Raw genomic sequence first — 72,089 nt, 5'->3', positions numbered from 1 at the left:
GGATGATGCTAAGAGGATGCAGGGTGACTTGGATAGGTTAGGTGAATGGGCAAATTCATGGCAGATGCAATTTAATGTGGATAAATGTGAGGTTATCCACTTTGGTTGCAAGAACAGGAAAACAGATTATTATCTGAACGGTGGCTGTTTAGGAAAAGGGGAAATGCAATGAGACCTGGGTGTCATTGTACACCAGTCATTGAAGGTGGGCATGCAGGTACAGCAGGCGGTGAAAAAGGCAAATGGTATGTTGGCATTCATAGCAGAAGGATTTGAGTACAGGAGCAGGGAGGTTCTACTGCAGTTGTACAAGGCCTTAGCGAGACCTCACCTAGAATATTGTGTGCAGTTTTGGTCCCCTAGTCTGAGGAAAGACATTCTTGCCATAGAGGGAGTACAGAGAAGGTTCACCAGATTGATTCCTGGGATGGCAGGACTTTCATATGAATAAAGACTGGATCGACTAGGCTTATACTCACCGGAATTTAGAAGATTGAGGGGGGATCTTATTGAAACGTATAAAATTCTAAAGGGATTGGACAGGCTAGATGCAGGAAGATTGTTTCTAATGTTGGGGAAGTCCAGAACAAGGGGTCACATTTTAAGGATAAAGGGGAAACCTTTTAGGACAGAGATGAGGAAAAACTTCTTCACACAGAGAGTGGTGAATCTGTGGAATTCTGTGCCACAGGAAACCGTTGAGGCCGGTTGATTGGTTATATTTAAGAGGAAGTTAGAAATGGCCCTTTTGGCTAAAGGGATCGGGGGGTATGGAGAGAAAGCAGGTACAGGGTTCTGAGTTGGATGATCAGCCATGATCATACTGAATGGCGGTGCAGGCTCAAATGGCCTACTCCTGTACATTTTCTATGTTTCTATGTTTCTATAATGAAGGATCTTGGCCCAAAATGTCAACTGTTTATTTTTCTCCATAGAAACTGCCTGAGTTCCTCCAGACTTTTGGGTCTGTTAATTGGGTAGTCTGCTCTTAGTGATATCAGGAAAAATTATTTGTATGTTTTGTAACTCCAAAACATAAAACTAATTCAAAGGAAAACAAGAGAGCCGAGTGATGCGAACATTAATTGACTTTTTTCTTTAAGTGAGGTGCATGTATCCTGATGTGTGCAATTCATGTATTTTTTACATATTACCCATAATAAATTATTTAAAGAAATATACTTCCTCAAACAATATATTGATACTATTACTGAAATATTAAATTCACAGCGCTCTTTTCTGTTAGATATAGACTCCAAATCAATAGAGAATATATCTCAGCTACGTACTCAGTACATTACATAATATAATATGTAATGGCAGGGGAATGGGAACTGGAGTGATGGGCTGTGGATGGTGCAGGATTTACAAACAGAGGCAGCATGCAATGAGACTGCTAGCAAAGACAGGCCGACGATAGGGCAAAATTGCAGTCAACAGGATGAGTTGTAATGTAAAATGGGGACAACATTGAAAAGGGTGATGAACACAGTACGCGCAGTATATAGAATAAGGTAGATGAATAGGTAGCACAGTTACAAATTGTGCAGCTAAGTACAGCTCCAACACCATGTAAAAGCTTGCAGATGACACCACTACTGTGGGCTGCATCAAAGATGGTGATAAATCAGCATAAAGGAGGGAGACTGAAAATTTGGCTGAGTGGTTCCACAACAACAACCTCTCACTCAATGTCAACAAGGCCAAGGACATGATTGTAGACCTCAAAAGAAGCAAACCAGAGGTCCATGAGCCAGTATTCATCAAAGGATCAGAGGTGGAGAGGGTGGGTATAACATCAAATACCTTGACAAACTTGCCAAGGTTTTAGATGACATGCTGAATCTCTGCAGACTCCTGAGGAAATAGAGGCATTGTCATGCTTTCTTCGCAATAATATTTATATGTTGGGTCCAGGACAGGTCCTCGGAGATAGTGACAACCAGGAATTTAAAGTTACTGGCCCTCTCCGCCTCTGATCTTCTGATGAGTACTGGCTCATGGACCTCTGGTTTCCCATACCTGAAGTCTACAATCAATTCCTTGATCTTATTGCCATTGAATGAAAGGGTGTTGTTTTTATACCATTTAGCCTCTCTCCTGTGCGCTGATTCATCACCACCTTTGAAATAGCCCACAACACCGGTATTGTAAGCAAATTTATATATGGTGATGAAGCTGTACTTAGCCTCACAGTCATAGGCGTAAAACAACTAGAGCAGGGAGCTAAGTACACATCCCTCTAATGCCTCTGTGCTGAGAGAAATTGTGGAGGAGATGTTTTTGCCATTCAAAACTGACTAGGGTCTGCAAGTGAGGAAATCCAGGATCCAATTGCACAATATCTTACAAAGTCAAGTCAAGTCACTTTTATTGTCATTTTAAACATATCTGCTGGTACAGTACATAGTAAAAATGAGGCAACGTTTCTCAGGACCATGACACAGTACAAAACTAGACTGAACTATGTAAAGAACAACACAGAAAAATACCACACTAGACTACAGACCTACCCAGGACTGCCTAAACTGCACAAAACAGTGCAGGCATTACAGTAAATAATAAACAGGACAATAGGGCAGTAAGGTGTCAGTCCAGGCTCTGGGTATTGAGGAGTCTGATAGCTTGGGGGAAGAAACTATTACATAGTCTGGTCGTGAGAGCCCGAATGCTTCGGTGCCTTTTCCCAGATGGCAGGAGGGAGAAGAGATTGTATGAGGGGTGCATGGGGTCCTTCATAATGCTGTTTCCTTTGTGGATGCAGCGTGTAGTGTAAATGTCCGTGATGGTGGGAAGAGAGACCCCGATGATCTTCTCAGCTGACCTCACTATCCACTGCAGGGTCTTGCGATCCAAGATGGTGCAATTTCCAAACCAGGCAGTGATGCAGCTGCTCAGGATGCTCTCAATACAACCCCTGTAGAACGTGATGAGGATGGAGGGTGGGAGATGGACTTTCCTCAGCCTTTGCAGAAAGTACAGACACTGCTGGACTTTCTTTGTTATGGAGCTGGTGTTGAGAGACCAGGTGAGATTCTCTGCCAGGTGAACACCAAGAAATTTTGTGCTCTTAACGATCTCTACCAAGAAGCCGTCGATGTTCAGTGGGGAGTGGTTGCCCCGTGCCCTCCTGAAGTCAATAACCATCTCTTTTGATTTGTTTACATTAAGAGACAGGTTGTTGGATCTGCACCAGTCCGTTAGCTGCTGCACCTCCTCTCTGTAAGCTGTCTCATCGTTCTTGCTGATGAGACCCTCCACGCTCGTGTCATCGGTGAACTTGATGATGTGGTTTGAGCTGTGTGTTGCAGCACAGTCGTGGGACAGCAGACTGAACAGCAGTGGACTGAGCACACAGCCCTGGGGAGCCCCTGTGCTCAGTGTGATGGTGTTGGAGATGCTGCTCCTGATCCAGACTGACTGAGGTGATCAGACCCAGTAGGTTCAGCTTTCCAATCAGTTTCTGGGGGATGATTGTGTTGAACGCTGAACTGAAGTCCATAAACAGCATTCGAACATATGTGGCTTTTTTGTTCAGATGGGTTAGGGCCAGGTGGAGGGTGATGGCAATGGTGTCGTCTGTTGAGCGATTGGGATGGTACGCAAACTGCAGGAGGTCCAGTGAGGGGGGCAGGAGGGTCTTGATACGCCTCATGACGAGCCTCTTGAAACACTTCATGATGATGGATGTGAGTGCAAGGGGATGGTAGTCATTTAGGCAGGACACTGAAGACTTCTTCGGCACGGGGACGATGGTGGCGGCCTTGAAGCACGTTGGAACAGTGGCGCTGCTCAGGGAGATGTTGAAGATGTCAGTGAGAACATCTGCTAGCTGGTTTGCACATCCTCTGAGCACTCTGCCAGGAATGTTGTCTGGTCCAGCAACCTTCCGTGGGTTGACCCTGCACAGGGTTCTTCTCACATTGGCCACAGTGAGACACAGAACCTGGTCATTTGTAGGAGGGGTGGACTTCCTTGCCACCACATCATTTTCTGCCTCAAAACGGGCGTAGATTACAGATAATAGAGCAAAAATTACTGGGAAGCTAGATGATTGGGAAGCTTTTACAAACCAACAGAAGACAACTAAAAAAGTCATAAAGAAAGAAAAAGATGGAATACAAAGGTAAGACGGCCCATAATATTAAAGAGGATACCCAAAGTTTCTTTAGGTACATAAAGTGTAAAAGAGAGGCAAGAGTAGATATTGGACCACTAGAAAACTATGCTGGAGAAATAACAATGGGGGACAAGGAAATGGTGGATGAATTGAATAAGTATTTTGCTTCATTCTTCACTGTGGAAGACATTACACTATGCTAAAAGTTCAACAGAGTCAGGGGGCAGAAGTGAGTGAAATAGCCATTACTAGAGAGAAGGTGCTTGGGAAACTGAAAGATCTGAAGGTAGCTAAGCCTCCTGGACAAGAGTGTCTTCACAGCATGGTTCTGAAAGAGTTTAGTTGAGGATACTGTGGAGGCATTAGCAATGACCTTTCAAGGTCACTAGATTCTGCCATGGTTCTGGAGGACTGGAAAATTACTAATGACACTCCACACTTCGAGAAGGGTGAGATACAGAAGAAAGGAAACAATAGATCAGTTAGTCTCACCTCAGTGGAAAGATGTTGGAGTTGATTGTTAAGGATGTAGATTCTGGGTACTTGGAGGCATATGATAAAATAGACCATAGTCGGCATGACTTCTTCAAAGGAAAATTATGCCTGACAAATCTGATGGAATTCTTTGAAGAAATGACAAACAGGATAGGCAAAGGAAAATTGATGGATGTTCTGTACTTGGATTTTCATAAAGCCTTTGACAAGGTGCCACTCATGAGGCTGCTTAACAAGCTACAAGCCCATGGTATTATAAGAAGTATTCTAACTTGGATCAAGCAGTGGTTGATTGGCAGGAGACAAAGACTGGGAATAAATAGAGGCTTTTCTGGTTGACTGCTGGTGACTAGTCGTATTCCATAGGGATCAGTGTTGGGATCACTTCTTTGTGCGTTATATGTCAATGATTTGGATGACAGAATTGATGCGTTTGTGGCCAGGTTTGTGGATGATCTGAGGATAGGTGGAGGGTAAGTCATTTTGAGGAAGCAGAGAGGCTACAGAAGGACTTAGACAGATTAGGAGAATAGGCAAAGAAGTAGCAGATGGGGTACAGTGTCAGGAAATGTATGGTCAGAGTAGACGGTTTCTAAATGGAGAGAAAATTCAAAGAATCTGAGGTGCAAGGGGACTTGTGAGTCCTTGAGCAGGATTCCCTAAAGGTTAATTTACAAGTTGAGTTGGTGGTGAGGAAGGGAAATGCGATGTTAGCATTCATTTTGAGAGGTCCAGAATATAAGTGGAAGTATGTAATGTTGAGACTTTTAAGACACTTGTGAGGCCTCACTATAGTATTGTGAGCAATTATGGGTCTCTTATCTTAGAAAGATGTCCAAAGGCATACCAGTTGGCAGGTTAATTTTGTCATCGTAAATTATTCTGTGATTAGGCTACGATTAAATTAGGGGTTGCTGGGCTCACAACTCGAAGGGCTGGAAAGGCCTATTCCATGTTAAAATAAATAAATAAAATAAAACATTGTAGAATGGTGAATGAAATTAGGTTAATGTATATGGGCGATTGATCTTCAGTGCAGACTTCAGAATCAGAATCAAGTTTAATATCACCTTTGTATGTTGTGAAATTTGTTGTTTTGTGGCAGAAGTACATTACAATGCATAATAATAAAACCATAAATTACAGCAAGTGAACATATATTTGTTAAATTAAAAAAAAAGAGAAAAATAAGTAGTGAGTTAGTGCTCATGGCTTCAACATCCATTCAGAAATCGGATGGCATAGGGGAAGCAGTTGTTCTTGAATCAGTGAGCTGGTGCTGTAACTGCAGTCACACACCCGAAGTTTCAAAGTATATAGTTCAAAGTAAATTTTATTATCAGAGTACATTAATGTCACAACATACATCCTTGAGGTTCATTTGTCTGTGGGCATACTCAGCAAATCTATAGAATCATAACTTTAACAGGATCAATGAAAAATCAACCAGAGTGCAGATGACAACAAACTTTGCAAATGCAGATATAAATAAATAGCAATAAATAACATGAATATGAGATAAAGAATCTTTAAAGTGAGACCATTGGTTGTGAGAAATTCTTAATTGATGGGCAAGCAGGTTCTTTTGTTCAAGAACCTGATGGTTGAGGAGTAGTAACTGCTCTTGAATCTGGTGGTGTGAGTCCTGAGGCTCTTGTACCTTCTGCCTGATGGCAGCAGCAAGAAGAGAGCATGGCCTGGATAGTGAGGATCCTTGATGATGGTTGCTGCTTTCTTATGACAGTGTTTGAAGTAGATGTGTTCAAAGGTTGGAGGGCTTTTCCTGAGATGTTCTGGGCCAAATCTGATTCCTTTTGCAGGATTTTCCATTCAAAGGCTTTGGTATTTCCATACCAGGCGATGATGCATCCAGTCAATACACTCTCCACTATACATCTATAAAAGTCTGTCAAAGTTTCTGATGACATTCCAAATCTCCACAGACTCCTAAGGAAATAGAGTCATTTGCCATGCTTTCTTTGCTGGGTCCAAGCCAAGTCTGCTGAAGTAGTAACACCCAGGAATTTAAGGTAGCTAACCCATTCTACTTTTGATCCTCTAATGAAGATCAACTCATGGACCTCTGATTTTTCACTCCTGATCAGGTCCTTGATCTTGATGACATTGAGTGAGAGGTTATTGTTATGATACCACTCAGCCAAATTTTCAATCTCTCTTCTGTATGCTGATTCATTACCACCTTTGATTCGGTGCACAACAGTGGTGTCACTAGCAAACTTGAATATGGCGTTGGAGTTGTGCTTAGCCACACAGTCATAGGTGTAAAATGAGTAGAGCAGGGGTCTATGCATACAACCTTTTGTGCAATTGTGTTGATGAAGATCATAGAAGAGACTTTGTTGCTAATATGAACTGACTGGGTCAACAAGTAAGGAAATCCAGGATCCAATTGCATAAGGAAGTATTGAGGCCAAGGTGTTGGAGCTTATTGATTTGTTTTGAGGGGATGATAGTATTGAATGCTGAGCTGTAGTTGATAAGGAACATCCTGATGTATGCAACTTTGCTGTCTGGATGTTCCAGGGGTGTATGAAGACCCTGGCATCTGCTGTGGACCTGTTGCTGGTTGTCAAATTGGAGCAGAGCCAAGTCGCTTCTCAGGCAGGAGCTGATATTTTTCATCACCAGCCTCTCAAAACATTTCATCACTGTGGTTGCAAGTGTCACTGAGGTGGGTCACCACACTCCTCTCAGGCAGCACTGTATTTAAGCCTGCATGAAGCAGTTGGATACTGCACATTGCTGCAGCAAGAGGTGAAAGGTATCAATGAAGACACCAGCCAGTTGGTCAGCACAAGTCTTTAGTTACCCAATTCCCCTCGGGATCAATAAAGTATGTCTGTCTGGTCTGTCTGTAGTACATGGCCATATACCCCATCCAATCCAGTGCTTTCCTTGGATTTGCACTCCTGAAGTCAGCCTGCACGTCAGCTTCAGGGACTGAGATCAAAGGATCATCAGGAGATATGTGGGTTTGCAATGGTTCCTTTATGTCATGGTACTGTACTTCTACAGATTTATGATGGAGAGCACTCTGACAGGTATGGGGTGGGGGGGGGGGCGTTGCTATTGCACAGGATGAAAAGAAGCTACAGAGAGTTGTAAAATTAGTCAGTTCCATCATCTCTGTAGTGTCCAAGACATTTTCAAGGAGCGGTGCCTCAGATAGGTTCAGTCGATTATTAAGGATCCTCATCACCCAGGGCATGCCCTTTTCTCACTGTTACCATCAGGTAGGAGGTACAGAATCCTGAAGACACACACTCAGCGATTCAGGAACAGCTTCTTCCCCTCTGCCTTCCAATTCCTAAATGGACACTGAACACATGAACACTACCTCGTCTTTTTTATTATTTCTATTTTTGCACATTTTTGATTTAACTATTTGATATACATTTATTTACCTACGGTAATTTATTTACTTATTTTCTATATTATCATGTATTGCAAATGTACAAATTTCCTGATATTTGCCAATGACATTAAACCTGATTCTAATTCTGATGGTCAAAGCAAGCATAGAAGGCATTCATTTCATCTAGAAGTGAGCTCTGCTACCCCCGATGCCACCTGATGGAACTTTGTAGGAGGGTATAGCATTCAAACCCTGCTGCAGCTGTCGAACATTTCTTGTTGGTTCCAGTTTGTCCATGAGATGGCTTTCTAGAGATTATATCTGCACCTCTTATAGCATTCTTGGTCTTCAGATTGGAATGCCTCTGATAAGACCGTAGGACAAAAGAGCAGAATTAGGCCATTCAGCCCATCAAGTCTGCTCCTCCATTCCATCATGGCTGATCCTAGATCCCACTCAACCCCATACACCTTCTCATTTCATTTCAATTTTTTTTTATTGGTTTTAAACAAAAAAAGGATACAAATCAGAGGAGAAGTTATAACAAACACATAATGTAAAAAGTGTACAAACAACAAAAGGGATATATACTATCAACATCATATAATATTAAGCTATTGTGTATAAACAAAAAACCACAACTCCTCTGGGCAAATCATAGAAAAATAAAGATTGGAAATTTTTGATAAAGAAAATAAAAACCCACTAACCTAACCTTAAAAAAAGAGACTGGGCAGTACATTTGAGGATACAATTAAAAAAGAAAATTTTGTGAGCTAGGTTGTAAGTCCACACTTATGACTTTTGATAATGTCCTGTAAACCTTCACCGCTGATAGCATTCAAACTGGAATGCCTCTGATAAGTCCGTAAGACAAAAGAGGAAAATTAGGCCATTCAGCCCATCAAGTCTGCTCCATCATTCTGTCATGGCTGATCCTAGATCCCATTCAACCCCATACACCTTCTCACCATATCCTTTGATGTCCTGACCAATCAGGAAATGATTAACTTACACCTTAAATATACTCACGGACTTGGCCTCCACCGCAGTCTGTGGCAGATCATTCCACAGATCTACTACTCTCTGGCTAAAAAAATTCTTCCTTACTCTATTCTAAAGGGTCTTCCTCAGTTTTGAGGTTGTGCCTTCTAGTTCTGGATAGCCCCACAATAGGAAATATCCTCTCCACATCCATCCAATCTAGTCCTTTCAACATTCAGTAGGTTTCAAAAAGATCCCCACGCATTCTTCTAAATTCTGGCGAGTACAGACAAGAAGCTGCCAAATGCTCCTCATACGTTAACTGCTTCATTTCTAGAATCCTCCTTGTGAACCTCCTCTGGAATCGCTCCAACGATAATACATCCTTTCTAAGATATGGGGCCCAAAACTGTTAACAATACGCCATGCTGATTATGGATTGTAGGAGGAACAGAGGCCGGCTCGGCCCAATCAACTTCAATGGGTTTGTAACTGAGGGAGTGAGTAGTTTTAAGTTCCCTGGTATACACATTACTAATGATCTCACCTGGACTATACACACAGGCTTTGTGGCAAAATAAGCACAACAGCATCTCTTACACCTCAGGTGACTGAAGAAGTTCAGCATCAACCCGCAAATCCTCAAGACCTTCTTCAAGGGCACCATTGAGAGCAACCTGACTGGCTGTATCACCACCTGGTACGGGAACTGCACCAACATTGATCACAGGGCACTGCGAAACTGGTACGGACAGCTCAGTGCATCTGTGGATATGAACTTATCTCCATTGAGGACATTTATGGCAGCAGGTACAGAAAGAAGGCCTGGAAGACATTGGGGACACCAGTCACCCCAACTACAAACTGTTTCAGCTGCCTCCGTCTGGCAAACAGTACTGCAGTATTAAAGCCAGGACCAACAGGCTTCTTTACGGGACAGCTTCTTTCTACAAGCTATTAGACATATTAATTCACATGTCTGTACATTGTGATGGAGTCATAATGCAAAGAATTTTACTCCTTCATATTGTGAGACGGATGTAACCTTTAAATAAATTCTAAGTGCAGCCTGACTACTGTCTTGTACAGACTCAGCATTATCTCCTTGCTTTTAAATTCTATTCCCTTGAAAAAAATGCCAACTTTGCATTTGCCTTCTTTACCACAGACTCTACCTGTAAATTCTGGGAATCTTGCACCTCTGATGTTTGAACTTTCTCCTCATTTAGACAATAGTCCCAACTATTGTACCTTTTGCCAAAATGTATTCCATCTGCCACTTTTTTGCCCATTCTTCTAATTTGTCCAAGTCCTATTGTAATCGCTACTTACCCCTCAGTACTTCCTACCCCTCAACCCATCTCTGGATCATCCGCAAACTTTGCCACAAAGCCATCAATTCCATTATCTAAATCATTGAGAAGCAATGTAAAAAGCAGCAGTCCCAATACTGACCCTTGAGGAACACCACTAGTCACCAGCAGCCAACCAGAAAAGGCCCCTTTTATTCCTACTAGCTGCCTTCTACCTGTCAGCCTTTAGTCTATCCACACCAGTGTCTTTCCTGTAATGCCATAGCATATTATCTTGTTAAGCAGCCTCATGTGTGGGACGTGACTCTTTCTTAAAATCCAAGTAAATGACATCCACTGCCTCTCCTTTATCCACACTGCTTGTTACTTCCTCTAAGAATTCTAACAGATTTGTCAGGCAAGATTTCCCTTGACAGAAACCATGCTGACTTTGACTTATTTTATCATCAGTCTTCAAGTACTTTGAAACTTCAACCTTAATAATAGGCTCCAACACTCTCCTAATGCACTGGGGCTCGGATAACTGGCCTATAACTTCCTTTCTCCTTTCTTAAAGAGTGGAGTGACATTTACAATCTTCCATTCCTCCAGAACCATACCAGGATCAAGAGATTCTTGAAAGATCATGCTCAATGCATCTCATATCATTTCAGCAACCCCTCTCAGGACTCTGGGATGTAGTCTATCTGGCCCAGATGACTTTTCCACCTTAAGACCTTTAAGTTTGCCGAGCATTTTTTCCTTTGTAATAGCAATGGTATTCATTCCTGCACCCTGATACTCACAGATCTTTGGCACACTGCTAGTGTCTTCCACAGTGAAGAAATTGGCATAGAAATTCATCTGCCATTTCTATGTCCCCCATTACTACCTCACCAGCATCATTTTCCAGTGGTGAAATGTCAACTCTCACCCCCCCCACCTTTACTCTTTATATAACTGAAAAAAACTTCTGTTATACTGCTTTATATTATTGGCTAGTCTGCCTTCATATTTCATCTTTTCCCTTCTTATAGCTTTTTTAGTTGCCTATTGTTGGATTTTAAAAGTTTCCCAGTCATCCAACTTACCACTCACTTCTTCTACATTATATACCCTTTCCTTGGCTTTTATGCAGTCCTTAAGTTCCTTTGCCTACCCCTGCCATCTTCATCTGTGGGAATTATCTATCCTGTGCCTTGTGAATTATTCCCAGAACCTTCTGCCATCTCTGCTCTGCTGTCACCTTTGCCAGTATCCACCTGAGCAAGCTCCTCTTTCCTGCTTCTGTAATTCCCTTTATTCCATTGTGATTCAGCGACATATGAGTTATGCTTCTCCCTCTCAAACTGCAGTACATATTCAGTCATATTATGATCACTGCCTCCTTGGGGTTCTTTTCCATGAAGCTCCCTAATGCGTTCTGGGTTACCACACAACACCCAATCAAAGATAGCCTTTCCGCGAGTAGGTTCAGGCACAAACTGGTCTGAAAAGCCACCTTGTAGGTATTCAACAAGTTCCGTCTCTTGCAATCTGGCATCTACCTGTTTTTTCCAATCACCTTGCATATTGAAGTCCTGCATTACAATTGTGTCATCACCCTTATTACATCCCTTTGCAGACTCAACTCCACATCTTGGCTACTATCTGGGGGCTTATATATGATTCCCATAATGGGTTTTTTTCACCCTTTGCAGTTTCTTAACTCCACTCACAGAGAGTCAATATTCTCTGACCCTATGTCATCTCTTTCTAGAGATGTAATTCCATCTCTTACCAACAGAGCCACACCACCATCTATGCCTTCCTGCCTGTCCCTTTGATACAAGGAATATCCTTTGATATTAAGCTCCCAACTGTGGCCTTCTTTCAGCCAACACTCAGTGATGCCCACAGTGTCATACTGACCAATCTCTAATTGTGCCATGAGTTCGCCTACCTTTTTCCGAAAGCTACGTGCATTTAAAAATAGCACCTTAAGTCTTGCAAACTTCACTATTTTGAATTTTCCCTCTGTGGTACAATTTAACTCTGCTCTGAGGGCATTAGTACCCAATCATTTGCTTGTCCTACCTTAATGTTACACCCATCATAGAACATAGAACAGAGAATAGTACATCACATTACAGAACCTTCGGCCCAATATGTTGTGCCGACCCTCACACCCTGCCTCCCATATAACCCACCACCTTAAATGCCTCCATATACCTATCTAGTAGTCTCTTAAACTTCACTAGTGTATCTGTCTCCACCACTGACTCAGGCAGTGCATTCCATGCACCAACCACTCTCTGAGTGAAAAACCTTCCTCCAATATCCCCCTTCAACTTCCCTCCCATTACCTTAAAGCCACGTCCTCTTGTACTGAGCAGTGGTGCCCTGGGGAAGAGGCGATGGCTGTCTACTCTGTCTATTCCTCTTAATATCTTGTACACGTCTATCATGTCTCCTCTCATCCTCCTTCTCTCCAAAGAGTAAAGCCCTAGCTCCCTTAATCTCTGATCATAATCCATACTCTCTAAACCAGGCAGTATCCTGGTAAATCTCCTCTGTACCCTTTCCAGTGCTTCCACATCCTTCCTATAGTGAGGTGACCAGAACTGGACACAGTACTCCAAGTGTGGCCTAACTAGAGTTTTATAGAGCTGCATCATTAAATTGCATCTCTTAAACTCTATCCCTCTACTTATGAAATCTAACACCCCATAAGCTTTCTTAACTACCCTATCTACCTGTGAGGCAACTTTCAGGGATCTGTGGACATCTACCCCCAGATCCCTCTGCTCCTTCACACTACCAAGTATCCTGCCATTTACTTTGTACTCTGCCTTGGAGTTTGTCCTTCCAAAGTGTACCACCTCAGTCTTTTCCGGGTTGAACTCCATCTGCCACTTCTCAGCCCACTTCTGCATCCTATCAATGTCTCTCTGCAGTCTTCGACAATCCTCTACACTACCTACAACACCACCAACCTTTGTGTCATCTGCAAACTTGCCAACCCACCCATCTACCCCCATATCCAGGTCGTTAATAAAAATCACAAAAAGTAGAGGTCCCAGAACAGATCCTTATGGGACACCACTAGTCACAACCCTGCAATCTGAATGTACTCCCTCCACTACAACCCTCTGCCTTCTGCAGGCAAGCCAGTTCTGAATCCACCTGGCCAAGCTGCCCTGGATCTCGTGCCTTCTGACTTTCTGAATAAGCCTACTGTGTGGAACCTTGTCAAATGCCTTACTGAAATCCGTGTAGATCACGTCCGCTCCACTACCCTCATCTATATGCCTGGTCACTTCCTCAAAGAACTCTATCAGGCTTGTTAGGCACGATCTGCCCTTCACAAAGCCATGCTGACTGTCCCTGATCAGACCATGATTCTATAAATGCCCCTAGATCCTATCTCTAAGAATCTTTTCCAACAGCTTTCCCACCACAGACATACTACTTGTAAACTTGTAAATCTACTTGTAAAGCTGCTGGCACATCCTCAGCTCTATTATGCAGGTTCCCATCCCCCTACTATAAGAGGGCCTCATATGATCTGGCCCTCAGCAAATTTTGGATCTATTGTTTCAACCAGGGCTTCTGATTGGAGAAGAGTCTGAACAATTTAGTGGGCAAACACTCGTCTACAGCTATTCTTATAAAGTTTGTTGCAAACCTGGTTTAAACATTGATATAACAACACACACAAAATGCTGGTGGAACACAGCAGGCCAGGCAGCATCTATAGGGAGAAGCGCTGTCAATGTTTCGGGCCGAGACCCTTCATTAGGACATTGATATCGCCAGATGAGTGCTTGATCATTGTCCATCCACTGACTTAAAGCAACTCTGTGATTCTCTGCCTTCCGTGACCACCTCTTTGTTGTTTTAATCTCTGAAGCCTTGCTTTTTAGGCTCTGCCTGTATATTGGAAGGAGGGGACAGCCAAGTGATCTACTTACCAAAATGCAGTCTGGGCAAGGAACATTGGACATTCCGTAGCAATGGTCTCGTATGTTGGGACCTCTGGTGCAACAGGTTATATACTGGCGATAATTGTATAAGGTTTTTGTCAAACAGGCCTGGTTAATATTGCGGACTACAATTTGAAATGCATCAGGATGGGCAGTTTCTTGATTATAGACAGCATCGTGCAGTTTTGCAAGTGCTTGCTTATAATCAGCTATTGGTGATAGATAAGCTGCGGTCAGGATCACAGATGAGAACTCCTGAGGCAAGTAGAATGGTTTACATTGGATTGTTAGATGTTCCAAGTCAGCAGAACATGAGTTTGACATAACAGCCATGTCGGAGCACCTCCCCTTGCTTTGGCAGAATCCGCAGTGCGATTCATCCTGACAATCATAAATCCTTCAGGGTCTATAACTGCAGGAGACAGACTGATCTCTTTAGTGAGGCTTCGTCCAGCAACCTTAGCCTGCAAGAAAACCCATACACCCAGTTTTTAACTAATTTAAACATATTAAGAAACTAAACTCTAGAAGCAACAAACTTGAAGAGACTGGGTATGAGTAACAAGTGTGTACTCAATTATCAGAGCCCAGCTAGTGGAGCCTTCATTGCTGGCAAAAGAACTGAACTATATTTAGCTTCTGGGAAAGGGAAGAATTGATTGTATTTTGAAACACAATGGAAACAGTCTGCTCCAGTTCTGAAAAGATTTATAGGTGTGTTCATAAAATTGAAATAGGGACACCTGGGAATATTGTAAATTGAATGAAACAACTCCCCTTAAAAGCTGGAGTGACATGTTTTCCTCGGAAGTTGAGCTTCCGTGGATTTGTTGGCTCCCCTGGCAATGAGCTGAGCCTTCTTCAGTTCCTGCTCAGTGCAGACATCAGTCCTGCTCTACCATGAATATTACATTAAGTGACTTGAGTTTATCAGGACGGCAACAGTAGCAGCCTCGAGCTGAATAACAAGGTTTGCAAATTAACTGAGCTGGTAGTGCCTGGAATTTGTTCCCTTGGTGGGATAGAAGGCGTACTGCTTTGCGTTTTCCAAAATAAAATCCCTCTGTCTGTGCAGTTATGCAGTGCAAATGTCTGTCGAAGTTCCAGAAAAGCAGTATGGAAATATGGAATACAGTGCTGGGAAATGTGTGATTATGCATTTTGGTAAAAGGAACAACAGTATGGACTATTACCTGAATGAGGAGAAGGTTCAAACATCAGAGGTGCAGAGGGACTTAGTAGCTCTCGTGCAAGATTCCCAGAAGGTTAGTTTATAGGTTAAGTCTGTGGTAAAGAAGAGAAATGCAATGCTGTCATTTACTTCAAGGGGAATGGAATATAAAAGCAGGGACATAACGCTGAGCCTTTATAAGACACTAGTCAGGCTATACTTAATGTCTCAACAGTGTTGTGCCCCACATCTCAGAAAGGATGTGTTGTCATTGGAGAGTGTTCAAAGGAGGTTCATAAGGATGATTCCAGGAATGAAAGGGTTAATACATGAAGAACATTTGGCAGCTTTGGGCCTGTACTCACTGGAATTTAGAAGAAGACATGGGGATCTCATTGAAACCTACCAAATGTTGAAAGGACTAGATAGGGTGGATGTGGAGAGGAGGTTTCCTATGGGGGGGGGGGGCAGGGTGTATTCAGAACTAGAAGGCACAGCCTCAAAATTGAGGGGCAACCCTTTAGATTAGAGGAAAGGAGGAACTTTTTTTTAAGCCAGAGAGTAGTGAATCTGTGGAATGTTCTGCCACAGACTGCAGTAGAGGTCAAGTCCATGCACCTACTGTCTATTGTCTATTGTCTATTAAAGGCAGAAGTTGATCGTTTCCTGATTGGTCAGGGCATCGGAGGATATGGTGGAAAGGCTGGTGTGTAAGATTGAGTGGGATCAGCCATGATGGAATGGCGGTACAGACTTGATGGGCTGAATGGCCTAAATTCTGCTCCTACGTCTTATGCTCTTATGATCTAAGCAGGATGGTATTGGTTTGAAGCACATGTTCAGAACTGGCAGCACTGATACACATAGCTATAGTAGGGGCATGAATGGTGATCCTTGGGAATAGATAATAGACAGTAGGTGCAGGAGTAGGCCATTTGGCCCTTCTAGCCAGCACTGCCATTCACTGTGATCATGGCTGATCATACACAATCAGTACCCCGTTCCTGCCCTCTCCACATATCCCTTGACCCCGCTATCTATAAGAGCTCTATCTAATGCTCTCTTGAATGCATCCAGAGACTTGGCCTCCACTGCCATCTGGGGCAGAGCATTCCACATATCCACCACTCTCTGGGTGAAAAAGTTTTTCAGCATCTCTGTTCTAAATGGCCTACCCCTTATTCTTAAACTGTGGCCTCTAGTTCTGGACTCACCCATCAGCGGGAACATGCTTCCTGCCTCCAGCATGTCCAATCCCTTAATAATCTTATATGTTTCAATCAGATCCCCTCTCATCCTTCTAAATTCCAGTGTATACAAGCCCAGTCGCTCCAATCTTTCAACATATGGCAGTCCCACCATTCCAGGAATTAACCTTGTGAATCTACGCTGCACTCTTTCAATAGCAAGAATGTCCTTCCTCAAATTTGGAGACGAAAACTGCACACAATACTCCAGGTGGGGTCTCACCAGGGCCCTGTACAGCTGCAGAAGAACCTCTTTACTCCTATACTCAATTCCTCTTGTTATAAAGGCCAGCATGCCATTAGCTTTCTTCACTGCCTGCTGTACCTGTATGCATGCTTTCATTGACTGATGTACAAGAACACCTAAATCTCGTTGTACTTCCCCTTTTCCTAACTTGACTCCATTTAGATTGTAATCTGCCTTCCTGTTCTTGCCACCAAAGTAGATAACCTCACACTTATCCACATTAAACTGCATCTGCCATACATTTGCCCACTCACCCAACCTGTCCAAGTCACCCTGCATTCTCATAACATCCTCCTGACATTTCACACTGCCACCCAGCTTTGTGTCATCGGCAAATTTGCTAATGTTACTTTTAATCCCTTCATCTAAATCATTAATGTATATTGTAAACAGCTGTGGTCCCCAGCACCGAACCTTGCGGTACCCCACTAGTCACAACCTGCCATTCCGAAAGGGACCCGTTAATCACTACTCTTTGTTTCCTGTCAGCCAGCCAATTTTCAATCCATGTCAGTACTCTGCCCCCAATACCATGTGCCCTAATTTTGCCCACTAACCTCCTATGTGGGACTTTATCAAAAGCTTTCTGGAAGTCCAGGTACACTACATGCACTGGCTCTCCCTTGTCCATTTTCATAGTTACATCATCAAAAAACTCCAGAAGATTAGTCAAGCATGATTTTCTCTTCATAAATCCATGCTGACTCGGACTGATCCTTCTACTGCTATCCAAATGTAATTTCCTCTTTTATAATTGACTCCAGCATCTTTCCCACCACTGACGTCCAGCTAACCGGTCTATAATTCCCTGTTTTCCCTTTCCCTCCTTTCTTGAAAAGTGGGACAGCATTAGCCACCCTCCAATCAACAGGAAAATATAGAACATTGGAAAACGATTACCAATGCGTCCACGATTTCTAGAGCCACCTCTTTAAGTACCCTGGGATGCAGACCATCAGGTCCTGGGAACTTATCAACCTTCAGACTCAATAGTCTATCCAACACAGTTTCTTGCCTAATATAAGTTTCCTTCAGTTCATCCTTTACCCTAGTTCCTTTGGCCACTATTACATCTGAATTCCTGTCAGGAATTTGGTTCTGTCTCCATAAAAGGGCCTCTTTTCCTTCATAAGGTTTGTAAGTGCACTTCAGTAGACAGGTTATTAGTGTCTCAACTCTCTCCTCCATCAGTTTACTCCAGTCCAGTTATCTTAATCTGCATGCCTGGTTATTCCATGCTGCTGTCAGTGGGAGCTTGCAAGCGTCTGCCTGCCACTTCCATTTCAATGTATCTGACTGCTCATGAAGGCTTTGTGGCCTTCTGAAGTCATGAGTAGAAAGGGGAATCTGGAATAAAACCAGGTCAAAATGTAACAGTGATCCAGAAACCATTGGTTCATTGGGTCAGACAACATCTTTTGAGTGGATGAATCCTGATGAAGAGTCTTGGCCTGAAACTTCGATTGTTTATTCTTCTCCATAGTTGTTGCCTGATCTGCTGATTTCCTCCAGCATTTTGTGTGTGTTGCTTTGAATTCCTAGCATCTGCAGAATCTCTTGTGTTTTCCAATGGTTCACTATTATCCCAGAAGTCTGGTCCTTTGGTAACATCGGTTCCGAAATGGTTAACTTTTAATTGTCCTCTGAAATAGCTAAGCGGGTATCTGGCTATAGACCAAAATGTCTAATTTACCAAAGCTGTGCACATCCAGTGGGCAAATAAATAAAATAAGTCTTCCTTACTTGCCTTCTACCACCTCAAATTATTTAATTTGATTGCTTAAATTATTCAAATTGCCAGATTATTTAATTGCAAGACCCTGCAACAGAATGTGAGGACTGCTGAGAGAATCATTGAGGTCTCTTCAATTTCCCCCACACTCCATCCAGGACATACACTGGAAGTGCTGCATTTGCAGAGCACTCTGCACTGTCAAGAAATTTGACATCCATCCTACAAACTTCTTGACCTCCAAGGCTAAAGATACCACAGTATAAGAAGGGCTGTTCCCAGTTTCTTCGACCAGGCTGTGACACTTCTGAACACCCTGCTATACAACCAGTACACATTATGTATGACAGCTTCAGTAGCATGATATTGTTGTATATTTAACTATATTACATATATGCACTTTATATCACCTTGTACACAATATTTCAATTACTAGTTGATATTATTGTATTAATATTTTATGTACTGTATGTCATAAATGTATTGTGTTTTGCACCTAGGTCCCTGAGGAACATTGTTTCGCTTAGCTGTGTACATGTGCACTGTTGAATGACAATAACAATTAACTTGAACTTCATCTGTTTATTTTTTTTCCCAATCACCAATGCTTGGAGGAGATCCACAGGGCCTTGTGCATTATCCCCTACCAGGACTGACTCCATTTCCCATTAGACCTTCTGCCGCCAGCTCTGTTAGCTTCTGTGCATTCTAATCTGCTCCCATTTTCAAAACCAACTCCCTAGTGACACCCTCAGGTTAAACATGGGATTAATACTGAAATAATTTTCAATAATATTCATTGGCCCTTTGCCATTAGGAACTTGATGAAATACTCTGGATAAATATTCTTTGTAATTGCCACAGTAAATGGGTTCTATCATTCTTTAATAAAATCCCAGCAACTAATCATTCAACATTCTGTTTCTTTTTATCTTCTGTCTTTTCAGTAAATCACAGCTCTCAATGAGTAACTAATCGAGTGATGGAGGCAGAAATTAGATAATTTATGAATCTCTCCTTTGCAATTATAAATTATAGGGACATTCATTTGGCCCTTCTAGTCAATGTTTCTTTCCTTATGAGCTATTAATATGGTCTCACTTATCAGCCCCATTCACTGGATCACCCTTCCCCAGCCCCATTCACTGGATCACCCACCCCCAGTTCCATTCACTGGATCATCCTTCCCCCAACTCCATTCATTGGATCTACCATTCCCAGCTCTACCCACTGGATCACCCCCCACATTCACCAGATCCCTTTCCCCAGCTGCAGTTACATTCACTGGATCACCTTCCCCCAACTGCAGGTGTATCTGCCAGATCACCCTTCCCCAACTCCATTCACTGGATCCCCTTGCCCAGCTCTAGTTGCACTCACAAGATCACCCTTCCCCAGCTCCATACACTGGATCTCTCTTTCCAAGCTGTGGTTGCATTCGCTGGATCTCCGCCTCTGTTCACTGGGTGCCCCTCCCCCAACTTCAGTTGCACTCACTGGATCACCCTTCCCTGGCCCCATTCACTGGATCCCACCTTCCCTGGCTCCATTCACTGGGTAATCCGTTTACTTGTATTCACTGGATCACTTTCCACCAGCTCCATTCACAGAATATCCCTTTCCCAGCTGTGGTTACATTCAATGGATCACCCTCCCCCAGCTACAATCACTGGCTCACCCCCCCCTCCAATCACTGGATCTTCTTCCCTAGATTCTGTTGCAGTCACTGGATCACCTCTATCTGGTTTCGCTCACTTGATCACCTTCCCCAAGTTCCATTGGCTGGATCTCTCTTTCCCAGTTCCAGATCCATTCATTGGATCACCCTTCATGAGCTCCATTCTCTGGATCACCATTGCCCAGTTACAGCTCTGTTCACTGGATCACTTTCCACACTCCATTCACTAGATCACCTTTCCCCAACTCCAGTTTCACTCACTGGTTCATTCTTCCGCAGGTCTACTTGTATTCACCGGATCTCCCATTCTCAGCTGAAATTGCATTGATTAGATCAGCCTTCCCCAGTTCCAGCTCCATTCACTGGATCACCCCCCACTCCATTCATGGGAACACCCTTCCCCACTCCATTCACTGGATCCCACACACACTGGAGTACCCGCCCCTCCACTCACTGGATCATCCTTCCATTTTCTCCATTCACTGGATTACCCTTTTCACTCCATTTACTGGTTTGCCCTTTCCCAACTCAAACTGCATTCACGGGATAACCCTTCCCCTCATGGCTATGTCATTCCTGGAGAATGGACAGGTTTGCCCTCAGGCCTGAGCCAATAATTGTGCTTTAGTCAATGTTACCGGAAGGGAGTTTCATGCCATTATGATTGAGCTGCCAGTGGGATCTTGCTGTACTCTCTAGTTTACAACTGTGTTATAGACATTAGGTGGTGCACTTTTCATGGCAATTAACATAACAGTTTACAACACCAGTGAGTAGCCATTGAGGTTCAATTCTCATTGCTGTTGGTGTGGAGTCTGTATGCTGTCCCTGTGACTGCTTGGTTTTCATCAGCGTGCTCCAGTTTCCTCCCACATTAAAGACACACAGGTTGAGGTTAGTGCATTGTGGGCTTGCTACATCGGCACAGAAGCATGGCATCACTTGCAGGCTGCCTCAGTAAAATCCTCACTGATTTGATTTGACACAAATGATGCATTTCACTTCGTGTCCTGATGTCAGATAAAGTGTAAGTTTTCTTTCTTTACTTTATCTAAATGTCGAAGAAAGGGTGAACGATGAGAGACGCAGCATTAAATGAGTGAGATCTAATTGCAATTACAGAAACATAGAACAGGACAGGCCCTTCAACACAATGTTGTGTTGACATTTTAGCCCATTCTAAGGTCAATCTAACCTTTCCCTTCCACATAACTCTACATTTCTCTACGATCCACCTGCCTGTTAGAGTTTCTTCAATCCCTAATGTATCTGCCTCTACTGCCACCCCGGCAGAACGTTTTATGCAGGCAAATATCTGCATAAAGAAGACTACCTCTGATGTCTGCCTAAACTCTCCTCCAATTACCTTTAAATTATGTGCTCTCATATAAGCCATTTCTGCCCTGGGAAAATGATGCTGACTGTCCATTATATCAACACCTTTTATCATCTTATATGCCTCTATCAAATCACTTCATCCTGCTTTGCTCCAAAAAGAAAAGCCATAGCTCTCTCAACCTATCCTCACAAGACAGATTCTCTAATCCAGACAGCATCCTGGTAAATCTCCTCTGCACCCACTCTAAATCTTCGACATCCTTCCTGTGATGATGCGACCAGAACTAGACACAATGTGGTCTAACCAGAGTTTTATAGAGCTGCAACATTACCTCATGGCTCTAGAACTCAATCTCCCAACTAATGAAGGACAACATTCCACTTGCCTTCTTAACAATCCTATCAACTTGTGTGACAACTTTGAGGGATCTATGGACATAGACACCAAAATTCCTCAATAGAGACAAGAATCTTGCCATTAACTCTGTATTCTGCCCTCAATTTTGCCTTCCAAAATGTATCACCGCTCACTTCTGGATTGAACTCCATCCTGCTACTTCTCATTGCAGGATGACCAAAAAGTGGGACCCTAATCTTCCAGGTTATTGGATATCCATGAAGGACAGACTAAAAGGAAAATGAGGTGCAGCAGCACTGTTCATGGAAGATTGCATCAGAACAGTGGTTAGATAGGATATGAGTGAGGAAGATGAATATGGGGCACTATTGGTGAGGTCAAGAGATTCTGCAGAAGCCTGCAATCCCAAAGCAACACAGATAAAATGCTGGATGAACTCTGTAATTCAGGCAGCTTTGAAAGAGAGGAATAAATAGTCAATGTTTTCGGGCAAGATCCTTCATCAGGACTGTGTTCATCAGATTTGTAAGCTTCTGAATAATGATGTAGGTCATGGTATAAATAAAGAAATTAGAGTTTGCTGCAGCAAAGATATCTTTGGCACCTTCATCAAAGTATAAACTGGGCAAATTAAATTCAACTGACAATACAAGGAGCAATTCCTGAATGCAAACAAGAAGAGTTTCTAGACCAGTATTTTGAGGAACTGATGAAGGAACTGGAACTTTTTGATGTAAGTTTGTGTAAAGAGAAAGAACTTAAGAAAGGAGGGAAGCAGCAGAAAGGAAATTATAGACTAGTTAGTCTGACCTCAGTGGTTGGGAAGATGTTGGAGTCAATTGTTAAGGATGAGATGATGGAGTACTTGGTGACACAGGAGAAGATAGTACAAAGTCAGCATGGTTTCCTGGGGGGAAATCTTGCCTGACAAACCTGTTAGAATTCTTTGAGAAAATTACAAGGTGCAGTGGTAGTTTTATATTTGGACTTTCAGAAAGCCTTTGACAAGGTGCTGCACATGAAACTGATTACCAAGTTAAGAGCCCATGGTATGACAGGAAAGTTACTGACATGGTTAGAGCATTGGCTGATTGGTCAGTGACAGTCAGTGGAAATAAAGAGATCTTTTTCTGCTTGGCTGCCAGTGACCAGTGGTGTTCCGCAGGGGTCAGGGTTGAACTGCTTTTTTTAATACTGTATATCAATGATTTAGATGATGAAGTAGATGGCTTTGTTGCCAAGTTTGCAGATGATATGAATATTGGTGGAGAGATAAGTAGTGTTGAGAAAACAGGCTGCAAAAGGACTGAGACAGATTAGGAAGGCAGATGCAATGTTAGCATTCATTTCAAGAGGTCTAGAATACAAAAGCAGGGATGTGATTCTGAGAGTTTATAACATAGAACATAGAATAGTACAGCACATTACAGACCCTTCGGCCCAATATGTTGTGCTGACCCTCACACCCTGCCTCCCATATAACCCACCACCTTAAATTCCTTCATATACCTCTCTAGTAGTCTCTTAAACTTCACTAGTGTATCTGTCTCCACCACTGACCCAGGCAGTGCATTCCACACACCAACCACTCTCTGAGTAAAAAACCTTCCTCTAATATCCCCCTTCAACCTCCCTCCCCTTACCTTAAACCCATGTCCTCTTGTATTTAGCACTAGTGTCCTGGGGAAGAGGCGCTGGCTATCCATTCTATCTATTCCTCTTAATATCTTGTACTTCTCTATCATGTCTCCTCTCATCCTCCTTCTCTCCAAAGAGTAAAGCCCTAGCTCCCTTAATTTCTGATCATAATCCATACTCTCTAAACCAGGCAGTATCCTGGTAAATCTCCTCTGTACCCTTTCCAGTGCTTCCACATCCTTCCTATAGTGAGGCGACCAGAACTGGACACAGTACTCCAAGTGTGGCCTAACTAGAGTTTTATAGAGCTGCATCATTAAATTGCATCTCTTAAACCCTCTCCCTCTACTTATGAAAGCTAACACCCCATAAGCTTTCTTAACTACCCTATCTACCTGTGAGGCAACTTTCAGGGATCTGTGGACATCTACCCCCAGATCCCTCTGCTCCTTCACACTACCAAGTATCCTGCCGTTTATTTTGTACTCTGCCTTTGTCCTTCCCAAGGGTACCACCTCACACTTCTCTGGGTTGAACTCCATCTGTCACTTCCCAGCCCATTTCTGCATCCTATCAATGTCTCTCTGCAATCTTTGACAATCCTCTACACTACCTACAACACCACCAACCTTTGTGTCATCTGCAAACTTGCCAACCCACCCTTCAACCCCCACATCCAGGTTGTTAATAAAAATCACAAAAAGTAGAGGTCCCAGAACAAGCCCTTGTGGGACACCACTAGTCACAACCCTCCAATCTGAATGTACTCCCTCCACCACAACCCTCTGCCTTCTGCAGGCAAGCAAATTCTGAATCCACCTGGCCAAACTTCCCTGGATCCCATGCCTTCTGACTTTCTGAATAAGCCTACCGTGTGGAACTTTGTTAAATGCCTTACTCAAATCCATGTAGATCACATCCACTGCACTATCCTCAACTATATGCCTGGTCACCTCCTCAAAGAACTCTATCATGCTTGTTAGACACAATCTGCCCTTCACAAAGCCATGCTGACTGTCCGTGATCAGACCATGATTCTCTAAATGCCCACAGATCCTATCTCTAAGAATCTTTTCCAACTGCTTTCCCACCACAGATGTAAGGCTCACTGGTCTATAATTACCCGGACTATCCCTACAACCTTTTTTGAACAAGGGGACAGCATTCACCTCCCTCCAATCCTCTGGTACCATTCCTGTGGACAATGAGGACATAAAGATCTTAGCCAAAGGCTCAGCAATCTCTTCCCTCGCCTTGTGGAGAAGCCTGGGGAATATTCCGTCAGGCCCCGGGGACTTATCCGTCCTAATGTATTTTAAGAACTCCAACACCTCCTCTCCCTTAATATCAACATGGTCCAGAACATCAACCTCACTCATATTGTCCTCACTGTCATCAAGTTCCCTCGCATTGGTGAATACCGAAGAGAAGTATTCATTGAGGACCTCGCTCACTTCCACAGCCTCTAGGCACATCTTGCCACCTTTATCTCTATTCAGTCCTATCTTCACTCCTGTCATCCTTTTGTTCTTCACGTAATTGAAGAATGCTTTGGGGTTTTCCCTTACCCTACTTGCCAAGGCCTTCTCATGCCCCTTTCTTGCTCTTCTTAGCCCCTTCTTAAGCTCCTTTCTTGCTATCCTATGTTCCTCAATAGACCCATCTGATCCTTGCTTCCTAAACCTCATGTTGCTGCCTTCTTCCACCTGACTAGATTTTCCACTTCACTTCACTCCACATTCTTTATCTTCCTCACTGGGACAAATTTATCCCTAACATCCTGCAAGAGATCCTTAAACATTGACCACATGTTCATAGTACATTTCCATGCAAAAACATCATCCCAAATCACACCCATAAATTCTAGCCTTATAGCCTCATAATTTGCCCTTCCCCAATTAAAAATTTTCCTGTCCTCTCTGATTCTATCTTTTTCCATGATAATGCTAAAGGCCAGGGAGCGGTGATCACTGTCCCCGAGATGCTCACCCACTGAGAGATCTGTGACCTGACCCAGTTCGTTACCTAATACCAGATCTAGTATGGCATTCCCCCTAGTCGGACTGTCAACATACTGTGACAGGAATCTGTCCTGAACACACTTAACAAACTCTGCCCCATCTAAACCCTTGGAACTAATCAAGTGCCAATCAATATTAGGGAAGTTAAAGTCACCCATGATAACAACCTTGTTATTTTTGCACCTTTCCAAAATCTGCCTCCCAATCTGCTCCTTGGTATTTCTGCTGCTACCAGGGGGCCTATAGAATACCCCCAATAGAGTAAGGTACTGGTGAGGCCTCACCTTGAGTATTGTGAGCAGTTTTGATCTCTTTATTCAAGAAAAAATGTGCCAACATTGGAGAGGGTTCCATAAGACCATAAGACATAGGAGTAGAACTGGGCCATTTGGCCCATTGAGTCTGTTGCACCATTTAATCATGGTTGATCCTTTTTCCCTCCTCAGCCCCACTCTCTGGCCTTGTCTTCGTAACCTTTGAAGTTGTGACCAATCAAGAACTTATCAAGTTCTGCCTTAAATACACCCAATGACCTGGCCTCCACAGCTACCTGTTGTACACAAATTCACCACCCTCTGGCTAAAGAAATTGCTCCACATCTCTGTTTTAAATGGATGCCAACCTACCCTGAGGCTGTGTCTTCTTGCCCTAGACTCCCCTACATAAGGAACAAGCTTTCTGGATCTACTCTGTCTAGGGCTTTCAACATTCAAAAGGTTTCAATGAGATTCCCCCTCATCCTTCTGAATTCCAGTGAGTATTTACAGTGAGAGTGCAGAGGAGATTTACAAGGATGTTGCCTGGATTGGAGGGTGTACCATATGAGAATAGGTTGAGTGTACTCGGCCTTTTCTCCTTGGAGTGACGGAGGATGAGAGGCGACCTGACAGAGGTGTATAAGATGATGAGGGGAATTGACCATATGGATAGCCAGAGGCATTTTCCCAGGGCTGAAATGGCTAACATGAAGGGGCATAGTTTTAAAGTGCTTGGAAATAGGTACCGAGGGGATTTCAGGGATAAATTTTTTATACAGAGAGTGGTGAGTGTGCAGAATGCACTACCGGTGGTGGTGGTGGAAGCGGATACGATAAGAGCCTCTTAGGTAGGGACATGGAGCTTAGAAAAAAGAGGGCTTTGCACTAGGGAAATTCTAGGCAGTCTCCAGAGTAGGTTACATGGTCGGCACAACTTTGTGGGCAGAAGGGCCTGTAATGTGCTGTAAATTTCTATGTTCTATGAGTACAGACCCAGTGCGATCAAGTGTTCCTCGTATGATAACCCTTTCATTCCCGGAATCATAGAAGGTTCACAAGCATGACTCTGTAAATCATCGACCTACATGCACCTACAAGTACCCATGGCGCACTTGGATGTCAGATGAGTGGAGCACCAACAATGAAGTTGGGTACAAGAAGAGCCAGAGTCACCTCTACTTCCTGAGGAGAATGGGACCCTTTGGAGTATGCAGACCTCTCCTTCACACGTTCCATCAGTCTGTTGTCACCAGTACAATCATCTATACAGTGGTGTGCTGGGGCAATGGCATCAACACGGGTGACGCCAATATGCTGAATAAACTGATTAGAAAGGCTGGCTCAATTATAGGTGTCAGACTAGATACAATAGAGTCTGTGGTAGAACAAAGGGCCCTATGAAAAATCCTGTCAATTCTGGACAATGTTTCTCACCCTCTCCATGCCACCTTGGCTAAACAGAGGAACACTTTCAGTGAAACACTAAGTCAACTGTGCTGCTCCAAAGAGCGCCATATAAGGCCATTCTTATGTTTGGCCATTTTAATGAGTCAACCTATAGCCAGGAAGTGATGACCCCCTCCTGTTAAACTGTTTGAGGAAACTTAGTTTTTACTCTTTCTTCATCTATTGTAATATTTATATCTGTGCACTTGAAACTCTACTGTGATATGGTAATTTCCTTTGGGAAATCTATCTATCTGTCTGATGTTATTAAGCATCAAAAGTAAGATGTTGGTTCTGTAAGGAGATTGTGCATTTCACCAATGACCGCAGGAGCTCCCTACCACTGACCCGGTTTCCTCCAATTTTCCAAAGATGTATTGATAAGGGTGTTGTAGGAATTCTACGTTGACGACGGAAGCATGGCGCACATGTTTGCTTGGTAAAATGCTCACTAATTTGATTAGATGCAAATAACACATTTCACTGTATGTTTCAATGTAAATGTGACAAATAAGGTAAACTTTTCTTTCTTTAAAATAGTACACAGAAGAAAATTAACAAGAGTAGGATTTTCAGAGCTGTACAGTGAAGACTAATAAATTAATAGAAAGAAAGGAAAAGCAAAGGATAAGGACAGACTGTTGCAAAGGACAGTAGACTGTGTGAGAAAGGAAAGATAGAGGATGAGGACAGACTATTGAAATACAGGGACAGACACTCCGAGACAGGGAAAACAGACAAAGAGGATAGACTATTGAAATATAGGAACAGACACTCCAAGACAGGGAAAACAGACGATGGGGACAGACTATTGAAATACAGGAACAGACACTCTGAGACAGGGAAAACAGATGATGGGGACAGACTATGAAATACAGGAACAGACACTCTGAGACAGGGAAAACAGACGATGGGGACAGATGATTTAAATACAGTAGTAGGGTGTCACATGATGGAAAAACAGAGGATGAGGATTGGATATTCCAAGACAGTAAAAGACCCTCTTAGGAAGGGAAACCAGAGGATCATGATAGAGTATAAGTGGTAATAGGATGGGAACCTTGAACTCCCTTTGGTGATTATCCTTGCAAGCGGAACAAATGCTACACCTGCCGCTAAACCACATCTCTCATTACCATTCAGGGTCCAAGCAGTGGTTCCAGTTGAGGCGACACCTCACCTATGGGTCTGTCGAGGTCGGGTACTGTGTCCGGTGGTCCCGGTGTGCCCTCCTGTATATCGGTGAGACCCGACGTAGATTGGTAGACCACTTCACTGGGTACCTATACTCTGCCTGCAAGAAGAAACAGGATCTCTCAGTGGCCACCCATTTTAATTCCACTCCCAATTCCCATTCTGACATGTCAGTCCACGGCCTCCTCTGCTGCCGAGATGAGGCCACTCTCAGGATGGAGGAGCAACTTCTAATATTCCATCTGTGTAGCCTCCAACCAAATGGCATGAACATTGATTTCTCAAACTTCTGGTAATGCCCCCCCCCCCATTTTTCTGCACCATTCCCCATCCCCTTTTCCCTCTTTTACCTTATCTCCTTGCCTACCCATCGCCCCCCTCCCTTTTCTTTCTTCCATGGCCTTCAGTTATTTCCTATGGGATTCCCCCTTCTCCAGCCCTGTATCTCTTTCACCAATCAACTTCCCAGGTTTTCACTTCATTCTTCCACACCTGGTTTCACCTATCACCTTGTGTTTCTCTCTCCTGTCCTCCACCTTTTAAACCTACTCCTCATCTTTTTTTTTCCAGTCCTGCTGAAGGGTCTCGGCCTGAACCGTCGACTGTATTTTTTTCCATAGATGCTGCCTGGCCTGCTGAGTTTCTCCAGCATTTTGTGTGTGTTACAAGCAGTATGGTGGAAGTTTCAGAAGATAGGGGGCATGAAGTGTGTGAAGTTACCATAACTAGTGAGAAGTTTCTTGGAAAACTGAAAGGTCTGAAGGTAGATAAGTCACCTGGAACAGATGGTGTGTACTGCAGAGTTTAGAACATAGAATAGTACAGCACAGTACAGGCCCTTCGGCCTACAATGTTGTGCCGACCCTCAAACCCTGCCTCCCATATAAACCCCCAACTTAAATTCCTCCATATACCTGTCTAGTAGTCTCTTAAATTTCACTAGCATATCTGCCTCCACTACTGACTCAGGCAGTGCATTCCACGCACCAACCACTCTCTGAGTGAAAAACCTTCCTCTAATATCCCCCTTGAACTTCCCTCCCCTTACCTTAAAGCCATGTCCTCTTGTACTGAGCAGTGGTGCCCTGGGGAAGAGGTGCTGGCTGTCCACTCTGTCTATTCCTCTTAATATCTTGTACACCTCTATCATGTCTCCTCTCATCCTCCTTCTCTCCAAAGAGTAAAGCCCTAGCTCCCTTAGTCTCTGATCATAATCCATACTCTCTAAACCAGGCAGCATCCTGGTAAATCTCCTCTGTACCCTTTCCAATGCTTCCACATCCTTCTTATAGTGAGGCAACCAGAAATGGAGGCAGTACTCCAAGTGTGGCCGAACTAGAGTTTTATAGAGCTGCATCATTACATCGCATCTCTTAAACTCTATCCCTCGACTTATGAAAGCTAACACCCCATAAGCTTTCTTAACTATCCTATCTACTTGCGAGACAACTTTCTGGGATCTGTGGACATCTACCCCCAGATCCCTCTGCTCCTTCACACTACCAAGTGTCTTGCCATTTACTTTGTACTCTGCCTTGTCCTTCCAAAGTGTACCACCTCACACTTCTCTGGGTTGAACTCCATCTGCCACTTCTCAGCCCACTTCCGCATCCTATCAATGTCTCTCTGCAATCTTCGACAATCCTCTACACTATCTAGAACACCACCAACCTTTGTGTCGTCTGCAAACTTGCCAACCCACCCATCTACCCCCACATCCAGGTCGTTAATAAAAAGCACAAAAAGTAGAGGTCCCAGAACAGATCCTTGTGGGACACCACTAGTCACAACCCTCCAATCTGAATGTACTCCCTCCACCATGACCCTCTGCCTTCTGCAGGCAAGCCAATTCTGCATCCACCTGGCCAAACTTCCCTGGATCCCATGCCTTCTGACCTTCTGAATAAGTCTACTGTGTGGAACCTTGTCAAGTGCCTGTTCTGAATGAGTTCTGAATGAAATGGCTGAGAAGACTGTGAAGGTATTAGTAATGATCTTTCAATAATCAGTAGTTTCAGGAATGGTTTTGGAAGACTGGAAAATTGCAAATGTCACTCCATTCTTCAAGAAGGGAGAGAGGCAGAAGAAAGGAAACTATAGCCAGTGTGTCAGATCTCTGTGGTTGGGAAGATATTGAAGTCGATTATTAAGGTTGAGGTTTCAAGGTACTTGGAGGCACAGGATAAAATAGGTCATAGTCAGCATGGTTTCCCCAAAGAAAATCTTGCCCCACAAAATTTTGGATTTCTTTGAAGAAATAACAAGCAGAATAGAAAAAAGTGGATCAGTTGGTGTTGGGTACTTGGATTTTCAGTAGGCCTTTGACAAGGTGACATACATGAGGCTGCTTAACAAGTTATGAACCCATGGTATTACAGGAAAGATTCTAGCATGGATAAATAAATGGCAATGAGTAGGAATTAAAGGAGCCTTTTCTGGTGACTAGTGCTGTTCCATTGGTGTCTGTGTTGGGACCGACTCTTATTACGTTATGTCAATAATTTGGATGATGGAATTGATGGTTTTGTTGAAAGGTTTGCAGACAATACGAAGATGGGTGAAGGGGCAGGTAGTTTTGTGTAAGTATAGAGTCTAGCAAAGGATTTCGATTAGGAGAATGGACAAAGGAAGAACAGATGGAATACAGTGTCGGGAAGTGTATGGTCATGCACTTTGGTAGAAGAAATGAAAGGGTAGACTATTTTCTAACTGGAGAGGATATACAAAACATTGAGATGAAAAGAAACTTGGGAGTCCTTGAGCAGGATCCTGTAAAGGTTGATTTCGAGGTAGAGTCTAGTGAGGAAGTCTAGTGCAATGTTAGCATTCATTTCAAGAAGCCTGGAATTTAAAAGCAAGGATATAATGTTGAGACTTTAAAAGCATTGGTGAGGCATCACTTGGTGTATTGTGAGCAGGTTCAGGCCTTAGATCTTCAAAAGGATGTGCTGAAACAGGAGTGGGTTCAAAGGAGATTCACGAAAATGATTCCAGATTTGAATGGCATATCATATGAAGAGTGTTTGATGGCTCTGGGCTTATATTCGCTAGAATTCAGAAGGATGAGAGCTGATCTTATTGAAACCTATCAAGTGCTGAAAGGCCCTGATGGAGTAGATGTGGAGAGGATGTTTCCTGTGGTGTGAAAGTCTAAGACCAGAGGACAGAGCCTCAGAGTAGAAGGGTATCCTTTTACAATGGTGATAAGTAGGAATTTCTTTGGCCAGAGAGTGGTGAACCTGTGGAATTCTTTGCCACAGGCAGCTGTGGAGGCCAAGTATTTGTGGATATTTAAGGCAAACATTTATAGATGCTTGATTGGTCAGGGCATGAAGGGACTTGGGGAGAAGGCAGGAGATAAGAGGAAAATTTGATCAGCAGTGATGAAGTGGCAGATCAGACGTGATGGGTCAAATGGCTTAATTCTGCTTTTATATATTATTGCTTCATTGTCTTATGGACTTATTATGATAGTTGAGCGAGTTAGTACTACTCTCTTTGGAGAGCACGGGGATGAGAAAAAACTTGATAGAGGTATACAGATGATAAGAGACATAGAGTGGACAGCCAGAGACTTTTCCAATGTTAGGAATCCTTAATACAAGGGGCCATAGTTTTAAGGTGATTGGAGGAAAGTATGTGGGGGGGGGTTGATGTCAGAGGTGATTTTTTACACAGAGATTGGTAAATTCATGGGGTAGTGGTAGAGGCAAATATATTAGTGCCATTGAAGAGACTCTTGGAGAAGTACATGAATAAAGGAAAAGTGGGGGCTAAGTGGGAGGGAAGTGTTAGGAGGGATCTTGGAGTAGGTTAAAAGGATGGCACAACGTCACTGGCTGAAGAACCTGTTCAGAGCGGTACTGTTTTAAGTTCTAGGAATTAGTGGACAGTCTATTTAATCTTCATATGGAACTATTCAAAAAGGATTGCAGAGTGTAGTGAACAAGATTCATGATCAAACCAAGAACTACTGCTGCTGGTAAAGGCAGGATTATTCTGAAGACAGCTGTGGTATGTTCAGAATGGTAACACAATAAATGACTCATGTAAAACCTGGCCGAGCGTCAATTCCAACTGTGTTGTCGCTAGGAGTGATTGTCAGGGGAACTAGTCAATCATTTCAATTCCAGCAGGCAGGGTAGTGTTTTCTTTGTAACCAGCAAGTGAAAAAGTTCAACGACATGGCAAGAAGAAATTGAATCGATATTGGTCTAAATCAAAGCAAAATGCAAGAGTGGGTTCTGAATTTTAGACCAAGAGCAACAGATATAAAAACCAGAGAAGTGCAAATGAGACTGTAGACAAGATGGTTTCAACCACAGAATTCAATGACTAAGCACTGTAAGTGGAGACAATAAAATGAGCTTGGATTCAAGCTTCATAAAACCACAAGACATAAAAGTAGAATTTGGCCACTTGGGCTATCGAGTCTGTTCTGCCGGACCAGCATGGTTGATTTATAATCTTTCTTAAACCCATACACCTGCCTTCTCCCTGTAACCGTTGACATACTGACTAATCAAGAACATCAACTTCTGCTGTAAATATAAACAATGACTTTGCTTCTACAGCCAACTGTGGCAAGAAATCCGACAAAAGATATCACTAAAATACCTTTACTGAGGTAAGTTGTGTTAAATTATCACTGCGAACAGTGAAGGGACCAGCGATGGCAAGGCAAGTTCAGGGAATAAGCTGAGATGGTGTGTTGCAGGATTGAAAATACACTTGGGCTAAGATGTTAACTGTCCTGTGCTATCACCAGTGGGATCATTAGTTGATTTGCCACCTGTCTTCAGGAGTTTCAGCCCGCTTATGTTCAAGACTGCAGAGTTATTGCAGATGGAGTTCCAATACTTATATAACTAGCCAGAGTGTGAGATTGGATTGTTCTGGGCGCCAAGCAGATTTGAAGAGCTTGAGGTGGCTTTAGGTTGCGCGATGAAATGTGGGCCCAGAGCGAGTCACTGGGCCTTATGGTCTAGGCCCAGAACCTCAGTGCTCAGTTCCTAATGTGAGGTGCAATTTGCTTTTTAGACAATTTAAACTCTGGTGGAGAGAAGAGACAAGAACTGATTTCACTCACTGTTCAGAATCTTCACTCCTCTCTTGGGTGCTGGAGCATTTCACTGTTTCATTCTTTGGTCAATTTAAACGTCAGCCCAGATTGACTGAAAAGACAGGGTGTCAGTCAGGACAAGAGCCATTTTCACACATTCTACACGATGGTCATTTTTCACTCCATGGTGCTGAGGCTACGTAGACCGCTCTGGTTGCTATGCTCTATGCACGTTAATATGATGAAGTGATAAGCGAGGCTTTGGGACTACTCCATTTTGCTCCAGGGTTTGGATCTGGAGACTCCACTTTTGGTTCAGTATGCTATTGTTTACTTCAAATGTTTGCATGATTTATATCTTTTTTCTTTCTCTTGCAGAATTGAGCAATTTCTTTTTATTCTTATTTTCTTTAATTGGATTCCTTTGGATTTCTTGCTTTGTAGCTATCCATGAGCAAGAAAATCTCAAGGTTGTATGAGTTATACATTCTTTGATAATATATGTACTTGAATCTTGAATCCCCAGCTTCACCACCCTTTGGCTAAAGAAATTTATCATCTCTGTTCAAAGTGGATGCCCCTCTATTCTGAGGCTGTGCCATCTGATACTAGATTTCCCTTTCCTCATTTTAGGAAACATCTTCTTCACCTCCGCTGTATTGAGGCATCTCAATATTCGATAGGTTTCAATGAGATCCCCCCCACCCCTGTCATTCTTCTGAACTTCACCTGGACCCTCTCCAGCGCTGGCACATCCTTTTTTAGATAAGGAGCCCAAAACTCCAAGTGCAGTTTGACCAATGAATTATAAAGCATCACCTTCTTGCTTTTATATTATATTTCTCTTAAAATGAATGTTAACGTTACATTTGCCTTCCTTACCATCGACACAGCCTACAAGTTAACCTTTAGGGAATCCTGCACAAGGACACCCAAGTTCCTTTGCACCTCCTATTTTTGAATTTTCTCTTCATTTAGAAAATAGTCTATGTCTTTATTCCTTCTACCTAAGTGCACTACAGTATATTCCATCTGCCACTTCTTCCAATTTGCCCATTCTTCCAATCTAAGTCCTTCTGCAAAACCTGCTTCCTCAAAATTACCTACGCCTGCACCTATCATCTGTAAACTTGCCCACAAAGCCATCAATTCTGTCATCCAAATCATTGACACATAACTTGAAAAGACGTGGTCCCAATAATGACCTCTGCGGAACACCACTAGTCACTGACAGGAAACCAGAATGTGACCCCTTTATTCCCACTCTTTGCCTCCTGCTAATCAACCAATGCTATTTGTATTCAAATATAACACCTTCAGTCCTGTAAACATCACTCTTTTTAATGTTCGTCCCCTGTTATTTAAACTCATCCTACTGACTGCAATTTGGCTCTGTGATCTGTCTGTCCTTCCTCACTGTCTCACCACACACTGCTTGTATACCAACTGCCCCTTCCTCAGCCCTATCACTCAAGTTCCCTTCACTCTACCAAAGTAGCGTAAACCCTCCACAAAAGTTCTTGCAAACCTGCCCTCAAGGATATTGGTGCCCCTGAAGTTCAGGTGGAACCTAACCTTTTTGTACAGGTCATACCTTCCCCAGAAGAGAACTCAATAATACAGAAATTGGAAACTCTGTTGTTTTAGATAGGGGGTCTGTGAATGGTTTGTGATAGGGGGACAGTGAATGGTTTATGGTAGGGCTGTGTGAATGGTTTATGGTAGGGCTGTGTGAATGGTATATGGTAGGGTTGTGTGAATGGTTTGTGATAGGGGGACAGTGAATGGTTTATGGTAGGGCTGTGTGAATGGTTTATGGTAGGGCTGTGTGAATGGTATATGGTAGGGTTGTGTGAATGGTTTGTGGTAGGGCTGTGTGAATGGATTATGGTAGGGGGTTAGTGAACTGTTTGTGATGGGGTCAGTGAATGGTTTCTGATGGTGGTCTGTGAATGGTTTGTGAAGGGGACAGTGAATGGTATATGGTAGGGCTGTGTGAATGGTTTATGGTAGGGCTGTGTGAATGGTTTGCGGTAGGGGGTCAGTGAACGGTTTGTGATAGGGGGTCAGTGAATGGTTTGTGATGGGGATCAGTGAATGGTTTGTGATAGGGGGTCAGTGAACGGTTTGTGATAGGGGGGTCAGTGAACGGTTTGTGATAGGGGGTCAGTGAATGGTTTGTGGTAGGGGATCAGTGAAAGGTTTGTGATAGGGGATCAGTGAACGGTTTGCGGTAGGGGGGTCAGTGAATGGTTTGTGATGGGGGGTCAGTGAATGGTTTGTGATGGGGATCAGTGAATGGTTTGTGATGGGGGTCAGTGAATGGTTTGTGATAGGGGATCAGTGAACGGTTTGCGGTAGGGGGTCAGTGAATGGTTTGTGATGGGGTTCTGTGAACGGTTTGTGATGAGGGGTCAGTGAATGGTTTGTGATGGGGATCAGTGAATGGTTTGTGATAAGGGGTCAGTGAATGGTTTGTGGTGGGGGGTCAGTGAATGGTTTGTGATAGGGGGTCAGTGAAAGGTTTGTGATAAGGGGATCAGTGAATGGTTTGTGATAGGGGGGTCAAGTGAATGGTTTGTGATAGGGGGTCAGTGAATGGTTTGCGGTAGGGAGACAGTGAACGGTTTGCGGTAGGGGGTCAGTGAACGGTTTGCGATAGGGGATCAGTGAACGGTTTGTGATAGGGGGTCAGTGAATGGTTTGTGATAGGGGGATCAGTGAATGGTTTGTGATAGGGGATCAGTGAACGGTTTGTGATAGGGGGTCAGTGAATGGTTTGTGATAGGGGGATCAGTGAATGGTTTGTGATGGGGGTCAGTGAATGGTTTGTGATGGGGGTCAGTGAATGGTTTGCGGTAGGGGGTCAGTGAATGGTTTGTGGTGGGGGGGGTCAGTGAACGGTTTGTGATAGGGGATCAGTGAATGGTTTGTGATAGGGGGTCAGTGAATGGTTTGTGGTAGGGGATCAGTGAATGGTTTGTGATGGGGTTCTGTGAACGGTTTGCGGTAGGGGGTCAGTGAATGGTTTGTGATAAGGGGATCAGTGAACGGTTTGTGATGGGGTTCTGTGAAAGGTTTGTGATGGGGGGTCAGTGAATGGTTTGTGATAGGGGGTCAGTGAATGGTTTGTGATAGGGGATCAGTAAACGGTTTGTGATAGGGGGTCAGTGAACGGTTTGTGATAGGGGGTCAGTGAATGGTTTGTGATAGGGGGTCAGTGAACGGTTTGTGATAGGGGGGTCAGTGAACGGTTTGCGGTAGGGCGTCAGTGAATGGTTTGTGGTAGGGGATCAGTGAATGGTTTGTGATGGGGGGTCAGTGAATGGTTTGTGATAGGGGGTCAGTGAACGGTTTGTGATAGGGGGGTCAGTGAATGGTTTGTGATAGGGGGTCAGTGAATGGTTTGTGATAGGGGGATCAGTGAATGGTTTGTGATAGGGGGACAGTGAACGGTTTGTGATAAGGGGATCAGTGAATGGTTTGTGATGGGGGTCAGTGAATGGTTTGTGATGGGGGTCAGTGAATGGTTTGCGGTAGGGGGTCAGTGAATGGTTTGTGGTGGGGGGGGTCAGTGAACGGTTTGTGATAGGGGATCAGTGAATGGTTTGTGATAGGGGGTCAGTGAATGGTTTGTGATGGGGTTCTGTGAAAGGTTTGTGATGGGGGGTCAGTGAATGGTTTGTGATAGGGGGTCAGTGAATGGTTTGTGATAGGGGATCAGTAAACGGTTTGTGATAGGGGGTCAGTGAACGGTTTGTGATAGGGGGTCAGTGAATGGTTTGTGATAGGGGGTCAGTGAACGGTTTGTGATAGGGGGGTCAGTGAACGGTTTGCGGTAGGGGGGTCAGTGAATGGCTTGTGATAGGGGGTCAGTGAATGGTTTGTGATAGGGGGTCAGTGAATGGTTTGTGATAGGGGGTCAGTGAATGGTTTGTGATAGGGGGATCAGTGAATGGTTTGTGATAGGGGGTCAGTGAACGGTTTGTGATAAGGGGATCAGTGAACGGTTTGTGATAGGGGGTCAGTGAACGGTTTGTGATAAGGGGTCAGTGAATGGTTTGTGGTAGGGGATCAGTGAATGGTTTGTGATAGGGGGTCAGTGAACGGTTTGTGATAGGGGATCAGTGAACGGTTTGTGATAGGGGATCAGTTAATGGTTTGTGATAGGGGGTCAGTGAACGGTTTGTGATAGGGGGTCAGTGAACGGTTTGTGATAAGGGGATCGGTGAACGGTTTGTGATAGGGGGTCAGTGAACGGTTTGTGATAAGGGGTCAGTGAATGGTTTGTGGTAGGGGATCAGTGAATGGTTTGTGATAGGGGGTCAGTGAACGGTTTGTGATAGGGGATCAGTGAACGGTTTGTGATAGGGGATCAGTGAATGGTTTGTGATAGGGGGTCAGTGAACGGTTTGTGATAGGGGGGTCAGTGAATGGTTTGTGATAGGGGGTCAGTGAATGGTTTGTGATAGGGGGTCAGTGAATGGTTTGTGATAGGGGGATCAGTGAATGGTTTGTGATAGGGGGTCAGTGAACGGTTTGTGATAAGGGGATCAGTGAACGGTTTGTGATAGGGGGTCAGTGAACGGTTTGTGATAAGGGGTCAGTGAATGGTTTGTGGTAGGGGATCAGTGAATGGTTTGTGATAGGGGGTCAGTGAACGGTTTGTGATAGGGGATCAGTGAACGGTTTGTGATAGGGGATCAGTTAATGGTTTGTGATAGGGGGTCAGTGAACGGTTTGTGATAGGGGGTCAGTGAACGGTTTGTGATAAGGGGATCAGTGAACGGTTTGTGATAGGGGGTCAGTGAACGGTTTGTGATAAGGGGTCAGTGAATGGTTTGTGGTAGGGGATCAGTGAATGGTTTGTGATAGGGGGTCAGTGAACGGTTTGTGATAGGGGATCAGTGAACGGTTTGTGATAGGGGATCAGTGAATGGTTTGTGATAGGGGGTCAGTGAACGGTTTGTGATAGGGGATCAGTGAACGGTTTGTGATAGGGGGTCTTTGAATGGTTTATGGTGGGGGCGGTTCTGTAAACAGCTTACGGTAGGAGATCTGTGAATGGTTTGCTGTAGGGGGTCCATAAGTGGTTTATGATAGGGGGCCCGTGAACAGTTTGCATTGAGATATCTCTGAACAGTTGCTGTAAGGGCACCTGTGAATGGTTTATGATGTTGGTGGTCTGCGAACAGTTAATGGCAGGAGGTCTGTGAATGGTTTATAGTGGGATCACATCTTTATTCACCTTATAGACAACTTTTCTTCCTGCAAAAACTGAGAATTCTTCACAAAGCAGGAGAGGAGACTGGGCTGCTGGAAGTGTGGTTACCTTTGTAATGTCAACACACAGAGCTCCCTCAAGAGGCTTTTAGGAAAAGTAAAAGAGCATTGTACACTGGGTGGTGTGACCCTTACTCGTGGCAAATTGTAAAATATCTCTTTTCCAAGATGGATGTAAACTCATGTCTCTGTTAGTGACTGAGCAACCTCACGGTTTTTCATGAAAGAAAGGAAGATTAGCTTTATTTGTCACATGTATTTGAACCGAAACATACAGAGAAATGTGTGATTGGCATCAAATCAAATCAATGAGGATTGTGCTGGGGCAGTCCACAAGTTTTACCATATTTACCATAGCATGCCCATAACTTATTAACTCTAGCTCATACATCGTTGGGATGTGGGACACATGACATCAGTTCAATTCCCACCAAAATGGCTGAGGAACTTAAATTGATTTAAGGTACAGAAGGAAAGCACAGTTGGTAAAGGGGACTGCAATCCCTTTAGATTGCCAGAATCACTTTCAATCTCATGTCACAGACCATGTTCTCATCCCAAGGTCCACGTTCCAACCCCATGGTCCACGATCCCACCCCACTGACTACATTCTCACATCACGGACCATGTTCTCACCCCACGGTCCATGATCCCACCCCACTGACTATATTCTCACATTACGGACCAGACCATGTTCTCACCCCAAGGTCCATGTTCCAACCCCACGGTCCACGTTGGAAAAAAGTATTTATTTGTTTATTTGTTAAGATACACTGGGGAACAGGCCCTTCTTTGCGCCATGCCTCCCAGTAACACTCGATTTAACTCTAGCCTAATCACAGGACAATTTACAATGACTCATTAACCTACTAATTCACACATTTTTGGATTGAGGGAGGAAACTGGAGCATGCACGGGAAACCCACGCAATCATGGGGAGAAGGTACAAACTCCTTACTGACACCAGCACTGTAAAGTATTGTGCTGACCACTATGCAACAGTGCTGTCCCATTTTCTCAATAAGACCTTTATACATTGAGTAACAGCTATAGAAAATCATGAGAAATTTCACCAGGAGCATTTGACTCATGGGTGAGGTCAGTGAAATCATTACTACCGAATGAATGCATCCCCCTGCTATCTCTCCACTGAATCCTAATCGAGGCCATGTAGTCCACATAAAGAACATTCTCACAAAGAAACTAATATCTCTACAGCTGAACCTCATTTTCACATCTATTATTGGGTTTCTGTGTTTGTATTGGTAGAATGATGAGGTGGTTTGATCACTGTCACATTGGAAGGCTGCAATGTGAAGGGAAGGAATTAGTCAATATGAAACGTATGATCGCTACACCAGAGGCCAGAGCAATGTCTGCTGATAATGTATTCTGTTGTTGAGTTTTGAATCAAACAGTATGTGGGGACTGTGTAGACTGAGAGCAATTCACATACAGTTTATAGAACAGAAGCGGGTGATTTTTTTTGACAAAAAAATCAATACATACTGTAAAACGAACGAGTCAATTCAACTGCATTTCAGCCTCTGTGCACTTTGTGAAACATTCGTGATACAACAACTGCTGGAGAATTAATTTAATGAGTGGCTGAATGTTTCAGTCATTATGTGCACCAGATATTCCTCAGCCAGCTTGTATATTTAAAGCAGAGCTTGATAGGTTCTTGATTAGTCGGGGTGTCAAAGGTAACAGGGAGAAGGTACGAGAGTAGGGGTGGGACAGATAATAAATCAACCATGATGGAATAGTGGTGCAGACTCAATGAGCTAATTGGCCTAATTTGGCTCTCAAGGTGAGGCTTTCATCGGTCAGGATCAACCATAGATGTTGTGTCTTAGCTGCATAGCTACGCAAGCCTGGGCAGTATGATTTGGAGAGTAAGCTGTTGCTCATGTAACAAGCTCCTCCTCTCCATGCATCTGATGAATCCAAAGGGATGGCAGAGAATGATACTCTTTGGCACCAGGAGCATTGTAGGAGTTGCTAGTCATTGTTGGTCAATGTAGGACTCCCGCTCCAGATCTTTCCTTGGGATTTACTTCCCCATGAGTGGGTATGACTGCAAGGCATCCATAGTTTGAGATCAGAGTTTTCCTTCTCCCAGATGAGCTGCCAACCTTGCCTGATGAGCCCCATCTGCAGAAGCGATTGGTTTTAAGGCGCCAGTAAGCTGCCTTTGCACCTTCTCCTGTCTGTAGAAACAGTTCCACCGGGCTTCATAGTGAAGTGGACTTGGTTGTCAGAGGTTATTTGAAACGCACACCATTGGGAGTACTTAATAGGTAATGGTAGCTTACCCCCAGCACCTAACCCCGGCTGGTATTCTGAATTCAGACACTAGCTGATCCATACTCACTTTGTGCCATTGGGTGAACTGTATATCTGTCTGTAAACTGCACTTCAGAAAGAGAATCAGTAAACAAAGCAAATCAAATGGGTACTCTCCACCCTGTCCATCCCATGCCTTGTGTCAGGAGTGGAATATATGAGGAAACCGGCCACATCTCAACAGTCAGTAAGTGATGCCAAGGGTTACAGTCAGTACAACACTGATGGGAGAAATATTTAAGGAGGTTAAATGGCTCCAATTTGTTTACAGAACAAAATTGTAAGTGTGAGAAGATATCTCTGACATATAATGGAAACCTGAAAGCAGTAGTGTTTACTGCCTGTCTCCCTCCCAACAGGAACAGGGCACACATCTGGGCAGGATTTGTTTATCACATGTACATTGAAACATACAGCTTCCATTCCTTCCACTTTGGTCAACTCATTCGCCAGAGCTTTCCCTCTTCATTTCAGTATGCAGCCGTCAGAAGGGAGAAATTATTGTGGATTTATAACCCCCCTTCCCCCACTAACAAAGGTGGACTTAGTGAGTCTGCCAGCATTTGTACAATTCTGAGGTAATACTGCATCTCTATAAAACTGTGGTTAGACCACATGCAGAGCTTTGAGTTCAGTTCTGGTCACCTCATTACAGGAAGGACATAGAAGCTTAAGTGAAGGTACAGAGGAGATTGACCAGGTTGTTGCCTTGATTACCATGAGGATAGCTAGAGTGAGATTGGAGAGAAGGTGGGTGAGAGGTGACTTAATAGAGGTATTCTAGATGATAAGAGGCAAGGGTCGAACAGACAGCCAGAGACTCTTCCTCCGGGCAGAAATACCTAACAGGGGACAGCATAACTTTAAGCAAAGTACTGAGGGGATGTTGGAGGCAGGTTTTTTTTCATACAGAAAGTGGTGGATGCATTGAACACTCTGTCAAAGGCTCTTATGAGTCACATGAGTGACTCTTATATAGGCACATGGATGTTTGACCCCGTCTCACTGACTATAGCTTCCATTGTTCACCGATTAAAGCGGCGAGGGAGGTTGAAACTTTGAGATGAGTGTGGAAGTTTGGAGATCGTTTGGGTGTTCCAGCACTCCGCCATCTCCGAGAGGATTCCAGAAGGCAGAGGCAGCGAGCGTGAACAACATAGCAGGTCCATGTTTGGCCCCATTTCACCGATTAAAGCTCTCATTGTTCGCCAATGAGGGTGACTGAATCATTGAAGCGAGTGCAAAAGGTGAGCACCAGCTGCCTGTCATTTCATCACACTGCTATGCCGCCAGCTCTGCTGAGTGTTGCCCAAGGTTTTTTTCTGCTTTTTGGATGTAGACTTAGATTATAAAATCTTTTTTTCAGTCTTATGGTTTTTTCACCTTATCTTTTTGGGTATTTTTGTGCAAAAGGAGGGATTTGAGGGTCGATGTGCCTGATGCATTTTATTTATTTTTCAGTGTGAGAGGAGGGATTTGGGGGCTTATGTGCCTGACCCATTTTGCTTGGTTTTTGCACAGGAGGAGGGATTTGGGGGTTGATGTGCCTGATCCATTTTTGTTCATTTTTTAATTTGTGGAGAATTGGGATTTGGGGGTTGATGATCGTGCTGCTTTTCATTTCTTTCTTGGTTGCATGGCTTCCTGGAGAACTGAAGAATTTCAGAGTTGTATACTTCGATGATAAATGAACCTTTGAACCTTTGGATGATAGAAAAATGGAGAGCTATTTGGGAGGGAAGGATTAAATTGATCTTGAACTAAGTTAAAAAGTCAGCACAAGATCATGGGTAAAGGGCTTATACTATGCTGTACTGTTGTATATTCTGTGTTCTATTATCTCTGTCATAAGCCTTAGGATGACAAATGTAAACCAGGAAGGTCACAGTCCCTGATGTCCTGACCAAACAAATTCTCCAAATTGTCTGGAATACATTAAGAGAATTCGGCTGATAAAGAGAAACAAAATGCAACCAAGAGACACACATGGGCAAACTACTTTATTCCTGTTAGGCGAAAAAGAGTATTAGAATTATAACGTCTTTTCAAAATCTGTCTCGAGGCAAAGTGTGTTTGTGAGACTGCAGCAGGACAAATGGAATGGTGTGTCTGATTAAAAACTACAGGTTGCAGAGCAGGAGAGAAAGCAAGTGAGATCCAATTATATTGCATCATGTCCACCCTACCAAAGCAGACGGCGTACAAGAACAACAGCTGGTTAGACACCTGGAGATTTCACAGTAAGCTCTCAAACAGAGTGCACCACTGTGGCACAAGTGTTGGGAACTCCATGATGATTGGTATGGTGGAGAGAGCACATTAGAGAGGGTGAAGAGGTCTAATATCCTCACCATGCAGAAAGGTTGTTGCATTGGTCAAATGAAGAACATTGGACATAGGCAATGGACGTGTGGCTCTGGCTGATCTCTCCACACAGTCAAATATATCAGTATTATGGTGGAGTAAGGGGAAATACAGAGGCATGAGAGAGGAGCTGCCAAAGTTGATTAGAAGGCGACACTATCAGGGATGACAGTAGAACAGCAATGGCTGGAATTTCTCGGAGCAATTCAGAGGTGCAGGATAGAGCAATCCCAAAGAAAAAGTATTCTAAAGGGAGGGTGAGACACATTGGACTAACAAGGGAAGTCAAAGGCAACATAAAAGCAAAAGAGAGGGTATATAATGGAGCAGAATTAGTGGGAAATTAGAGAATAGGAAAGCTTTTAAAAACCAATAGAAGGCAACTAAAAACAGCCATAAGGAGAGAAAAGATTGAATAGGAAGTTAAGCTAGCCAATAATACAAAAGAGGGCACCAAAATTTTTTTTGAGCTATATAAAAAGTAAAAGAAAGGAGTGAGTGAATATAGCACCACTGGAAAATGATGCTGGAGAGTTAGTAATAGGGGGACAAAGAAATGGCAGATGAACTTAATAAGTATTTTGCATTAGTCTTCACTGTGGAAGACACTAGCAATATGCCAGAACTTCAAGAGTGTCAGGGGACAGAAGTGAGTGTAGTTGCTATTACTGAGGAGAAGGTGTTTAATAAGCTGAAAGGTCGGAAAGTATAAAAGAGACCTGGATCTGAACCAGATGTATTACACTGCAAGGTTCTGGTGGAGGTAGCTGAAGAGATTGTGGAGGCATTGGTCATGATCTTTCAAGAATCACTAGATTCTGGAATGGTTCTAAAGGACTGTAAAATTGCAAATGTTACTTCATTCTTTAAGAAGGGAGGAAGGCAGAAAAAAAGGAAATTATGGGCTTGTTAGCCTGCCTTCAGTGGTTGGAAAGTCATTGGAGTTTATTATTAAGGAAGAGATTTCAGAGTACTTGGAAACATATAATAAAGTGGGCCAAGTCAGCATGGTTTTCTAAAGGGAAAATTGTGCCTAACAAATCAGTTGGAACTCTTTGAGGAAATAACAGGCAAGATAGACAAAGAAGAGTCAGTGTATGACTCTTCAAACGAGTTATTTAAATGAGAGGACATGATTTGAGAGTTAGGGGGCAGAAGTTTAAGGGAAACACGAGGGGGTATTGCTTTACTCAGAGAGTGATAGCTGTGTGGAATGAGCTTCCTGTAGAAGTAGTAGAGGCCAGTTCAGTTGTGTCACTTAAGATAAAATTGGATAGGTATATGGACAGGAAAGGAGTGGAGGGTTATGGGCTGAGTGCGGGTAGGTGGGACTAGGTGAGATTAAGAGTTCGGCATGGACTAGGAGGGCCGAGATGGCCTGTTTCCGTGCTGTGATTGTTATATGGTTATATGGTTATATGTTATATAATTGAATTTTCAGAAGGCCTTTGATAATGTGCCACACATAAGGCTGCTTAACAAGTTAAGAGCCAATGGTATTACAGAAAAGATATTAGTGTGGATAGAAGATAAACTGACTGGAAGGCGGTAAAGAATATGAAGAAAGGTTCCCTATTCTGGTTGGCTACTGGTGACTAGTTCTGTTCTGCAGATATTGGTGTTGGGACTGTTTCTTTTTGTGTTATATGTGAATGACTGGAGGATGGAATTCATGGCTTTGTAGCTACGTTTGCAGATGATATGAAGGTAGGTGGAGGGGCAAAGTGTTGAGGAAGTAGGATGTCTGTAGGAGGACTTAGATGGTTTGTGAGAATGACCAAAGAAGTGGCAGAGGGAATAAATTGTATGATCCATGGTCATGCTCTTTTGTAGCATGAATAAAGGCATAGACTATTTTTATAAACAGGAAGAAAATTCAAAAATATGAGGTGCAAAGGGACTTGGGAGTCCTTTAACAGGATTCCCTGAAGTTTATCTTTTAGGTTGATCCAATTTTGAAGAAGGCAAGTGCAATATTAGCATCAATTTCTCGAGGACTAGAATATAAAAGTAAGGATGTAATGCTGAGGCTTTATGAGGCCTTGGTCAGACTGCATTTGGAATAATGTGAGCAGTTTTGGCCCCCTTTCTATGAAAAAAATTGCCAACATTGGACAGGGTCTAGAGGAGTGTTGGATTCTGATGTTTTTGATTCAAGGTTCTCTTGGAAGTCAAGAAAGAAGGGCAAAACTTGTTGCTTCACGATTGTTTTTTAAGCATTAAAAGAACAAAAGAAAAAACAAAAGAAAATTGAAACTAATAGTCAGCTAAGCAAAGGGAGAAAGAAGCAAAAAAAAAGGCGCCGGTCTTGTAGTCAGCTCCTTTATACTACATAGATAAGAAAAATTCAATTCAAATTCACAGATAAGAGTCAATCAATGACAAAGCTTCTATTCAAATTCCCAAACTTTCCAGAATTATAACAAGGGATATCACACTGGGGAGGGGGCAGACTGAACTATTTATATCCATACTATTTCACCAGGAAACATACCAACAGTTCTGTGTATATAAGGGCTACTTGACATACAAGCGGACAAGTATTTGTTAAACTGCAAGGAAAATAACAATTAAACTGTTGGATCCAACAGGAGGTTCACAAGGATGATTCCGGGAGTGAAAAACTGAGAAATGTTTGATGGCTCTGGCTCTGTACTCAATTGAGTTTAGAAAAATGTTTTAGTTTCCAGAGAAGATTCACATGACTGATTCCAAGAATGAAAGGGTTAACATATGAGGATGTACTTAGTGGAATTTAGTGGAGGAGTCTAGGACCTGAAGACAGCCTCAGAATAATCGGACATCCATTTTGAACAGAGGAGGAATTCCTTTAGCCAGACAGTGGCAAATCTGTGGAACACATTGCCACGGACGGGGTTGGAGTCCAAGTCAGTGAGTATATTTACAACGGAGGTGATAGGTTCTTGATTAGTCAGGGCATCAAAAGTTATGGGGAGAAAATAAGAGAATGGGTTTGCGAGGGATAATAAATCAGCCATGATGGAATGCTGGAGCAGACTCAATGGGCTGAATGGCTTAAATCTGATCCTGTGTCTTAATGTCTTATGAACACAACTTCCCAGTGTTAAGATGGCCTGGAAGGTGCCAAGACTAGAATCTAGATCTTGTCTCAGTTGTGCTCTGAAGAACGATATTGATCTCTCAATCGAGTTCACAAGAGCAGGAGGAGATCCCCATCAGAACAAAGTCCTGATACTGGTCCAATCAGAATCCAGTGAGATTTCTGACTTCACTTTCTGATCAGCTAGAGGACATCATGTGGAGAACCAGAGCTGAAGATAAGGGATTGATTTGATGTGAATTTTATCTTTCCACTCAGGAGGCTGACTAATCTAAAGGTTTTTCATGTGAAGCAGTTATTGAAAAACTTAACTCACAATTCAGGGCAAACACCCTTACTCAATGAGTGGAGATAGGGTGGGACTCAGTCCCACAGGGAATGACGAGGATGGGACTCAGTCCCAGGGGAGTGACGAGGATGGGACTCAGTCCCACGGGGAGTGACGAGGATGGGACTCGGTCCCACGGGGAGTGACGAGGATGGGACTCGGTCCCACGGGGAGTGGCGAGGATGGGACGGTTCCAGGGGAGTGACGAGGATGGGAATCAGTCCCAGTGGATTGACGAGGATGGGACTCAGTCCCACGGGGTGTGTCGAGGATGGGACTCAGTCCCACAGGGAGTGTGTTGAGGATGGGACTCAGTCCCACGGGGTGTGTTGAGGATGGGACTCAGTCCCACTGGGAGTGACGAGGATGGGACTCGGTTCCAGGGGAGTGACGAGGATGGGAATCAGTCCCAGTGGATTGACGAGGATGGGACTCAGTCCCACAGGGAGTGTGTTGAGGATGGGACTCAGTCCCACAGGGAGTGTGTTGAGGATGGGACTCAGTCCCACTGGGAGTGACGAGGATGGGACTCAGTCCCACTGGGAGTGACGAGGATGGGACTCAGTCCCAGTGGAGTGACGAGGATGGGACTCAGTCCCACGGGGTGTGTTGAGGATGGGACTCAGTCCCACGGGGAGTGACGAGGATGGGGCTCAGTCCCACAGTTAGAGGCAAGGACAGGGCTCCATCCCATGGGTAGTAAAAAGGACAAGACTCTGTCCCAGGGTAGTAGCAAGGATGAGACTCTTTCTCAGGGTAGTTAAAAAGTATTGGGCTCTGTCCCACACTAGTAACAAGCGTGGGGTTCTGTACCAAGGGTAGCAGCAAGGATAGGCTCTGTCTATTAGGGAGAACTGAGTGTGGTAAGCTCTTCAATATAGTGAGGTTGAGGCAGTAGGCAGTGATGTGTTTCATACAAAGCTAAATCCTAGGGATTTTGCTCTATTTGAGGACCTTAAGGAAACAAGCAGGCAATTAGTTGAGTACACAGCAGAGATTCAGGAAGAGGAGAGGAAGTGGGTGGGCGAAGCTCACTGGACACACACCGGTGCACAGGTTTAAAAAATGGATTCCAAGTGCCTGAATTTTACAGGGAAGACTAACTGCTAGCCATTCCCTGTGCCCTGAGATGGAATAAGATGCCATTGTGCCGAAGCTCTGAGTGAGGTACCCTGAGGTTTAACAGTGATACACTCTCAGTGGTCAATGTATACCCTTACAGTACAAGTGTGATCACCTACTGCTGTAGCCCATCCACTCCATGGGTCGATGTTTTGTGCATTTGGAGATTATCTTCTACCCACCACTGTTGTAACACGTGGTTATTGTCACCTTCCAGCCTGGCCATTCTTCTCTGACCTCTCTCTTTAACATTTCATCAACAGAACAATTGCTCACTGTATTTTTTTGTGTTTTGCACTATTCTCTGTAAATTATAGAGACTGTTGTGTGTGTAAATCCCAAAAGATCAGCAACTTCTGAAATACTCAAACCACCAACTATCAGTCAGTCACCTAGATCACATTTTCTACCAATTCTAGTGTGGTCTGAGTACCTCTTGACCATGTCTGCATGCTTTTATGCATTGAATTGCTGCCTCATGATTGGCTGACTAGATATTTGCATTAAAGTGCAGGTGTACATAAATATCTAATAAAGTGGCCACTGCATGTATTTGCAAGCTAGGATGGTGCACGGTCTGGAGGGGAACCTGGAATTGGTGGTATTCCCATGACTCTATTAACTTTGACCTTCTCTGTGGTACAATTATTTAGTCTGACCTGCTGTGAAGGGAGCTGAGATGTATAACTGCAAGATGACCAACTCCAAGATGGTCCACACATCATCACTGTCCATCAGCAGTGGAGACTATTGACGGCTCATGGTGGATTCACTCTGATTGAGTAGCCTATCCATCCTCTAAGACGGTGTTTGATACAAAAGTCTTTGAGATGTCAGAAGGTAGAGTTCTCACTGTCAGAGAGGTCCAACCCTGTCAGAACTTGCAGCTACAATTTTTTTCATGAGGGGTATATGCAGATAGGGTGGACTGTATGGAGTGTCAAGGCAGGGTTAGCACCTCCGGTGAAGGGGCTTGTCATGTCCATTCTGGGTCAGCTCACATACCTTTGGTCCCCACTGGACACTCAGTTCTCACCTATGGCTCCAAGTAGTTGAATGCATGCAACAGCAGCCACATTCCGGTACCCTGCTCTGGCAGGCGGGCTGAACCAGGTGAGGGTGGTCAGTGGGCCTCTTACCCCGGTGAGATAGGGGCATGCAAAGTCAACTCTGGAGTGCTGGGCAGATGAAATCCAACGGCCAGGAAGGCAACTCTGAAACAGTTTGTGGAGAGAAGAGGGCATGACGAGGAACAGACGAAGTCACAGTTGTTCACTGCAACCAAGGAGGATCCCTGTTGTGAGGTTTACTTGTACCACTCAACCTGGTCTTCTGAGGTCAAGAAAGAGGAACTGCACCAGTGCAATGGCTTTTCCAATTTAATAACTCTTCCGCCCAGTTTTCCTGTCATCATTGGATATGATGGACAACTATCATCATAGACAGAGTAAACACACACAGGCATTTTCTGAGCATCTCCAGCATTTCAGATTCAGATTCAGTTTATTGTCATTTAGAAACCACAAATGCAATGCAGTTAAAAAATGAGACAATGTTCCTCCAGAATGATACCACAAAAGCATATGACAAAACAGACTACACCAGAAAATCCACATAACGTTTGGTAATCCCCAATCCAGAGTCCGGAGGGGCTGCTGCGTATTAATATCGTGCTACCATCTTAGCACGTTCCCCAGAAAGGAGCTCCAAATCCACCAGACAAACAAGACCAAAAACTAAAGCTACAAGACCTGCACAAAACCACGTAGTTACAACATATAGTTACAACAATGCAAACAATAGCATAATTGATAAAAAAAAACAGAACATGGGCACAGTAAAAATAGTCCAAAGATGTTAAAGGACTATAAGTTCAAAAGAAATCACCACACAGTTTCCACAAGTCCCCAGGGTCCCGACAGACTCGCCATCCCACGCCGGCGGCAGAAGGGAATACCCCCGCTATGGACTTCCACGGCACCGCCCAACTCAGCCTCGCAGACGCAGCACACAGTGAAAGTGACCTGACCGCAGCGGACTCCGAGTCCATCGAACCTCCGAGCTGACCACCTTCCCCTCCGGCACAGCTTCTCCGAGCACCATCCTCTGCCGAGCATATTAAGATGGCCCCGCCAACAGCCATCGGCAATGCAACCCCGAGGACTGGGGGCCTGTTCTTCTCAACAGAGTCCCGGACCTCACAGCTGCAGCAGCAACAAAGAAGGTCTTCCTGGAGATTTCCCAATGTTCCTCCGTGCTCCCACGTTCGTTTTCAATCGATTATGATTGCGACGGCACCACACTTCACAAATAACAGATAATCAGCTCCGGAGTGGCCTCTGCAAGCTGCGTCGCACCGCCATCTTGAAATCTTCCTGTTGTTAGTTCAGATGTACAGCATCTTCAGTTTTTTTACTTTGATCCATTAAGTGCTGATAACTTAAACATACAGTGAGCCATGTATTGTTCACGTAGTGTTGGTAACAGATGCTCCTGAGTGGCAGTGTCTTTACAGAAATAACCTGTGTAATGGGGAAGCACTGGGAGGTCACAATCAGTGCACTCTGTGCAGCTCTGAGCAGTTGCTTATGAGAAAGAAACATTTCTGACATGTTCTTCATAACTTCTGGGCATCAAAAAGTGATTTACAGTCAAGGAAGGACTTGTTGAATTGTTGGAAATGTGGCAGCCATCACACATCAGCCTGCTCCTATAACCTGTAAAACTAATTTCCCCGGTTAATCACTGGAACTTCCCATGAAATGCAGGTTTATTCTGTGGTAGAACACCTAGAGCCCAGCAGACAATTTTAGATTATTTTAATTTTTAACATTAAAAAATTTTTTATATTTGTTTTTTGATTTGAATACATTTTGTTTTCTGTATGTGACGGACAGCTAGACGTAGGGGAGATCTTGTCGAGCATGGTATTACCAGCATGCCCACACTACCAGTTTGTGGGATCACTGCTGGATGTGTCAGAACACCGTGTACCTCACGGCTGAGCTCAGGCACTGTGCCAGCCTTGGAAAATTACCAGCTTCAGTGGATCTCCCTCTGCTCTGTCTCTCACTAGAGAGGCTCAGGCATAGAAATCCTCCCAGCAGTCAAGCAAGAACGAGGGAATGGTGTATTGCTGGAGACAGCTCATTAAAGGGCTCTGATTAATCATGCTATCTGGTCAAGGAGAGGGAAAGCTAGGGTTTTTCTATGCTATTTTCTCTCACTCGGCAAAGCAAGTGGTTATCACATTACTGTTTGTGGAAACTTACTTTAGTGAAATTGACTGTTTCCATTTTTAGAATTTCCAACTCTATACAAAAGTTTCATAGATCATAAACACACCAGATTCTGCAGATGCTGGATATCTTGATGAAGTGTCTTCACCCAAAACTTTGACTGTTTGTTCCCTCCATCGATGGTGCCTGAACTGCTGAGCACCTCCAGCACGTTGTGTGTGCTACACTTGGTGGGATTGCTTTGGAAAGGATGAAGGCAAATGCAAGCAGGCTTTTTCCTCTGAGAACAGAGCTGGAGGTCATGGGTTAAGTGTGAAAGGTGAAATGTTTAGGGGAGCATGAGGGAGAACTTCATTCAGAGAGTATGAGTTGTGGATGTGGCTTCAAATTCAACATTTGACAGAAGTTTGTGTAAGTATGTGGATGGGGGGCCATGGGGGGGGTTATGATGCAGGTGCAGGTATGGGTCGATAGGACTAGGCAAGGTAATAGTTTGGCATGGGCTAGCTGGCCTGTTTCTGTGCTGCAGTGTTTTATGACTCTTTGAAGATATGTAGGGTTCTACAGAAATGCAGGGGTGCCTTTCATTAACTACACACCAGTACAGATGTAATATTCAAACCTGTGTCACGTCATGGACACTGCCCGAAGAAAGGAATGTCAGAATGAACTGCATCCTTGTCTGCAGTGGGTCTCGGAGCCATTTATCCCTGTTGGTGTTTAGCACTACCTTGTGCTGCAATCAAATATACTGAATAAAATGTCTATCAGGGTGTTCTGCACAGAATCTGACGAAGATGTCTGGCTGATTGCTATCAAGAAACCTATCTTGTTAAAACCTTTCTCTAAATCTTAATTAAATAGCTTGTATACCTGGGCAATCTTTTTCAAGAGTCAGTAGTTTAATTACCATGTTGCCTATCTGTCTGTCTCCCTCTCCCTTTCTCTTCTGATGTTACAGAACCATAGAACCATAGAACATTACAGCACAGTACAGGCCCTTCAGCCCTCCATGTTGTGCCGACCCATATAATCCTTAAAAAAAGTACTAAGCCCACACTACCCCATAACCCTCCATTTTTCTTTCATTCATGTGCCTGTCGATGACAAGATGACAAGATGACAAGAGGCTCTTAAATACCCCTAATGTTTTAGCTCCACCACCATCCCTGGCAAGTCATTTCAGGCACTCACAACCCTCTGTGTAAAAAACTTACACCTGATGTCTCCCCTAAACTTCCCTCCTTTAATTTTGTATGTTTGCCCTCTAGTGTTTGCTATTGGTACCCTGGGAAACAGGTACTGACTATCCACCCTATCTATGCCTCTCATAATCTTGTAGACCTCTATCAAGACCCCTCTCATTCTTCTACGCTCCAAAGAGAAAAGTCCCAGCTCTGCTAACCTTGCTCCATATGACTTGTTCTCCAAACCAGGCAACATCCTGGTAAATCTCCTCTGCACCCTCTCCATAGCTTCCACATCCTTCCTATGATGAGGTGACCAGAATTGAACACAATACTCTAAGAACTCCTGGTAATCGATAATAGAGTGGTAATGCATTCAGGACAACTGAGTTGCTGCGAATAGCAAGGACCTCATTTCATACGTTAGGAAGATCTGGACTAACTGATGTACAGCAGCACCTGAGAGATTGATCAGAATGGATGAGAGTGATCCCAGCAGGGAAGGAGTTGGCACCATTCGGACAAGAGCAGAGCAGTGGATGAGGCAGGGGTAACTAAGATCAGGGCTGTCTGGATCTATCCAGAATGACTTTTCACATGTACTGTGCGTCACAGCAGTGAAAAACCTCCTTTGGGCTGTCAGCACATGGAGATGTCCATGAAGGACGCTGCCGAATGGCATATTCCCGGCTGCAGAAGTACGTGCTGAGGGACACATTGACGCACGGTGCAGCCACTGCAGAGGCTCAGTGGGGGTGGACTATGGTGTGGGGCTCTTCCACTTCAAGACAGGCAGGAGATGAGTTGGGTGAGAAATCCCCTCAGTTACTGTAGCAGTGTATTACCCCGGGGAGCCCAGGAGTGGCAACACTCCTATTGGTTTTAAAGAATATAATAGAACGCTACTTGTCCATTAACTGTGAATATAAGAATGAAAGGTATTGTGTGGCTTACTCTAGTAAATAATCAGTTTTTAAGATTATGAATAAAGTTTATTTTGATGTGTATATTGAAACATTGAAGCATACGGTAAAATGTGTCATTTATGCATTTATGTCTGCAGATGTGATGTTGAAAGATAAAAGCAAGGATGTAATGTTGAGACTTTATAAAGCACTAGTATGCCTTACTTGGTGTATTGTGAGTAATTTTGGGCCCCTTATCTAAGAAAGGATGTTCTGACATCGGAGAGGGTTCAAAGGAGATTCACAAATGTAATTCCAGGATTGAAAGGCCTTTCATATGAGGAGCATTTGATGGCTCTGGGCCTGTACTCACTGGAATTCAGAAGAATGAAGGGTGACCTCATTGAAACCTATCGAATATTGAAAGGTCGTGATGGAGTGGATGTGGGGAGGATGTTTCCTATTGTGGGAGAGTCACAGCCTCAGAATAGAGGGATGTCTTTTTAAAATGGATATGAGGAGAAATTTCTTAAGCTAGAGTCTGATGAATCTATGGAATTTGCTACCCAGGCAGCTGTGGAGGCCAAGTTATTGGGTGTACTTAAGGAAGAGGTTGATGGATTCTTGATTACTTAGGGCATGCATGGATATGGGGATAAAGTAGGAGATTGGGGCTGAGAGAGAAATCGGATCATCCATTATGAAGTGGCAGAGCAGACTCACTGGGTGAAATGGCCTAATTCTGTTCCTGTATCTTATGGTCTATGTGTTGGGGCAGCCCAACATGTCCACAACTTATTAACTCTAGCTGTTATGTCTTTGAACGTGGGATGAAACTGGAGCACCTGAAGGAAATCCACGGCATCATGGGGAGAACATGCAAACTCCTCACAGACAGTGGTGGGAATTGAACCCAGATTGCTGACAGTCTACAACATTACACCAACCTCTACATTGCCATGTTGCTCTGGAGTTGTAACCTCCAACATTATGTGTGGAGTTTGTACATTCTCTTTGTAACTGTGTCAATTATCCTACCCTTCTCACATCTAAAAAGACATGCTGGAATGAGAAAGGCCAGTGTACATTGTTCTTCATATGGATGGGTGGCTGGCGAATGCAGGGAAAGGGGAGTATGGGCACATGACAGAGAGAATAGGTATCAAACTCGGATACAACGGAAACTCGATGGCTTAAATAACCTCCTATATGAGAAGCTGAAGCTGGTCTGACTCTTGGCCTAGCAGCCAGATCACATGGAATGCCTGAAATCAGGAAATCAATAGAGCTCGGGAGGGGGGGGGGGGTTGGAATCCAAATATTTAAGTCAGTGTAGGCCGAGTGATTGAAGATTAAATTCCATGGTGATCCTGAGTAGGTGATCTCCAGAGAGTTCCACTTGGATTCCTGAGCCAGAATCTGTGGAATTCATTGCCACAGACGGCTGTGGAGGAAAAGTGATTATGTATATTTAAAGCAGAGGTTTACAGGTTCTTGATTAGTCAGGGCATCAAAGGTTATGGGGAGAAGGCAGGAGAATGGGGTTGAGAAGAATAATAAATCAGCCATGATCAAAGGGCAGAGCAGACTTGATGGGCCGAATGGCCTAAGTATACTCTTATGATTCTGAGGAATCAAGTCGCCATCGTTGTATGGTGAAGTTAGGGTGGAGTGTGGGAATGATCTTCTCACCTCAGGTTAAGGTTGCGTGTATCAAGTGCATCTACTAACCATGCAAGAGTGTGTTAGTCAGGGGTAATGGGAGACAACTGTGAAAGACGCACAGCAAAATGTACTTGGCGTTCACTCAATTTCAGTAAAGTCCTCAGAATTAAAAACAGTTTTGGAAGGATGTTTTATACAGATTAATGAAATAGCAAGGTATAGTGTGAACTTTGCATTAATTGTATTCTTTCTCTGCCCAAATTGTGTTGACTTAAATAGCATGAACCGCACTCTGTATTCTGCCATAATTGGCACTTTGCACACATTTTGTTCTCAGACTTTTATTCCCTCAATAGGATACCTCATTCTCCAAGGTTGTCTTTGCACCAGGCTGCTCTGCTCTGTCTGTGTCTGTTGGAAAGTATGCTCATCTCTTCAGAACACACATTTCATTTTGAAAACTTGACCATTGGAAGTGCAAAGTGGGCACATCAAAAAGCCTTTGTCCAGCCCAGGAAATTAGTTAACCTGACAACAGCTTTATTTGTGCAGATAGTTAGTTAACAGAGTCCTTATTTGAAAACTCTACATAATTTAGCACTGTTTGTTGCCACAGCAAAAATCAAACACAATGTATATCCTTGTAGCGGTGTGCTTTCCACAGTACGTCCGCCCGGGCCGCCACCTTCCGGGGGTCGCTGAAATACACGTCGGATAGCAGCAGGCGTATGTCCTCGGGCAGCTGCTCCAGGAATGCCTGCTCAAGCATGAGGCAGGGCTTATGACCTCCGGCCAGGGACAGCATCTCGTTCATCAAAGCCGACGGTGGCCCGGTCTCCCTAACCATCCAGGTGCAGTAAGCGGGCAGCTCGCTCGCGCCGTGAGAGTCCGAAAGTCCTGAGGAGCAAGGCTTTGAATTCTGTATATTTGCCGTCTGCTGGGGGCGATTGTATGAACTCCTCAACCTGGGCAGCCGTCTCCTGGTCAAGGGAGCTCACCACGTAGTAGTAACGTGTGGAATTCGAGGTTATGTGCCGAATGTGGAATTGGGCTTCTGCTTGCTGGAACCATAGGTGAGGTCGCAGCGTCCAGAAACTTGGCAGTTTTAACGAAACTGCATGAACAGATGTGGCGTCGTTCATCTCCGGCCTAAATATTTGGGCCGTCAGGGTCACCAATTGTAGCGGTGTGCTACACGCAGCGCTGAAATAACGACATGTAGTCAGTGAGCTGTAGTTGCAAAAGAGGTTTATTCAAACTTCGCGGCCTCGCTTTAAAGCCTTCCTGATCCCACCCTCCCCGGGCGGGAATGCTGTAGGGGGTGCATATTCACAGTCCCATCCCACGCGTGGGCTTTTCCCCTTGCTGGTGAAACAGACTTGGCGCTCTCTTTGGGCCCTGCCTCAATGCTGGCACGCGCCGCTTTGTGAGCCGGTTCGAGTGCGCTGAGAAGTGGGTTGCCACATACTCTCCATTCCCGTCTAATCCACAATTGACATCGGAAAAATCTAACACAATGTATATCCTCTCCATTCCTGTCTAATTTCCCAGCAACATTGCAAAAATCTAATACAATGAATATCCTCATTGAAAGAGGCATTGATCATGTGGATAGTCAGAGGCTTTTTCCCAGGGCTGAAATGGTTGCCACAAGAGGGCACAGGTTTACAGTGCTGGGGAGCAGATACAGAGGAGATGTCGGGTAAGTTTTTAACTCAGAGAGTGGTGAGTGTGTGGAATGGGCTGCCGGCAACAGTGATGGAGACGGATACGATAGGGTCTTTTAAGAGACTTTTGGATAGGCACATGGAGCTTAGAAAAATAGAGGGCTATGGGTAAGCCTAGTAATTTCTAAGGTAGGGACATGTTTGACACAACTTTGTGGGCCGAAGGGCCTGCATTGTGCTGTAGATTTTCTATGTTTCTATTTACCAACATTGTACTCCATCTGCCAGACCCTTGTCCACTCACTTAACCTATCTACATCTCTCTGCAGACTCTCTGTATCTTCTACACAATTTGCTTTTCCACTCAGTTTAGTATCAATAGCAAACATAGATACACTATACTAGGTCCCCTCTTCTAGATTGTTAATGGATTTCGTGAACATTTGCAGGCCCAGCACTGACCCCTGCAGCACACCACTCACCACTGATTGCCAACCAGAGTAACACCCATGTATCCCAACTCTCTGCTTTCTATTAGTTAACCAATCCTCTATCCATCACCTCCAACTCTATGCATCCTTATCTTATGGATAAGCCTTTTACGCGGCACCTTATCAAATGTCTTCTGGAAATCCAAGTAAATAACTTTCATCTGTTTCCCACTATTGACTGCACTCGTTATATCCTCAAAGAATTCCAGTAAGTTTGTCAAACAGGACCTGCCTTTGCTGAATCCATGCTGTGTCAATAGACAATAGGTGCAGAAGTAGACCATTCGGCCCCTCGAGTCTGCACCGCCATTCTGAGATCATGGCTGATCATTCACTATCAATACCCAGTCCCTGCCTTGTCCTCATATCCCTTGATTCCCCTATCCATCAGATATCTATCCAGCTCCTTCTTGAAAGCATCCAGAGAATTGGCCTCCACCGTCTTCCGAGGCAGTGCATTCCACACCTCCACAACTCTCTGGGAGAAGAAGCTCTTCCTCAACTCTGTTTTAAATAACTGACCTCTTATTCTCAATCCATGCCCTCTGGTCTGCCTGATGGATCCATTTTTTTCCAGATGCCTCGCTATTTCTTCTTTGGTGATAGCTTCAAGCATTTTCTCAATACAGATGTTAAACTAACTGGCCTATAGTTACCTACATTTTGCTTATATCCTTTTTTGAACAATAGCATGATATTCATCATCTTCCAATCAGCCAGGACCTGCCCAGAGTCCAGGAAATTTTGGTGATTTATCACCGATGCCTCTACTATAACATCTGCCATTTCCTTCAGTACCCTGGGATGCATTCCATCTAGACCATGGGGTTTATGTACCTTCAGACCCACAAGTTTGCTCAGCACTACCTCTTTAGTGATAGCTAATGTATCGAGGTCCTCACTGCCCATCACATCCATAACATCTCTCTTTGGCATGTTAGGTGTGCTCTCCACTGTGAAGACTGACACAAAATGGTCATTCAAAGCCTCTGCCATTTCCTCATTACCCAATAGCAATTCCCCCTTCTCATCCTCCAAGGATCCTATGTTCAATTTAGCCACCCTTTTCTGTTTTATAATTTGTAGCCTGGGGAACGATTCACACTTAGGACAACAAATTCCTTTATCTGTTTTAGATGCTTTAATGCAGAAAGAGAGTATCAAAATAATAACAACAAAATAAATAAAAAAACACAATTCCTGCTTTTACAATCTCAGCTTAATTTCGGACCTCACTCTTGTTACGTTTGCAGTATGAAAATAACTAAAACAAGATATACAAAACCAATACAGTAGAGGCAATTCTTAAAACAACAATACAAACTATGTTAAAGTCCAACCAATCCTGTACCTTATACACAACATCAAAAATATGAATAAATACACCTCATCTTAACTCAGAGGTATACTCAGTTTGGTATACATGTGCTTAACTTCCAAACACATTTTGGGAAGACCTTGAAATGAGTTCTCCTCACTCATGCTACGTGAACAGAGATTAACACATTCACATTACTCTGTCCCATTCACATTTGGTCATGAAACAATAAAGAAAGACAAGTAAACTTTTACAATATATTGCCTTGTAGTTGATTTACTAAAAAGACTAACGTACTGGGCTGATAAGAAAGTTTGCACATCCACATTACTCCAGCGCTGATCAATTTACTCGCAAAAATCTAAAGCATCCACGTGTAAAACATGGCAAATTACCAACATTCTAGAGTTACAAACAAGTATAACTGATGGATATTATCAAATATTATTCACCTTTCCTCACCAAACTTGGGTAAAGCACTCAAACATTGTTCTCTCTAAAACATGGCAGCTCTTCGTTCTACTCCACACTTGTAAAATGACAACACCATTTTCTCTTAAAGGTACAGGGAGCTATTTTAGCATTTTCAGGGTGAATACATAAGTTCATTTTAACAATAAAAAAATAATATTCAGCGGTCACCTGGTTACATTCTCCCCTGCATACAGGTAAGCAGCCTCAATTACTCACTCACTGCAAAGGAACTTTTAACCTCTTTAACTGTTTCTCTGAATATAACTGAACTTAGACTAGCCTGTGACACTGCTGCAGGACTTATGGAGGTGTGGTGAACTACATATCCCTGTCTGGACACGCCCCTGCTGACTGCTCTTGTGGCTCCTCCCACAGACCCCTGTATAAAGGTGATTGAGGTGTGAGCCCGGCCTCTCTGTCTCCAGGATGTAGTGTGGTGGCAACCACTGCTTGTTCCTTCTTCCAGTCAATAAAAGCCGATATCTCGCCTCCCGTCTCAGAGAGAGTTATTGATGGTGCATCAGGAGGCCACATCTCGGACTGACCTTGGTTCGTGATGTGGGTTAGAGTGCCGTCCAGCATTTACTCTTTTACTCCTGTGGGGTGCTACAACAGGGAGATTACCACATCTGACCCTGTATCAGCTGTCACAGGCACTGTGGACTCAGTTCCAGAAGTTCTACTGTCAAGGCTATGGTCGTGATTGTGTACACCCTTCTCCCAATATCACACCATTCTCAGAATCTGGTTCATGTCCCCGGGAAGGACTACCCTGAATTACAGAAGTTTGCAGTCTCCTTTGAGGAACTGGGGTAGGAATATTCTCACAGGGCCTGATGTTCACCCTGTTCACCCTCTTGATGGGCCCTTCCTCCAAAGGTTCCAATGTGTATGTGTTGTCTAGTACTTCTATCACCCTGTTGTCAGTTGATTTCCAAGCATCTTGGATCTTATTACGACCCAATAGTCTGTTCCGGAGATAAACTAGTGCATTTATGTCAATCTGGGGACAATTTATCCTCCTGTCAGGCAATATGTTCTGCAGCCTTCTGCTCAGTGTATCCTTTTGCTCTGGCATGAGCATCACTCATTCATTTCTGGTATATGGCTAACCAGTCATATCTCCTGTCTACAGACTGATCTCGCTCCAGCGGAGCAACCGCTGACAAGTGGTGATCAATACCGAACAGTAGGTAATAAGAGGAATATCCGGTGGTTGCATGAGGCGTCACATTATACTCATACACTAACTCGGGTAGATGCTCTAACACCTGCGTTTCTTTTCTGGAGGCAGCATATTCAACAAATCATGCATCGTCCTGCTGAAACGCTCACACTGAGCATTGTCAGTAGGGTGATGGGGTGTAGTTCAACTTTTCTTTACCCTGTACAGTTTGCAAAGTTTGGTTATACCCCCACTTTCAAAGTTACAGCCATGGTCAGAATGCAACTTTTAGGAACACCATACTTCATACACCCAAAATTACAACTGCAGATGCTGTGGATCAAAGAATACGTACACGACGCTGGAAGAACTCAGCAGGTCAGGCAGCATCCGTGAGAAAAGAGTAGCCAACGTTTCGGGCCGAGACCCTTCATCAGGAATGGGAAGAAGAGAGGGCCGAAGCCCAGTAATAGAGATAGGGGAGGGGGTAGGGCCTAGAGGTGCCAGGTGGAAAACCAATGAGAGGAAAGATAAAGGGGGAAGGGGATAAGCATGAAAGAACTGTAGAGATAAAGAAGCAGAAAGTTGAAAGGGGAGAGAGGCAGAGAGGGACCTGGGACAGGGGAAGGAGGAGGGGGAGGGAATTACCGGAAATTGGAGAATTCAATGTTCATACCACCAGGCTGGAGGCTACCCAGATGGTAGATGAGGTGTTGCTCCTCCAAGCTGAGTTTGGCCTCATCATGGCAGTAGAGGAGGCCATGTATGGACATATCTAGATGGGAATGAGAGGCAGAGTTGAAGTGGGTGGCAACCAGGAGGTCCTGTCTATTGTGACGGACGGAGCGTAGGTGCTCGACGAAGCGGTCCCCCAATCTGCGTCGGATCTCGCTAATGTAGAGGAGGCCACACTGGGAGCACCGGATGCAATAGATGACCCCAACAGACTCGCAGCTGAAGTGTTGCCTCACCTGGAAGGACTGTCTGGGGCCCGGAATGGTGGTAAGGGGGGAGGTGTGGGGACAGGTGTAGCATTTGTGCTTGCAGGGATAAGTGCCAGGTGGGAGTTCTGTGGGGAGGGACGTGAAGACAAAGAAGTCGCGGAGGGAATGATCCCTGCGAAAAGCTGAGAGGGGTAGAGAGGGAAAGATGTGCTTGGTGGTGGGGTCCTGTTGAAGGTGGCAGAAGTTGCGAAGGATAATGTGTTGGATCCGGAGGCTGGTGGGGTGGTAGGTGAGGGAAAAGGGAACCCACTTCAACTCTGCCTTTCATTCCCATCTAGATATGTCCATACATGGCTTCCTCTACTGCCATGATGAGGCCAAACTCAGGTTGGAGGAGCAACACCTCATATACCGTCTGGGTAGTCTCCAGCCTGGTGGTATGAACATTGAATTCTCCAATATCCGGTAATCCCCTCCCCCTCCTCCTCCCCCTTCCCCTATCCCAGGTCCCTCTCTGCCTCTCTCCCCTTTCAACTTCCTTCTTCTTTATCTCTACAGTTCTTTCATGCTTATCCCCTCCCCCCTTTATCTTTCCTCTGATTGGTTTTCCACCTGGCACCTCCCCTATCTCTATTACTGGGCTTCGACCCTCTCTTCTCCCCCATTCCTGATGAAGGGTCTCGGCCCGAAACGTTGCCTGCTCTTTTCTCACGGATGCTGCCTGACCTGCTGAGTTCTTCCAGCGTTGTGTAGTATACTTTATAAACCATTCCCTTGAGCATCTTTGCTGTGGTATCTGCATTTTGATACCGAGTTGGGAATGCTTGGCAAATTTTGTAAAGATGTCTGTGACTACTAAGACATTCTCACACCCATCAGCTGCCGGTTCAAGCACAGCGAAATCTACAGCAACAACTTTGAGTGGCCGAGAAGCAAGAAATGATTTCATGGGGTGATTGATCTTAGGGTGTGGCATTTTAGTTAAAACAGAATGCGGACAATTTTTAATCCACTGCGCCACATCCTCGTGCATGCCCACCCAAAAACATCTGCTTCTTAACAAGTGCAGAGTACGCTCTATGCCTTGATGGTCCATAGAGTCATGTACATACCCAAACACTTTAGTCTTCAAGCTGGTAGGTTGCAGAAGCTGATAACACTCCCTGTGCTTCTCATCCTCAACTACATGATACTGTAACACCTTACACTGCCTGATCCTGTCCCAATGCTTTAACAGACAAGACCAGTTTAGGCAGAGCTCTACGTTCCTTGTCATTCGGCTTTCTTTTTCTTTCCCATAAGTTTCTGAAGACACTTAACACAGGGCCTTGCTGCTGAAGAGTGTGCAGATCCCCAGTAGAATAACCCGGGAAGGTTGGCATGGTTCCTTGCATCAGATCACTTTCATCTCTAGTACCAGCTTTAAGAACTCAAATTTGCTTAACCTTACAGCTTTTAAGACCAGCTGTAACCAGTGACAGTCAAGGGCAGTGCCACGATTGATCGGACTACAGATTGCCACAGACCTGTCAAACTCAGCATCCTCGGACACAGGCTCAGGCGTCCCTGCAAATGGCTGCCTAGAGAGGGCATCAGCCATGGTATTGCCCTTACCTGGACCATACCGAACATCAAAGTCAAACCCTGACAGCTGTGAGATCCATCTCTGCTCAGTTGCTCCCATCTTGGTAGTTTTCAAGTGGGATAATGGATTATTGTCAGTAATTACAGTGAATTTGTAACCCAATAAGTAACCACCACAAAGCTTCTCTACTATAGCCCACTTAAGTGCAAGCTGCTCTAATTTCATGCTGCTATAATTCCTATCATTTTTATTACTTACATGAGGAGTAAAAATCTTTATGTTACGTCTCAGTCTAAATGTGCAATGTGCAATTATAGTAATTTATAATAAATAGTATGTACAACAGGATGGTCAATATAACATAGAAATACAGTTGCATCAGCATGAATTAATCAGTTTGATGGCCTGGTGGAAGAAGCTGTCCCAGAGCTTGTTGGTCCTGGCTTTTATGCTGCAGTACCGTTTCCCAGATGGTAGCAGCTGGAACAGTCCGTGATTGATGTGACTCGGGTCCCCAATGATCCTTCGGGCCCATTTTACACACCTGACTTCGCAAATGTCCTGAATAGTGGGAAGTTCACATCTACAGATGCGCTGGTCTGTTCACACCATTCTCTGCAGTGTCCTGCAATTGAGGGAAGTACAGTTCCCATACCAGGCAGTGATGCAGTCAATCAGGATGCTCTGAATTAGGGCATTAGGGTTAGGGGAACCCTAAAAGACATTTCTTCGGCTGAAGAAATGTCAGTTGTAATGGGAAGTCACCCTGTCTGAAGAAATCTCTCTTCATCTTAGTTTTAAATGGACATTCCTCTTGCTGAGGAAATATCAGTTATAAAGGGATGTTGCACTGGTTGAAGAAATTGCTTATCTCAGTTTTAAAGGGACTTCCCATGGACTGGAGAAATCCTTCCTCGTCTCAGGCTTAAAGGTACATTCCTCTGGCTGAAGAAATATCAGTTATAAAGGGATGTTGCACTGGTTGAAGAAATTGCTTATCTCAGTTTTAAAGGGACCTCCCATGGGATGGAGAAATCCTTCCTCATCTCAGGCTTAAAGGGACATTCCTCTGGCTGAAGAAATGCTTACCAATCTCAGTTCAATGGGATTCCCAGTTCTTTGCTTCATCCCTTCCCCTCCAAGTTTCACCAATCGCCTGGTGTTTCTCTCTCCCCTCCCCCACCTTTCAAATCTACTTCTCAGCTTTTTCCTCCAGTCCTGCCAAAGGGTTTCAGCCCAAAACGTCAGCTGTGCTTTTTTCCATAGATGCCACCTAGCCTGCTGAGTTCCTCCAGCATTTTGTGTGTGTTGCTGTGCATTTATTATTCATTTATTGAGATACAGCGTAGAATAGGCCTTTCTGGTCTTGGAGCTGCATCTGTCAGTGATCTCTGACATACCCGATTTAACCCTAACCTAATCATGGGACAATTTACCATGTCAAATTAACTTAACTTGTACATTTTTAGACTATGGAGGGCAACTGAAACATCCAGGGAAATCCCATGTATTCATGGGGAGGATATTGGAATTGAACTCTGAACTCCAGATCACCTCAAGCCGTATAGCATCACGCTAACAGCAACACTATCGTGGCTTTGAAAGTATGCACATGGAAACCTCAGGCATTTCACTTCCTGAGCCTTCAGGCTTAAGACAAGATCTAAGAGAGCTGAAAGATGGGATTAAAGAAGAAACCAGATGCAAACCTAGTTTACAAATTGTAGACTCAGGAAGAAAATACTGTCTCTCTACTTAGAAGAGAATGTGTGTCATAAAGAGCTGGAAATGTGTTTTACTTTCATGGGACCAGAAGCAAGCAGTCAGCTTAAGTTTAAATTGATCTCTCAATGATCTTGCAATTAATGATCAAAGTATCCTTGTCTTTATCTAAAGCCTTACACAGCAATACACCATCCTATCCATCATCCACTGTTTCTCACATTGAAACTGGCTCTGCAGCTCAGAACAGAAATGGGGAGAGGAGGAATGCAGTACTGATAATTAGAGAAGTAGAAAGCAGATTCTGAGGACGTGACAGGGATACCCAGATGGTATGTTGCCTCCCTGGTGCCAGGTCAGGGATGTCTCAGGCTGGGTCCACTGCATTCTAAAGGGGAGGGTAAATGGCCAGAAGTCATGGTATATATTGGTAGCAATGACATAGGTAGGAAAAGGGTGGAGGTCCTGAAGAGGAAATATAGAGTGTCTCTAGATTGCTGCCTGTGATAGGGAGAGTAAGTATAGGATGATTTGGCGGATGAATGTGTGGCTGAGAAATTGGTGCAGGGGGCAGGGGTTTAGATTTCCGGATCATTGGAATTTCTTCTGGGGAAGGTATGACCTGTACGAAAACAGCTGGTTACACCTGAAACTGATGGGGACCAATATACTTCTAGGCAAGTTTGCTAGAACTGTTGAGGATGGTTTAAACTAATTTGGCGATGGATAGGGACTGGTGTGATAGGACTGAGGATGGAGCAGATGGTATGTAATTGAATGCAGTGTGCAGTAAGACTGTGAGGAAGGACAGGCAGATAATAGGGCAAAATTACAGTCAGTGGGATGAGTTGAAGTTTAACAGTGAGGGTGATGAATGCATGACTGAAGGTGTTATATTTAAATGCACACAGTACACAGAAAAAGGTAAATGATTTTGTAGAGCAGTTAGAGATTGGCATGTGTGACGTTGTGAGCATCTCTGATTTGTGGCTGAAAGAAGATCATAGTTGGGAGCTTAACATTCAAGGATAAACCTTGTTTTAAAAAGACAGGCAGGTAGGCAAACAGTGTGGGGTGGCTCATTTGGTAAAAAAAATGAAATCAAGCACTTAGAAAGAAGTGGCAGAGGACTGGAAGATATAGAACCCTTGTGGATAGAGTTAAGAAACTGCAAAAGTAAAATGAACCTGATGGTCATTATAGATAGACCCCCTAAACAGTAGTCAGGATGTGGGCTACAATTTATAATGGAAGATAGAAAAGGCATGTAAAAAGGACAATGTTGCAATAATCATGGGAGTTTCAAAATGCAGATATACTGGGAATATCAGGTTGATGCAGAATCCTAAGAGAGAACATGTACAATGCATATGAGATGCTTTTTAGAACAATTTGTTGTTGAGCTAGTAAGGAAACTAAAGATAAAAGGATCTGTAGGAACTGTAGAGTGTCGACAAAAATTGACATGAGTGTAATTACTTCTAAAGTGCACTTTATCCAAACTACAAATGAATGGCGATGTCGTATATATATGAAACAACCCCACCCCCAAACCTCAATAACGTGCAACATAGCACGTAACATACATGGGGAACTTAGCCCTTAACAGTTTGGGTGAATTCTTCCTAATGAAATTAAGGAGTCCTTAAAGAACCCTTTTATCATAGTATTATAAAGTTCACCCTGCAGTTAACTTGAAGATTGAGTCAGTGGTAAGGAAGGCAAATGCAATATTAGCATTTATTTTGAGAGGACAAAAGCAAAGATGTAGTGCTGAGGCTTTATAAAACATAGGTCAGACTGCTTTTGGGCTCCTTATCTAAGAATAGATGTGTTGGCTTTAGAGAGGGACCAAAGGAGATTCACGAAAATGATCCCAGGAATGAAAGGGTTATAATAGGAGGAGCATTTGATAGCTCTGGGTCTGCACTCACTGGAATTTAGAAGAATGAGTTGGGATCTCATTAAAACTTATCAAATATTGAAAGGCCTAGATAGAATCGATGCAGAGAGAAAGCTTCATATAGTGGGAGAGTCTCAGACCAGATGAACAGCCTCAGAATTGAGGGACGTCCATTTAAATGAGGAAAAATTTCTTTAACCAAAGGGTGGTGAATTTGTGGAATTCATTGTCATGGCTGGTTGTGGAGGCCAAGTCACTAGGAATATTTAAAGTGGAGGTTGATGGGTTCTTGATTAATCAGGATGTCAGTGTTATGGGGAGAAAGCAGGAGAATGGGGTTGAGAGGGAAGATAAACCAGCCATGATGGAATAGCAGAATGGCCTTGATTGCCTGAATGGTCTAAATCTGCTGTAATGTCTTATGATTTTCTTACCCTGCATGTAACTAGATGCAAAATGATGTGACAAACAGCAGCCCACACGTATGGAATGTTCTTCCTGCCCGAGAAGACAGCATGGCCTGGATGGTGGGGGTCCTTGATAATGGACACTGCTTTATGTCAGCACTCCATGTGAATGTACTCAGTGATGTTTTGTCTGTGATGGTCTGGGTTGTATCTACCAATTATCAGAGATCATTGTCTTAGGAAGGGGGTCAGAGCTGTTCATAAAGGAGGAGGGTTGCAATGATCATTTTTGGGTTCAATGTGTTACCTGGTCAGTATGACTTAGGCTAAGGTGGGTCACAGACTTAGTGAGAGACAGCTGGCAAAACTGTCTCTACAATTCTATTGCACCAGTAACTATAGAATCTCTGTGAGCATTTTGTTCAAATTATGGGACACAAGGGGCTTCCGAATAATGATTAAATATTACATGTGAAATAAAATTCAAAAGTGGGAAATAAAGTTCATGACCAAGTATATGACAGGAAGACAGGGATAGGAATTTATCTGAGCCAGTCATGCAAAGCGAGTGGTATTGATTTTAGATACTTCAGCCAAATGTCTTCAACTAGTGGGGGATGTGACTAGTAACTAGTACAATACAACCTGTTTAACATGACTACGCAGAGAAATTTTTACTTCACGAGCATTAAATATATAGAATCACTGAGAATGATTGCATCCGGAGATTCTAACATTGCTACAGAACATGAGGGAGATCTCATGTGTCTCGTGAATGTCTGAATAATGTGTTCATCTAAATTATCTGTTTAATTCCCTTTGTGGGAAAGTTATGTAACTTTCTACGTATATGGAGATATATAGAGACAGGTGAGCTGATGCATCAATGGTAACGTCAGTATAAACCACATGTCCCATGCTGACTCCATAAACATATGCATCTGGAAGAACAAGTGATTCGTAATGTACAACCCTTAGCATGTCCACCCCTCCCAGCAGCCAGCTGATCGGATGAAACAGTGAGAGAACCTCATTCTAATTGAATTAAAATGAGCACAGGGAATGTCTTATCCCAAAGGCAATCAAACAAAGTCAGTGAGCACAGGTACTGAAATAACTAACCGTGGTTAACCAGCACTGAAATGAAAATTTTAAAAATCTGCAAATGTGTCTAAACACATTGATGAAGGTAGAGCAGAAGATGTAGTGTATATGGACTTCAGAAAGGCATTTGATAAGGTACCTCATGCAAGGCTTATTGAGAAAGTAAGGAGGCATGGGATCCAAGGGGAACTTGATTTGTGAATCCAGAATTGGCTTGCCCACAGAAGGCAAAGAGCGGTTGTAGACGGGTCGTATTCTGCATGGAGGTTGGTGACCAGTGGTGTGCCTCAGGGATCTGTACTGGGACCCCTTCTCTTCATGAGTTTTATAAATGACCTGGATGAGGAAGTGGGGGGATGGGTTAGTAAATTTGCTGATGACACAAAGGTTGGGGGTGTTGTGGATAGTGTGGAGGGCTGTCAGAGGTTACAGTGGGACATTGATAGGATGCAAAACCAGGCTGAGAAGTGGCAGATGGAGTTCAACACAGATAAGTGTGAAGTGGTTCATTTTGGTAGATCAAATATGATGGCAGAATATAGTATTAATGGTAAGACTCTTGGCAGTGTGGAGGATCAGAGGGATCTTGGGGTCCGAGTCCATAGGACGCTCAAAGCAACTGCGCAGGTTGACTCTGTGGTTAAGAAGGCGTACAGTGCATTGGCCTTCATCAATCGTGGAATTTAATTTAGGAGCCGAGAGGTAATGTTACAGCTGTATCGGACCCTGGTCAGACCCCGCTTGGAGTACAGTGCTCAGTTCTGGTCACCTCACTGAAGGAAGCATGTGGAGGCCATAGAAAGGGTGCAGAGGAGATTCACAAGGATGTTGCCTGGATTGGGAAGTATGTCCTATGAGAATAGGTTGACTGAACTTGGCCTTTACTCCTTGGAGTGGTGGAGGATGAGAGGTGACCTGATAGAGGTGTATAAGATGATAAGAGGCGTTAATTGTGTGGAGGTCAGAGGCTTTTCCCCAGGGCAGAAATGGCTAACACTAGAGGGCATAGTTTTAAGGTGGGTGGGACCAGTTACAGAGGAGATGTCAGGGGTAAGTTTTTTACACAGAGGGTGGTGAGTGTGTGGAATGGGCTGCTGGCAATGGTGGTGGTGGCGGATGAGATAGGGTCTTTTAAGAGACTCCTGGACAGGTACATGGAGCTTAGAAAAACAGAGGGCTATGGGTAACCCTAGGTAATTTCTAAAGTAAGTACATGATTGGCACAGCATCATGGGCTGAAGGGCCTGTATTGTGCTGTAGGTTTTCTATGTTTCTATGCTGGAAAGCTGAAACAGAAACAGAAAATTCTGGAAATATTCAACAAGTCATGTTACATCTGTGGAAAGAGACATCTGTGTGTGCGAGTCCCTTCACTAGGACTCAGAAGGTTGGGGAGGGATGGGGAGATGAAAGGAATTATGTCCGACAGTGTAAGACCAAATGTATTATTATCCTTGTACAACTTTTTCCAAAACAGAAAACACATTTGTTTTCTCTCTAGCTCAGTGACAAATGGTCTTGTACTGGAAATGTTACCTTTGTTTCTTTCTCCCTTACAGAGGCTGCCTAACCAACTGAGAACTATCTAAACTCCAATAATACATTTACTTTGAACATTGAATCAACATTTTCTGGTTTACAACTGGCAACTTCAATTGTCTCCTCTAAGTATCTCAATCAGCTCTTCCCCATAACTATTGTAAGTTCTGTTAACTATTCCAGAGACTGATAGCTCTGAGCAAATGAATCCCTTCCTTATACAACTCATATCTAGGTCAGATATCTATTCATGCTGAACAGAGTAATTGCACAATCCTTGCTGAAGGTAGCACGTGGCAGTAATGATGATGGATAATCCACCCAGTGGATTGATAAGGTGATGTGAATGTACCATTATACAGTCCTCGCTTCCACATAAATCACACTTGGTACTCACTAGTCATAGGGGCTGAACAATTGCCCAGAGTCTGCTCTGCAAGTGTTACTATAGAACACTGCAGGGCTAACATCGATCCTGTGACTGTGGGTCCACTGGTAGCATTCTGCCGCAAAACATCAAACTGCTTGGCATATATCAGTGATAGTAAACCTGATTCTAATTCTCTCACAGATGGTATGTTCCGTCCCCCCTTTCAGAGCCTAGCCTGCACTCCCAGGACCATTAAACCGGATGAGACTTGTTTGGATGTAATATTAATTTGTGCCTTTGGTCTCTTTACAGCGTGTTGATATTGCAGAGATTTAAAAGGATTTATCCCACAGCATGAGCTTTATTTGTGTATGAGATGATGAGAGGCATTGATCATGTGGATAGTGGGAAGCTTTTTCCCAGGGCTGAAATGGCTAATGCAAGAGGGCACAGTTTTAAGGTGCTTGGAAGTAGGTACAGAGGAGATGTCAGGGGTAAGTTTTTTACGCAGAGAGTGGTGAGTGTGTGGAATAGGCTGCTGGTGACGGTGGTGGAGGCGGATACGATAGGGTCTTTTAAGAGACTACTGGATGGGTACATGGAGCTTAGAAAAATGGAGGGCCATGGGTAACCGTAGGTTATTTCTAAAGTAAATACATGTTCAGCATAGCATTGTGGGCTGAAGGGCCCATAAGTTTTCTATGTTTCTATGTTATTTACTATTAAAAGACATTAAGATATTATATAGTCATTATTGCATCTCTGTTTGTGAAATCTTCCCAATTAAATTGACAGTCAGGGACACTTTCCCTGATACGATGGGTATAGTTTGAAGGGGATTGGAGGGCAGAATTGAGAGGACGTCAGAGTTATTTTTTTTACACAGAATGGTGGGTGTGTGGAACACCCTGCCAGGGTGGTGGTAGAGAAAAATATATTAGGGGCATTTGAGAAACTTAGGTAGGCATATGGAAGGGAAAAAAGGAGGGTTATGTTGGAAGGATGCAAACACGAGGAAATCTGCAGATGCTGGAAATTCAAGCAACACACACAAAGTGCTGGTGGAAAGCAGCAGGCCGGGCAGCATCTATAGGAAGGAGTACAGTCAATGTTTCGGGCCCAGACCCTTCGTCAGGTCCTGTGTGTGTTCCTTGTTATGTTGGAAGGAAGTACAATGTCGAGTAGGTTGAAAGATCAGCACGACATCATTAGCCAAAGGGCCTGTACTGTACTGTACTGTTTTGTGTTCTAAATTTGAATTGCCTTTCTAAAAATATATTCTGGCTATTGTCAAGAATCAAAGGAAGGATAGCCCAGTCCTGGTGAAGGGTCTCAGCTAGAAATATCAACTCTATTCCTTTCCATAGATGCTGCCTGACCTGTGTGTGTCCATGTGTGTGCGACATGTGTTTCTATGTACAGCATATACATATAACATTGTTTATAGCATTGCATTGTTTGTAAGGGATATAACAATATCATGGACTTAATTGTGAAAAGAGGAGAGCTTGGAGAGTCTACACTCTATACATTTGAGGAGGTTGGACAGTGAATTAAAGGTTTAATATTTAAAAAGCATTTGACAGTTCTGATCCTGTTTAAAACAAAAAGGGAGATGTTATTGAAACCTGTCCAATATTGAAACGTCTAAATAGAGTAGATGTGGAGAGAATGTTTCCTATAGTGGGACAGTCTAGGACCAGAGAGAAAACCCTTAGTACAGAGGGACACCCATTTAGAACAGAGATGAGGAGGACACCCTGTGCTTCTATCTGATGGAGCCAATGATCATAGGATCACAAAGTATCAAAGAACATGTTGGAAAGTTAGAGAGGCAGATGTGAAAGTGTGGCTGTGAGTCTGAGTGTCTATGTCTGTATGTGTTAGTGTACCTTGTGTATGGAAAAATCTCAGAATCAAAGCCCAAGTGAGATGATATTGCAGGAATACTTAATGTTCTTCATAAAATGGATACTGCAATATCATAGGCTTAATTGTGAAGAGAATGAACTCAGAGTATATACCTGGTAAACTTGAGAGACTTCAACAAGGACTGGTGAAAGCTGGGAGAGTTAAGACCTGGAGCCCAGAGGGACATTGGACTGGTGGAAAAGACAATGAAAGAGGAAGGGAGATAAAGCAGCCTGCATTCTATGTCATAACTATGAAACATAGTGTAAAGGGGGTTTCTTCTTTTTGTTAACTAGCAGGAATGCTAATTTACTGATAACGAGAATGGTATTCCTTTGTAAACC

The sequence above is a fragment of the Hypanus sabinus genome, chromosome 1, assembly GCF_030144855.1.
Source record: "Hypanus sabinus isolate sHypSab1 chromosome 1, sHypSab1.hap1, whole genome shotgun sequence".
NCBI lineage: Eukaryota > Metazoa > Chordata > Chondrichthyes > Myliobatiformes > Dasyatidae > Hypanus > Hypanus sabinus.
Note: the sequence above shows the minus strand (reverse complement) of the source record.